Here is a 72,089-nt window from a genome sequence, read left to right as displayed (position 1 = left end):
GGAGTAGTGACAGTGATACGATGTACTCTCCGCCGCACACCTTAAGATGGCATGCGGAGTGCAGATTAGGTGTACTTTGCGTAAGGAGGAGGTCAGCCAGACCCACATCGAATGCTAGTGGTGAATTACGAGGGTCGTTCAGTAAGTAATGTCCCTTTTTTTTTTTTGTCAGAACATATTTATTGTTAGGAGTCAGACTTTGGCGACAATATACATCAATATGGCTGTGACAGGAGGTCCCCAGCGTGCCCATGTCCTATTTTTTGCTGTAGTCTCCATCACGTTCTATGGCCGTACGCCAGCGTTGTGGAAGAGCATGTATCCCTTGCTGGTAAAAGCTCTTGTCGTGTAGACGTAGCCGTGTTTTCACTGCATGACTGACACTCCCGTCGTCTTCAAAGTGTGTTCCCCGTAGACAGTCTTTAAACGGCCCAGAGAGATGGAAGTCCGCGGGTGCCAGCTCTGGACTCTAGGGTGGATGAGGCAGTGATGTCTGGAGCAGTGGCTGTGACAGGAGGTCCCGAGCGTGGCTGATAATGGAGCTGTGTTTCTGCATTTCCTGCGGCTCTAACTTCCTTTACCCATCGCCCAACTGTACTATCAACTGCAGCATCGCCATACACTGCACACAAGCGTTTATGGATGTTCATTACAGTTTCCTTTTCTGCACACGAGAATTCAATAACAGCACGCTGCTTGTAGCGTCTATATAGACGCCATTCTGACACTGTACTGCGGCTCTGCCATCTGCCAGAACGGTTCGAAACTTCACCGGCGCACAGAACAAACTGAAATCTGCCTTCTCAGGACAGAGCGGATGGGGTTGTGGAAAGGGGCCGAGGTCAATTAATGTTAGTTATACAAGAACACACACAACTTTATTGCTCAATCCAGTGCACAGTTTTCTCTTTAAAACAACAAAGATCAATTCACGGTTGAGGACCCAAGTAACTTCTCCAGAATAAGTTTAAATGATTCATTTTAAAACACCAGGATTTAGAGTCACGGCTGTAGACGTTACTTAAGCAAAATTGCAATATCTTCTTGCCTAAAGGCCGAAATAATATTTCAATTCAGCTAAAGAAATTCTTTGAAAGCGAAGCATTTACAAATTCCGTCTAAATACCATATTAAGGAATATTCAAGTTAATTCTTCAGCTGAAAGCCCAATAAAAATTTTTCTTTACATAATAAAAGAGAGGCTTTAAAGATAAGCTTTTACACAGTACAACAGCAAAACATCTTAAGAAAACATGAAGCATATTGTCGGCTGAAGGCCCAAACAATTACTCAAGATTAATTGAAGACCACCTTAAGATAAACATTTACAGAACACGGCTGAAGGCCGTTTCAAGAATTCAAGATAAATAAGGTGAAACCTTACAGAAAATGATTTACATATTAAAGCCACAGATTCTGAAACAAACGCAGCTGAAGGCCTAAATTCCAGGCAACAAGAATTTTAAATAAAACACGGCTGAAGGCTTATTCTTAAAGTTCGGCTGAAGGCCATATACTAAACGTAAAACAGACAATATTAATACACGGCTGAAGGCCTGGCACAGTACCTGCGACCAAATAAAATGACAATTGGAAACGACAAACAGTGGTGCCCAGAAGTGTTCCAAGGGTCGGCCTGGGGAGGAAACTCTAACAACAGTATAGGTGAGACAGGCAGCCAAGCGTAACACTAAATAATAGGGTGGCAGCACGACCTAGGGACGACTGAAGAACCAACCAACAGCCTAATCAATTCCCTCTGTCGCAACCGACCAAATGCCTACTCCAATCTTTAGACAACATTCATCTGCTCAGTGGGAATCTCAGAAGCTAAACGCAGTTCCACGTGAACACACTTGCACAAGATCTCTAACAATCGTAAAAGCGACCACTGTGGAACAGCAAGGACGAATCAATTCGACACACAGAGAGTTAACACAAGCGGTCGGCGACCAGATACACGTCGTCCGATAATGCGACCGACCGAATGACCAACCCAGGCCTTTCCCACTCAAGTTATGTGTGTCGCCGACGGTCGGGCGAGTCTTGGCTCTCCGGACCTCACTGCAGCTCCAACCCGACTTCACTCGATGTCCGTTCGGAACTCGGATAACACGGTGACCCCGGCTCACTGGCTCGGACCCATCCACGCTTGCCCATTGGCCACCCGACATCTTTGCTCAGGGAAGGAACCGACCCACGTCCTGCACGGTGACTAAGTGACGAAGCCCAGAAACGGTCAAAAGACCCAATACACTTCGGCAGATCAGACTACCGCCTGAACGACCAACCAACGGTCGTTCCCGCTCCAGTCTCCTTCCGTCGGACAGTTCACGTGAGTCGCCAGCGGTCGGTGAGCACTGGCTGTCCGCGCCTCACCGGCGCTCCGTCCCCGACTGCACTTCTGGTCCGTCCGCAACTGAACTCCCGACACACGACGACCCGCAAATACTATCGGTCGCTCCAGAGATGGTACGACAGTGCACTTATCGATAAGCGCTGCTGCTGCCACTCACGGGTAGGCAGGGCAGGAACTTAGTGACGCCAGTAAATGGCGACCCGCAAATACTATCGTCGCTCCAGAGATGGTACGACAGTGCACTTATCGATAAGCGCTGCTGCTGCCACTCACGGGTAGGCAGGGCAGGAACTTAGTGACGCCAGTAAATGGCGACCCGCAAATACTATCGGTCGCTCCAGAGATGGTAAGACAGTGCACTTATCGATAAGCGCTGCTGCTGCCACTCACGGGTAGGCAGGGCAGGAACTTAGTGATGCCAGTAAATGGCGACCCGCAAATACTATCGGTCGCTCCAGAGATGGTATGACAGTGCACTTATCGATAAGCGCTGCTGCTGCCACACACGAGTAGGCAGGGCAGGAACTTAGTGACGCCAGTAAATGGCGACCCGCAAATACTATCGGTCGCTCCAGAGATGCTACGACAGTGCACTTATCGATAAGCGCTGCTGCTGCCACTCACGAGAAGGCAGGGCAGGAACTTAGTGACGCCAATAAATGGCGACCCGCAAATACTATCGGTCGCTCCAGAGATGGTACGACAGTGCACTTATCGATAAGCGCTGCTGCTACCACTCACGGGTAGGCAGGGCAAAACTTAGTGACGCCAGTAAATGGCGACCCGCAAATACTATCGGTCGCTCCAGAGATGGTACGGCAGTGGACTTATCGATAAGCGCTGCTGCTGCCACTCACGGGTAGGCAGGGCAGGAACTTAGTGACGCCAGTAAATGACGACCCGCAAATACTATCGGTCGCTCCAGCCATGGTACGACAGTGGACTTATCGATAAGCGCTGCTGCTGCCACTCACGGGTAGGTAGGGCAGGAACTTAGTGACGCCAGTAAATGGAATAAGAAAACGAGGCAGCAGTACCGTAAGAGAAGATGACAAACAATAAATGGAATGAACCCGAGCCGCACACGGCTCACAAACATCGAATGTGAAGCACCAACAAGGACTTTCTTGTAAGTATATTAAAAAAAAGAGTGGGGCATTACTTATTGAAAGACAGTGGTAGTAAGCGTTGGTGTGAGTGCGTGACTTGCCAGCTCGAGTGTCGTTCTGACTAGGTTTCCCATGCTCGTGTTTAGGCCGATCTTCGCCTCAGAAAATAATGCAGTCAAACAGTTAAAAATACCACACACACACACACAGAACCCAGTGTACACGACTGAAATTCAGGAGGCTCGCAGTAGTGGGACCCGTGGATTAACCGACGACGCTGCTGACAGCAAAGGCAAAGTTAAAAATCGAAACATACTGAAAGTTCGACGTTAGTACTTCTTTGCCCAGGTTGGATTGTTTTGGGGAAGGACACCAGACAGCGAGGTCATCGGTGTCATCGGATCACGGAAGGACGGGGAAGGAAGTCGGCCGTGCCCTTTCGAAGGAAGCATCCCGGTCTTTATTTGCCGGGAGCGATTTAGGGAAATCACGGAAAAAATAAAATCAGGATGGCCGGACGCGGGATTGAACCCTCGCCCTCCGGAAAGCGAGTCCAGTGTGCTAGCCACTGCGCCACCTCGCTCAAAGTTGCCCGGTGGTTCTGGTGTAGTGTACATACGCAAACTCTGAGACATTGTCGCGACCAGTAGCGACCGAACAGTTGTCGAAGGGAGTCGGAAGTGGTCGGACGTAGGGTGAGGTGGGGAGAGGTGAGGTCGCAGCCTGCCGTGACCTTGATAGTGGTGCGGGAGGAGACTGTGGTGTCAACTCAGCATTTTTTTTTTTTTTTTTTTTGGTAATTTACCTTTTTGGTGCTCGCAGTTGTTGCTTGCTTGTGCACTGGAGGGACTTTGTCAGATTTGTGTTGTACACAACTGGCCATTAAAATTGCTACACCAAGAATAAATGCACATGATAAACGGGTTTTCATTGGACAAATATATTATACTAGAACTGACATGTGATTACATTTTCACGCATAGATCCTAAGCAATCAGTACCCAAAACAACCACCTCCGGCCGTAATAACGGCCTTGATACGCCTGCGCATTGAGTCGAACAGAGCTTGGATGACGTGTACAGGTTCAGCTGCTCATGCAGCTTCAACACGATACCACAGTTCATCAAGAGCAGTGACTGGCGTATTGTGACGAGCCAGTTGCTCGGCCACCATTGACCAGACGTTTTCAGTTGGTGAGAGATCTGGAGAATGTGCTGGCCAGGGCAGCAGCCGAACATTTTCTGTATCCGGAAAGGCCCGTACAGGACCTGCAACATGCGGTCGTGCATTATCCTGCTGAAATGTAGGTTTTTGGCAGGGATCGAATGAAGGGTAGAGACACGGGTTCTAACACCTTGAAATGTAGCATCCACTGTTCAAAGTGCTGTCAATGCGAACGAGAGGTGACCGAGACGTGTAACCAACGCATCCCCATACAATCACGCGGGGTGATACGCCAGTATGGTGATGACGAATACACGCTTCCAATGTGCGTTCACTGCGGTGTCGCCAAACACGGATGCGACCATCATGATGCTGTACACAGAACCTGGATTCATCCGGAAAAAATGACGTTTTGCCATTCGTGCACCCACGTTCGTCGTCGAGTACACCATCGCAGGCGCTCCTGTGTGTGATGCAGCGTCAAGAGTAACCGCAGCCACGGTCTCCGAGCTGATAGTCCGTGCTGCTGCAAACGTCGTCGAAGTGTTCGTGCAGATGGTTGTGGTCTTGCAAACGTCCCCATCTGTTGACGTTTCACCAGGCAACGCTGGTCAACTGCTGTTTGTGTATGAGAAATCGGATGCAGACTTTCCTCATGTCTGCACGTTGTAGATGTCGCCACCGGCGCCAGCCTTCTGTGAATACTCTGAAAAGCTAATCATTTGCATATCACAGCATCTTCTTCCTGTCGGTTAAATTTCACGTCTGTAGCTCGTCATCTTCGTGGTGTAGCAATTTTAATGGCCAGTAGTGCATACACTCAGAGTAATATTCTTGTCTTTCTTGCGACCAGGTACGTGATTATTGAATACAGAGATTGTGGAATAATTAGTTGTTGGTAATCAATGTGTTGAAGAAAAGGAAAGGTCAGAGTAAAGTTTTTCAGTGTTTAAAATGTCAGTTTTCAGGATATAGTATATTAAAACTTCTTACTGGTTTGTTTAGGCAGAGGCCGCGGTGGTCTCGCGGTTCTAGGCGCGCAGCCCGGAACCGCGCGACTGCTACGGTCGCAGGTTCGAATCCTGCCTCGGGCATGGATGTGTGTGATGTCCTTAGGTTAGTTAGGTTTAAGTAGTTCTAAGTTCTAGGGGACTGCTGACCACAGCTGTTAAGTCCCATAGTGCTCAGAGCCATTTGTTTAGCCTTTTTTTTTTTACTCCGTAGAAGGCTTGTTGACCAAACCCATCCTGATCATTCAGTTTCTATAGAAAAAAAAGCAGTAATTGTATCAGTAGTTGCGACCACGCATTGCACTCTGCATGGCTTGCAGTATTTCTTTTGACTTATTTTAGCGTGTTGTTGGATGTAGAATATTCACGCAGCTGCAGCGGCAAGACGAGGTGAGTTGTCTGTTGCGTGCAGGAGCGCTATTGGATTAATTGTTAGGAGATGTTAGAAAATATTTTTATAATCGCAGTCAGATATAGGAGAATTTCATTTTTCATGGCTTATAGGACGAGTAATAAATTTGTGTTTTTCTTTTTTCTCGATCAGAATACTAATATTGTCAGAGATCGAGCTTTACACATTTCCGTACGTCTTTCACCAGAGCAATAATAATTACAAATAGGGAATTAAACAATTTCCAGTATCAAAAAATGAATATATATATATATATATATATTAATATATATATATATATATATATATATATGTGTGTGTGTGTGTGTGTGTGTGTGTGTGTGTGTGTGTGTGTGTGTGTGTGTTTGTGTGTGTGTGTGTGTGTGTTTTCCACTTTTCCACATCTCCTGCTACATCACTAGAGCGATTTCAACCCAAGTTGGTACACACGTCCTTTGCCGGCAGGCAAGATTCGCTGTGGAGGCGGGCGGGGCGGAGGGTGTACGAACAACCTGTCTAACATGGTTCAGAAGATATGACGTCATAAACACGGAGATCCTTCAAAAAGACTGCCGCATTGTGCATGACGTTCACGTTTATTACTTCTTCTACTAACTCTTTTCTCAAGACTTTTGCAGACTACAAAATTATATGTGAGACATATATCAACTGGTATAACGCCATAAATACTAAGATGCGGCCGGCCGCGGTGGCCGAGCGGTTCTAGGCGCTGCAGTCCGGAACTGCAGGACTGCTACGGTCGCAGGTTCGAATCCTGCCTCGGGCATGGATGTGTGTGATGTCCTTAGGTTAGTTACGTTTAAACAGTTCTAAGTTCTAAGGGACTGATGACCACAGATGTTAAGTCCCCATAGTGCTCAGAGCCATTTGAACTAAGATGCCTGAAAAACTCATCGTGTTCGACGTTTCAATTTATTATTCCTCTGCTACTAAATCCATTCCCAATGTAATTCGCAAACAGTATCCACATATGCCGCAGTATATACCCCAAGATACATACATGATTGTGCGACACATAGCCCAGGAGATATGACGTCATAAACAATGACAAGGGAAACTCCGCATTGCAGCCCCATAAGATTTAGTGATAAGATGTACCAGCGGATACTCCGTCCAAAACTAAGCATGAAAACAGGTAGAAAGCGTACTGAACTGCGAGAAAAGCAGCAAAATAGAAACACTGCAGCGTCACGATATGCAATATCAAGCGAGCTGGAAGAACCAAGACGTCCTGGCTTTGTGGTCACGTTGTTCCATTACCAAACTGGAGATCTATGTCCAAATCTTCCTCGTGCGAAATTTTTTGTAATCTTTTTCGTAAAATTATGTACTATCCATTTGGTCATTGGACGCCTACACAAGTGCACCGAACAGAAACGTCAGTGATCGGACGGGCAGTTTTGTGGAAACGAAAAAAAATGTTCCAGGTTTGAACATGGATCTGGCGTTTAGCAGTCCAACACCGTGACCACTTAACCACAACACCCTGGCTCTAGCTGTTTTCTTCATGCCAGAGGTTGAAAATACCGGTACAGTCGTAAGGTTCTTTTTTTTTTTTTTTTTTTTTTTTTTTGGGACACGACCGGTTTCGGTCTCTTCTAAGACCATCTTCAGGTGTCATAAGTTGGTGCTGTGACCCCGAGTGATACCAGCGAGCAGCAGCAGACCGCGTCATATACTCGTCCACAGGCGGCGCTCGGAGTCACAGCACCAAGTTATGACACCTGAAGATGGTCTTAGAAGAGACCGAAACCGGTCGTGTCCCAAATAAAAGAACCTTAATACTGCAGGAGTATTTTCAACCTCTGGTATAATGCTCAGTCGCGGATGTTCGTCCGACAGGATTGTTTGTATTTTCTTCATGTTGCATATCGCGAGCTTCAACCGTTCACTGTTTCTATTTTGCTTCTTTTTTCACAGTTCAGCACACTTTCTTCCTGTTCTCTTGCTGTTTTTGACGGGTTATGCACTAGGCCATGTTACCATTTAATCTGTGGAGGATGCAATGGGGGTCTCCCCTTGTGAGGTGCGTGAAAAGTTGTGGTATCACTGACGAAGACCTACAACACTTATTCTTTGCTGTTAAGACACTCGTACAGTCGAATCGAATTAAGAAAATCCCAGACATCTGGCAACGCCTTTATCAGATTTCAACTGCGACTCGCAAACGGCTGTAGTAAAATAACACTAGCCTTCGGTAGAGCTATCAAGAGGCGTTGCACATACAGACGTCTACAAAATCCCGTTGTATATATGCGAAGCAGCTGCATCTAGAGTACAGAAGCTGTCCGGGATCATGTTTCTTGATTTAGATACTGTGCTTGTACATTTGTACATTATGCATATTTTTTTTGTACGACTGTTCCGTAATTTCAAAGATGTTTTCATCAATACACCGCGCCCGAAGCTCGTGGTCTAGTGGCTACCTTCGAACCTCTTTCCAGTTCCTTTTATTAATGAGACTAAACAAACAACGGAAATAAGACAGCGACGAGACGACAGTCATTGGAAAATCCGCAGCGGGCTATAGCATGGAGCATCCTTATGACGAAACGGGACAACCTTTATTATTGTGCTTATGTCGTCGAAGAACGACATTCCTTTATTCATTTGTGTTAAAAAAAAATAAAAAAAAATAAAAAAAAAGCACGATGCTCGCTTAGGGTGCGAGATGTCCCGGGTTCGTATCCCGAACGAGCCCTTCATTTTTTCCCCCTCCATTTCACTTTGATTATCGGTCTCCTGCAACTGTAGGAAAGAAAAAAGTGGCTAGCGTTGCTGCCTCTGAATCATGGTGTTCGGGGTTCTATTCCCGGCCGGGTTGGGGATTTTTTCTGCCCGGGGGACTGGGTGTTCGTGTTGTCGTCATCATTCCATCATCATCATCATCATCATCATCGTACATGACAGTGACTAGATTGGACTGTGGAAAATAATTAGATTGTGTAAAAATTGGGACTTTGTATCGGCGCTGATGACTGTGCAGTTGAGCAGCCCACAAACCAAACATCATCGTCAATACCCTGAAATGAAATTTTTTCGATAATTTACTGCATTTGTTGTTTTCCTTTCTAACAGAAAATTGGCAAAATGACTACCCGAGCAATGCAGGGATTCTCAGCTAGTAAAATAATAAATCTGCCAAATCTTGATCAACAAGTCGTCTATAAGACTTGAAAAACGTAAGAGAGAGAGAGAGAGAGAGATTCGCTTCCAAAGCCAAAAGTTGTTCATCGCACCGAGTATGAATTCCCACCTAGTCGTCCTGAATCCTCCTACAGTCACCCAACGACGACTCTTTCCCGTACAGTCCTCAGCTCGTGGTCTAGCGGCTAGCGTTGCTCCCTCTGGATCACGAGGTCCCGGGTTCGATTCCCGGCCGGGTTGGGGATTTTCTCTGCCTGGGGACTGGGTGTTTGTTTTGTCCTCATCAGCCGGCCGAAGTGGCCGTGCGGTTCTAGGCGCTGCAGTCTGGAACCGCAAGACCGCTACGGTCGCAGGTTCGAATCCTGCCTCGGGCATGGATGTTTGTGATGTCCTTAGGTTAGTTAGGTTTAACTAGTTCTCAGTTCTAGGGGACTAATAACCTCAGCAGTTGAGTCCCATAGTGCTCAGAGCCAATTTTTTGTCCTCATCATTTCATCATCAATTGTGAAAGTGGCCAGATTGGACTGCGTAAAAACTGGAGTGTGAAAAAATTGGAACTTTGTACAGGCGCTGATGACTGCACAGTTGAGCGCCCCACAAACAAAACAGCATCGTTACCATCATCTTTCCTGTACATAAGAGTCGCCAGCAAACAGGTTTCTGCTCACACTGTCCTACGGATAGTTTGTACACCTACCCTCAGCGCCCACTGCGGAACACCTCGGACGGACTTTGCGCGCAGCGGAGGGCAGATAGGCGGGCTGGAAGCGAGGCCAGAGTGTTCCGGAGCGGCGGTACAGTGGCTGGCTGTGTGCGCCTAGCTGGCAGCTGGCCGCATCTGGCGGGATATCGATTTTTCCCGTCGCGTCCTCTCAGGGAAAGCGGGCGCCCCGCACACGCACCGTGGTACGGCGGGCCTGGGGGCGACAATGAGCACGCATTGTGCTCCAGGGGGCGGCAGCTGGCAGGCCGGGGCGGAACGAGGTCTGCGTTCTGCCTCCAGCGTGTCCAGGTCACTCGCAACGTGTTCCGTGGTTTCGGTGTCAGCTGAAAATCACCCCAAGACAGAAAGTCGACCCACTACCAAGGAACGATCCGAATGGGACGGAAACAGGTAGATCCGATGAATAGACAAATAAATTACTAAAATTTCCAGAAAAAATTGATGATTTATTCGAGAAATTTGGAAATTTGTGGTAAGGTCTTGTGGAACCAAACTGCTGAGGTCATCGGTCCCTAGGCTTACACACTACTTAATCTACACTACTGACCATTAAAATTGCTACACAACGTAGATGACGTGCTACAGACGCGAAATTTAACCGACAGGAAGAAGATGCTGTGATATGCAAATGATTAGCTTTTCAAAGCATTCACACAAGGTTGGCGCCAGTGGCAACACCCACAAAGTGCTGACATGAGGAAAGTTTCCAACCGATTTCTCATACACAAACAGCAGTTGACCGGCGTTGCCTGGAAACGTCGTTGTGATGCCTCGTGTAAGGAGGAGAAATGCGTACCATCACGTTTCCGACTTTGATTAAGGTCGGATTGCAGCCTATCACGATTACGGTTTATCGTATCGCGACATTGCTGCTCGCGTTGGTCGAGATCCAATGACTGTTAGCAGAATATGGAATGGGTGGCTTCAGGAGGGTAATACGGAACGCCGTGCTGGTGCTTCAAATGGCTCTGAGCACTATGGGACTTAACTTCTGAGGGCATCACTCCCCTAGAACTTAGAACTACTTAAACCTAACTAACCTAAGGACATCACACACATCCTACCCGAGGCAGGATTCGAACCTGCGACCGTAGCAGTCGCGCGGTTCCCGAATGAAGCACCTAGAACCGCTCGGCCACCGCGGCCGGAAAGCCAGTGGTTTCCAGACCTATGTTTATTTGGGTTTTAGCGTAATTTTCTTATTCCAGTCACCTCTACTCACCCCTGTCGTTTGTGTATACAGGGTGTTTCAGAAGTGATGGTCAGTAATTCACACATGGAAATACAGGTCAAAAGTAGCTAAAAAACACCAAAACACATGCGTCTACAAATCAGCCGTTGTCGAGATACATCACTGTTGCGGTTCATCAGTGTCTAGGAACACATGGCATCCCTAATGTTGAAGTAGGTGTTCGAATGCGTTTGATTGAAACGTTGAACTCGTCTCTGAAATGAGTTGCGAATACTGTCAGGCGGTCCTGGAGAATTCTGTAAATTCTGGAAGGCTTCTTCAATTCACAGGCGTAATTCCTCAAGACAGTTGAGCTCGGTAGCGTAGACCAGGCTTTTGACATGACTCCACACCCATTAATCCATGGGACTCAAATCCGGAGACCTTGGAGGCCATTGCACTGGCCCACCTCTGCCTAACCTATGTTGATCATACGTCCGAGTTAGAAGCCGGCGTACTCGTGAATGAAAATGTGCCGCAACACCGTCGTACGTGAATCACATGTTCAGGCGTTGTTTCAGTGGAACGTCATCATGTACGTCTGGAAGTACAGTGCGCACAAACCGCATGCACTGCTGTCTCTGTGTCTCTATGGTAGGATATGTGGTCCAGTTATGCGGTCTTCGAGCAGTCTTGCCCAGACGTTCAACGAATAATGCTGCTGACGTCGTAATACGTGTGTTGCATAAGGTTTTATGTCGACCCAATTGTGACAGTTATGGTAGTTAAAAATATTGTCACAGGTAAATCCAACCTCATCCGTGAACAGAATACTGCTTACAAACAGGGGAACCAGGCTACACTGTTGTTGCAGTCGTTGGCAGAAATTGTCTCTAGAAGAGAAGGCCGCGCAGGGTAGCCGTGAGGTCTAGGGCACCTTGCCACGATTCGCGAGGCTATCCCCGTCGGAGGTTCGAGTCCTCCCTCTAGAATGCGTGTGCGTGTTGTCCTTAGCCTAAGTGGATTTCAGTAGTGTGTAAAATGGTTCAGATGGCTCTGAGCACTATGGGACTTAACATCTGAGGCCATCAGTCCCCTAGAACTTAGGACTACTTAAGCCTATCTAACCTAAGGACATCACACACAATCATGCCCGAGGCAGGATTCGAGCCTGCGACCGTAGCGGTCACGCGGTTCCAGACTGAAGCGTCTAGAACCGCTCGGCCACATCGGCCGGCCACACAGTTAACAACGAGTTTTCCAGTGATTGTCAATTTGCTGGTGCTTAGAAACGTCATACATTAATATAGGCTTGAAATGAATGCCAATATGGCGCGTCACAACTCTCCGTACTGAAGGGAGACGGCGTGCGTGTGACGTAGGTGGCGTTGCGCCATCTCATTGGTCAACGCTCAGACGCACGCTCAGAATATCTGACACGCCAGATATTGCTCTGCACGTTCGGTAAGACTCCTGAGCGTGCTATTCCACGCTGTGACGTCAGAAACTCGGCAGGCTCAACGCTCAACGTACGGACACACGGTCTATGTGCCGACGGCTCAAGAGTAAACCGAATTTAGCTAGAGTGCTCACGGCAACTTCGCCTAAGAGTCGAAACGTCCCCTTAGAAAAATAAATGAATTACTGTGCTGATAAACCTCTTACATTATTTGATTTTCAAACAGCTGAGCACAACTGACCGTACTCAGACATTTCGCTCTTTACTTATTCTGATCAACACTAAACTGACACAGAATATTTTTAGCACAACGCAGTCTGACTTTCAATAATCCCTACAAATGAATGGCCCTGACTAACATTAACCTATACCTTTCACAAATCACTTATCTCACAAAAATCTTTGTTACTTGAACTACTGCAAAACAGCGAGCGCCACTACTGCCAACTAAATAAAAGATTCAAACTACTGAAGGCACTAACTACTGATAGGCATAGTTAGCAAATGAAAGATTTTCAAATAGAACAAACAATGTATTTACCTTAATAGTGTTCAAATGGTTCAAATGGCTCTGAGGACTATGGCACTTAACATCTATGGTCATCAGTCCGCTAGAACTTAGAACTACTTAATCCTAACTAACCAGAAGACATCACACAACACCGATTCATCACGAGGCACAGAAAATCCCTGACCCCGCCGGGAATCGAACCCGGGAACCCGGGCGTGGGAAGCGAGAACGCTACCGCACGACCATGACCTGCGGACTTAATGGTGCTCAAAAGTCATAATATATACAGGGTGTTACAAAAAGGTACGACCAAACTTTCAGGAAAGATTCCTCACACACAAATAAAGAAAAGATGTTATGTGGACATGTGTCCGGAAACGCTTATTTTCCTCGATTCACCGCCAGTTGGCCCAATTGAAGGAAGGTAATGTTGACTTCGGTGCTTGTGTTGACATGCGACATATTGCTCTACAGTTTGGGCAGGCACTGTTGGTGATGTCTTGTTTGGGCCCCACGTTCTTCCACTTACGCTCAATGGAGCACGTTATCATGATTTCATACGGGATACTCTACCTGTGCTGCTAGAACATGTTCCTTTACAAGTACGACACAATATGTGGTTCATGCACGATGGATCTCTTTCAGTCGAAGTGTTCGTTCGCTTCTCAACAACAAATTCGGTGACCGATGGATTGGTAGAGGCGGACCAATTCCATGGCCTCCACGTTCTCCTGACCTCAACCCTCTTGACTTTCATTTACGGGGGCATTTGAAAGCTCTTGCCTACGCAACCCCGGTACCAAATGTAGAGACTCTTCATGCTCTTATTGTGGAGGGCTGTGATACAATACGCCATTCTCCAGGGCCGCATCAGCGCATCAGGGATTCCGTGCGACGGAGGGTGGATGCATGTATCCTCGCTAACGGAGGACATTTTGAACATTTCCTGTAACAAAGTGTTTGAAGTCACGCTGGTACGTTCTGTTGCTGTGTGTTTCCATCCCATGATTAATGTGATTTGAAGAGAAGTAATAAAATGAGCTCTAACATGGAAAGTAAGCGTTTCCGGACACATGTCCACCTAACATATTTTCTTTCTTTGTGTGTGAGGAATGTTTCCTGAAAGTTTGGCCGTAACTTTTTGTAACACCCTGTATATATATCTGTTGATGTCATCAAGTTTTACAAATTTAGTCTCTCTGATGGACACACGTCCAGATCATCCGCTCTCAAAACTCCGCCATCGTACTCCCCACTTCCACCATTGTTGGCGGCTCACCTCCAACTGCGCAACGCTACGCGCCGTTCACATCCAACTGCCCCACACTACAGTAGTATATATTCCAACAATGCAAACCAACCACAGCCTACACACAGCACAGTTAGTGATTTTCATATAGAGCGCTATGTGGCGTTACCAACATAAAAACCCAAACAGCCTACTTAAAGAGTTTCGTAAGAACGGCGAACGCTGGATCAGGTTAGACACAAACATTGCGTCAAACAGCGAAAGGCGTATTTCCGCCAGTGGTTTCATGTGGTGAGCGCGAAGCTGCGAAGGACTACTCGGGCGCCAGCGCGACATTTCATTAGCGGGGCCCGCGGCTATGCAAATGCCTCCTTTGTGTGACGGAGGCTGTCGCCCGTGGCTGTCCAGCTGTGAGGGGCGGGCTGGCGTGGGGCGTCCGGTCTTAATCCCTGGGGGTGGCAATTGCCGACGCGCCCCCTGGCCAAATCTCGGCTCCAGGGGGGCGCAAGGACGGCCGAGCTGAGCCCACCCTGCTGCGATTCCCTGTAGCTTACCGGCGTACAGTTCGCTCGCTCGGGGCACTTCTGCATTAAGCGCCGGCTGCCGCATTCACCGGCACCTACCTCCCACTGCCCAACAAACACCTGCTGTGACGTTCCGTGGAGACGTACCGGTCGTGGCATTACAGGCGTCTTGCAGTAAAAGACTGTTGGTTTCGTAAGGAGATCATCTGATAATATGATTTTTGTAATTTGTTAGATTTATAGAAGGTGAAGTTCAGAACTCACGAGTAGAACACGGCAAGTGCCACATCCCGATTTTCCAGGAACTTCGCTCGGTGGATCAGGGTCAAAGTATGCAAACACATGTCTGCGAAAACGACAAAGTTTTTGATGGAGCCTACTTTATGTGCCGTTCAGCACGAAACTGTCTCAGAATGGTTCAAATGGCTCTGAGCACTATGGGACGTAACATCTGAGGTCATCAGTCCCCTAGAACTTAGAACTACTGAAACCTAACTAACCTAAGGACATCACACACATCCATGCCCGAGGCAGGATTCGAACATGCGACCGTAGCGGTCACGCGGTTCCAAACTGAAGCGCCCAGAACCGCACGGCCATTCCGGCCGGCAAACTGTCTCAGTAGAATCGCTGGCACAGTTGGTAGCGTCGCGGTTTTCCACTTTTGCGCCCGTCTTCGAAACCCGATTAGTTCTGCAAGGTTCGCAGGAGAGCTTCTGTAAAGTTTGGAAAATAGGAGACGAGGTACTGATGCAATTAAAGCTGTGAGGACGGGGCGTGAGTCGTGCTTGGGCAGCTCAGATGGACGCCGGCACGGTAGCTCAGCGTGTGCGGTCGGAGGGCTGCTCTCCCTCTATAATAAAAAACTGAGTAAAGGAATGAACGATCAACTTGAACGGGTGTCTTGTGACATCCACCCAGACCAAACGCAACAAATAACACCGAACAAAACGAAAAAAAGAAAAGATGGTACAGCACTTGCCCGCGAAAGGCAAAGGTCCCGAGTTTTAATCAGCCAGGAAGTTTCATATCAGCGCACACTCAGTTGCTGAGTGAAATTCTGATTCTGTAAACCTGATTATTGTTTTCATTTTATTTTTTCCTTTCTCATTTATCTACACATGACCGTAGAATGTTAGTACACGAATGTTTTCTGCCAGCTTAGGGTATACAAGGGCGTTAATTGTAAAATTACAACCGGATCTCACAGCAAGTGTCATACATTTGTTGTATGATATATGTGTGATGTACGCTCCATTGCTGTCTGTTCGCTTTGCGAACTAATTCGAGAATGATGTGTTTCCCTTAGTCTACTAATTCCCTCAAGCGGACAAAACCAGCTGGGCAGGTCAGAATCGATTGAATACACGGTTCTGCTTGCAGGTTGCAGGAATGAACGGGTGTACTTGCGAGCACACGCGAAATTCACTTCCCTGCAACAAGTACGCAACACCACCAATATTATTGTTCAAATGTGTGTCAAATCTTATGAGACTTAACTGCTAAGGTCATCAGTCCCTAAGCTTCTACATTACTTCACCTAAATTAGCCTAAGAACAAACACACACACCCATGCCCGAAGGAGGACTCGAACCTCCGCCGGGACCAGCCGCACAGTCCATGACTGCAGCGCCAAGACCGCTCGGCTAATTCCGCGCGCCCAATATTATTAACAAGCCACGCAACAGTAATTCGACAGAAAACAATTTCAAATTTTTCTCATTTATGTCTTTTTCTTTTTTTTTACACGTTCCAATAATAATCTTCTAAGAACATATTAGATAGATGAAAAATCAATAAATAAATAAAATGAAAACAATAATTGGGTTTCGAACATGGGGCCCAAAGCTATAAAGCTAGGAAGCTAGCCACTGTGCCAGTGCATAGACTAAAGTGGTTACGTGCTGAACGGAAAATGAAGTGCCTCAGAAAGATTGATTATCGTTTTCCCACAAACGGTCGAATTTCTACGGATAAGCCGAGACACGTATTCGCTTATTTTGTCTCCTCTCGCACTGAGCGAAGTTTCTTAGAAATTGTCCTATGGCACTTCCCGTGTTCTCTTCATCAGTTATCAATCTTGTAAAGCCGTTCTACATCTACATCTACATCTACATCCATACTCCGCAAGCCACCTGACGGTGTGTGGCGGAGGGTACCCTGAGTACCTCTATCGGTTCTCCCTTCTATTCCAGTCTCGTATTGTTCGTGGAAATAAGGATTGTCGGTATGCCTCTGTGTGGGCTCTAATCTCTCTGATTTTATCCTCATGGTCTCTTCACGAGATATACGTAGGAGGGAGCAATATACTGCTTGATTCTTCGGTGAAGGTATGTTCTCGAAACTTTAACAAAAGCCCGTACCGAGCTACTGAGCGTCTCTCCCGCAGAGTCTTCCACTGGAGTTTATCTATCATCTCCGTAACGCTTTCGCGATTACTAAACGATCCTGTAACGAAGCGCGCTGCTCTGCGTTGGATCTTCTCTATCTCTTCTATCAACCCTATCTGGTACGGATCCCACACTGCTGAGCAGTATTCAAGCAGTGGGCGAACAAGCGTACTGTAACCTACTTCCTTTGTTTTCGGATTGCATTTCCTTAGGAGTCTTCCAATGAATCTCAGTCTGGCATCTGCTTTACCGACGATCAACTTTACATGATCATTCCATTTTAAATCACTCCTAATGCGTACTCCCAGATAATTTATCGAATTAACTCCTTCCAGTTGCTGACCTGCTATTTTGTAGCATCCGTTCGATGCCACTGTCAAAAATTCTCCAGAAAATCGACGTCGAAGATTTTCGAATTTAAGTTTCCGAAATTTAATACTATTCTGACGACAGGTTGCGTGGCATGGCGTGGCGAAAACAGCAACTGGGTGTTTAGTGGATCGCTAGTTCAGATCTCGCTGTGATCTTTTTTCTTAGTTTTATTTTTCGTTGAATTCTTTTACATATAAAATTCATCAACATGTGCTAATTGACACGTATGTAATCATCATTTTTAAATACAGGTCCCTTTGTTTCTAATGACATATCACACACAGCCCCGATATAAATTGTTAACTATCGATATGTTATGAAGCTTTCGAGAGACATCTCCTGCCACGGTCAAGTGGTTGGCTGCCGTGTGAATGCTGCTCCGTCGCCGGTGACGTCACTGGTGTTCAGTCTCACGGCATATAGTAATTAAAGTACTGTTTTGATAGCGCGAACGCCGGCCGGTGTGGCCAAGCTGTTCTAGGCGCTACAGTCCGGAACCGCGAGACCGCTACGGTCGCGGGTTCGAATCCTGCCTCGGGCATGGATGTGTGTGATGTCCTTAGGTTAGTTAGGTTTAAGTAGTTCTAAGTTCTAGGGGACTGATGACCTCAGATGTTAAGTCCCAAAGTGCTCAGAGCCATTTGAACCATTTTTCTGGCGCGACCGCCGTGTCCGCTTCAACACCCCAGTCCCAGGTTCCCAGGCCGTACTCAGCTGCAATCCACCGCTTTTATTGTGGGTGTTTGCCGATATTTTGATCTCTATTGCTTCGTTTATCGCGCTATCGCAGAAGCCGTTGGTGCGTTTAATAACGGAAGTCTTGTCGTATGCAATTCGGTGTCTGTTTTCCTGTGCATGTTCCGGTTCAACTGATTTTTTGGGACAGCGTAGACGGAAATATGCTTCTTGTTCTATGCGGCGCTGCTAAATAGTGCGGACAGTCTGACCGACACAAAATTGCATTCGTGTATTGTTGCTAAGGACTGTGTGCATTTAAAAAAAAGCATTACAAATTTTACAACACTGTTTTATAAAATATCGGCAAATAAGAATTTACATTTGTCATGACAACTGGAATTTGGTGTGTGATATGTAATTAGAAACAGGAAGATGTACATTTTTCGTAAGGAATGATGATTAGATATGTTTCGATTAGCATATATTTGATGAATTTTATATTTAATTGATATAGGTATTACCATTATCTGATGCTAGCGAGTGAGCCACACGGCCTATCTTTAAAAATGCGCTTCATTTTACCGACTTACCGTTCTTCGGCAAACTTCAAAGTCGATTTTCTCGAGACTTTTTGAGAGTTGCATCGAATTAAATTGGTCTATTGATACATCATTGCCGGCCGCGGTGGTCTCGCGGTTCTAGGCGCTCAGTCCGGAACCGCGCCACTGCTACGGTCGCAGGTTCGAATCCTGCCTCGGGCATGGATGTGTGTGATGTCCTTAGGTTAGTTAGGTTTAAGTAGTTCTAAGTTCTAGGGGACTGATGACCTCAGATGTTAAGTCCCAAAGTGCTCAGAGCCATTTGAACTATTTGATGCATCATTAAAAAGAAAATTAATAGCTTAGCGCCGGTTCACTCGCTTAGATTGTATGTTCTGCACAGTCTTTATTATCGATTTTTTATGTTGTTCCACAAATTGCAACACTTTCTAAACTTTTCGCAAGGTCTTTTCTTAACGTACTTCTGACCAAAAACGATTCTTGCAGCTGGAGTCTAACGTTTTTGTTAATCATGCCTTTTGTGTTCTTGTGGTCACATATTCTGTAGAAAGTTTCATCCCCTAACATATATTTCTTTACGTCAAACCGTGTGGCGAAAAACCTATTTTCATAGATTTGGTTTTAAAATTTTCTTAAAAATTTATGACCCCTGTTTCATCCCTTTATGGGCAGAATTTCCAACAGTGCAGCAGTTTTTTTTTATTTCTAAAAGAGAAGCCAAATACAAATTTTCATTGAATTAGCTTTGAATTTCATAGAACTTTTAATTTCTTATACGACCGCCATAGGGGCCCGAATTTCAAAAGCACTGAAATGAATTGTCTCTTTTAAATTTCCTACCGAGACGTCAAATACCGATTTTTATAGACGTAGCTTTGAAAACGTTTAGTGGTCCTTTACTTACGATTTGGGGTGCACTTATCCTCGTGATGCCAATTGAGGAGCCACTCGACCGAATGGTAGCGGCTCCGATCACAGAAAACCATCATAAAGAGCTGGAGAGCGGTGTGCTGACAACACGCCCCTCCTGTCCGTATCCTCATCTGAGGATGACACGGTGATCGGATGGTCCTGGTGGGCCACTTGTGGCCTGATGGCGGAATGCTAGTCACGATTTATTTCACCTCTATTTTACCCCCTTAGTGGTTAAATTTCCAAAAACGCAGAAACACGTATTTTCTTATTTCTATCCAGTTGCCGGTTGGTCTCCCTGTCATGTCTAAAATAGTGCATTTGCTTTTCGACGCATCATCCTTGCTGTCGTAATCCGACACAAACCTGAAGACAATATTACAGAAAGTGGAAAGGAGATAAATGAAGAAGTGGGAGGTACGATGTGCCAGAAGTCGAAACAAGTCCTTTGGAGAAGATTACACGCCCTCCGAATTATTGAGTCTTCGGAGGTCCAGCCACAAAAAAACTATTCCATCCTGTATTCATGGTATATCAGACAGGCCAAATAACCTTCGACATCAAAAAGAGTATCATAATTCCCGTTACAAAGAAGGCAGTTGCTGACAGGCAAGAGTATTACCGAAGTGTCAGTCCAATAACTCACTGTTACAAAATACTGGATGGAATTATTTATTATGTAATGGAAAAAAAACTGCTAGAAACCGACCTAGAAGAAGATCAGTTTGGGTTCCGTAGAAATGCAGGAACACGCTAGGTAACACAGACGCTATGAGTTTTCTTAGAAGATAACTTAAGGAGAGACAAACACTCGTTTATAGCATTTGTTAAACTGGAAAAAGCTTTCGTCAAAGTTGTCTGGACTACATCTATTGAAATTCTGAAGGTAGCAACAACAAAATACAGAGAGGGAAAGGTTATTTGCAATTCGTTCAGAGATCAGACTGCAGTTATTAAAGCCAAAGCAAAGTCAAAGGTCGTGAAAGGAAATTAGTGGTTTAGAAGGGAGTGAAACATGGTTGTTGAATCTCCCAACAGTTATTGAGTCTGTACCTAGATCAAGCAGTGGAGGAAATCAAGTAGAAATTTTGACAGGGAATTGAAGTTGCGAAAGAATAAATAACAACTTTCCGGTTTACAACATTGTAATTTCGTCAGAGATTGCAACGGGTTCGGAGACTCAATAGTGATTTCAAAAGATTTTATAATCTGAATGTAAACAAAAGTAAAACAAAGGTAATAGAATGTGAGATGCCAGTGCAATTAAATTATGAAATGAGACCTTGAAAACAGCAGAGCAGTTTTGCCATTAGGGTAGCGAAATAACTGACGATGACTGATGTCAACGACATATATAATATAAACAAACAATAGCAAGGAAAAATAAAAATCGACTGAAGACAATGCTTACACTATCCTTGTCCATTCTCTTTACTAATGCTCTGCGCAGTATAGCATCCTTGCCAGGTGCGGTAGACAGGATACATTGAAAAATTGAAGCTTCTTTGTTTTACCTCGAAATAGAGGGGAGGGTGGCACCGATATGACAGGCAAGCTTGGATGGCAATCACCAAAAGAAAAGACTTTTCTTAATGTGTAGAAATTTTTTCATGAAATTTGAATCAGAACTTTCTCCTCTGGATAAGATACTTTCTCCATGTCCCATATACCTGAAGGCGACTATCCATCGCGATAAAACACGAGACATCAGAGATCACCTGGAACGAATTGCGCTTTTTTTCCCCCAGTGACTATTCGAGAGTTGAACTGTTAATCGTGGTCTTCATATCAACATAACTACAACCTCATTATCCTCCTTATTCTTGTTTATCCTTTGTCTTGCCTCTACAGACTTTACCCCTCATACCTCCTGCCATTAGCAAATTACCTAATCCTTGATACGACAGTATGTGTACGATGTCTTCATTTAGTGGGACTGTGCAGTAACACTCTTTTTTCCCCAAATCCATTAAATACTTCGTCATTAGGTATTCAGTCCACAAATTTAATCGTCATCATTCTTCTGTAGCACCACTTTTTAACATCTTCTATTCTCTTCTTGTCTGAACTGTTAATTGTCCACATACCACTCCCATATAAGGCTACACTACAGATAAATACTTGCAGAAAAGACTTCATAATGTTTAGATTTTTATTGAATTTTAAAACATTCCGCTTTTTCAGAAACGCTTTTCTCGCTATTGTGAATATACATATTACTCGTACATGTTCTTTACTTAGAATATCACCACTTGTTTTGCTGCACAAAAGATAAAATCCTTACAGTAAATTCAGTATCTCATTTCCTAGTCAGCAAAACCTGACTTAATTTTACTACGCTCGGTTACATTTCTTTTCGTTTTGTTGATGTTTATCTTATAACATCCTTTCAAGATTATCCATTCCATTCAACTGCTCTTCCAAGTCCTTTGCCATCTCTGACAGAGATTCAATCTCAACTGCAATCCTCAAAGTGTTATTTGTTATCTGAAATGTTTCATTCGTTTTCTAAGTATCTCCTTGGTTCACATCACTCCTTGTTCAGTAAGCATAACTTGAATCAGGTCCAGAATCGGATAAAATTCTGTTTCACTCTGTTCTGAACTATTGACTCGCATTGATGCCCTCGGATTTTTATTATTACAGTTCTGGTTGCTGTACAAGTTGTAGGTAACCTTTCCCTCCCTGTATTTTTACCCTGGTATCTTCTGGACTTGCATTCGGAAGGACGACGATTCAAACCCATGTCCGGCCATCCTGATTTAGGTTTTCCGTGATTTCTCTAAATCGCTTCAGGCAAATGACGAAATGATTACTTTGGAAGGGCACAGCTGATTTCCTTCCCCATCCTTCCCTAATCCGACGTGACCTATGACCGAATTGTTTGGTTCCCTCCACCAAATCAACCAGTCAACCAACCCCGGTGTCTTCAAAATTTCAAAGTGTGTATATCACTCAACATTGTTGAAAAACTTAGCTGAATCTCCAAATGCGATGAATGTAGGTTTGCCTTTCTTCCGTCAATCTTGTAAGACAAGTCGTTGGGTAAGTATTGCCTCGCGGGTTCATACATCTCCCCGTAACCTAAACTCATCTTCCTCAGTATCGCGTCAGAAATATATTTTGCACCCACTGTCAAGCATTTGAGTGGGAAATTCAGTCTAATCACACAGATTTATGTGTAGAAGAATTTCTCTGCCACCTATCTAGAGGTGGTAAAACGGTGGTCCATTAAATATCTGGGAGTATGCGAATAAGGCGATTTAAAGTGGAAGGACCACATAAAAGGAATCGTAGGAAGGTCAGATGTCAGACCTAGAGTGATGGGAAGAATCTCTGACGGTATAGTCCAGCAACAAAGGAAGTAGCTTATAAAACCATCGTTCGACCAGTACTTGCGTAGCACTCGTCAGTCTGGGATCTACAGCATATAGGAGTGGTAGAGGAAACAAAGAAGATCCAAAGAAGAGCCGCGCGTTTCGTCACAGTTTGGTGTATTAAGAGCGAAAGCGTCACAGAGACGCCCAGCCAACTCCAGTGGCAGATGCGCTACGTGAGAGTTCCGCATCAAGATGTGCTTTACCGCCAAACTTCCAAGAACGCAAGTTCGTAGAAGAAACAAATCTGTAGTCTTCTCCCCTGTGTGTCTTCCAAAAAGAACATCAAGGTGAAGTCAGATTCGAGACAACCCCCACACACCATACTGCAGCTCCCAGAGTGTAGATGTAGATGGAAATGTAGATGCAACAAGCCATGCAGAGCTCAGTACAGAAGCCGTGGTGGTGCTTTGTTGTTTTGGGTGGCAGAGAGAACCGACTAGGACGGCAGATGGCTGCGACCCTAACCCCTAACCCGGGGCTTAGAGAGCGTGCCGCCTGGCGGGTAGGCGCAGGGGGAGGCTGCTAACCCCTATCTGGGGGGTGGCGGTCCAGCCATTGTGGAGCAACCGGGCTGAAAAGCAATCTCAGCAGTCGGCCACCCTGCCCTGCGTAGCCCCAGCGTCAATCGGCAGGTAAACACCGTGACCCCAGCCAGGTTAATGGCGACACCCAGCCAGCCGCAGGGGCAGAGCCCGCATTGTGTGACGTGCCGAGCAGCAAACCGGCCGGCGAACCCTGCAGGGAGAGTCAAATCACCCCGGCGCTTGCGACGTTTCTGCCTCATCGCCGTCATCATCATCAGCAGCAATCTGCTACACATCTTTTGTGGCGCTGTTTGGTTAAAGCTTCGCTCGTGCACTGATTGATTCCGTTGGGAAGGGTGTCGCACAGCTGCGTAAACCTCCTCCCGAGGAAAGGTGGTCCGCCAGAATATATGAGTGTCATTCCACAAGTCGTGGAGGAAACTATGGTACATCTTATGATAATGCGACATGAGAATTCCACCATTATGCACACATTATACCAACATAAAACAGGGTTCCACTACACGAGGCTTAAATGAAACACACCCATTAGAACTCTGTGTAAATTTATTGTGCACAAGCACAAATGGAACAAAATTAACCAAAATCAACTACTGTGCGTCAAAATAGTCTCCCAACGAATAGACACAGCTTTGCCAACGATGAAGAAGGCGCTAATGCCATTGGCATTGCCATCAGTGCGTGCCACCTGTCGCTGAAATCCACAAAGCGCTTCCCACGCGCAACGCTTCCCTCAGTTGTGGAATGAGGTCGAAATCGGATGGGCTGATGTCCAATCAGTAGGGTGAGTGGCAGAAGATGCACCTTAAAGCACAATGAAAGTTTTAGGCGCTGGTAGCAAATCATCATAGCATGCGATCGCAGTCTGTTGGTTAATTTCGGTAACGTTTGCCGTGGGCTTTCGACTGTACTGCGATTACGGTGATGCCACACGTTCACCCGAAATACTATACTTGCCACGGATGCCCTCGTCTCTACGGTATGAGTATAGGTGTACCTTCATATGTATTGGTTGTTATTTCTCTGCGTCGAACGGTCTCCCCAGAAACATGTCACACAAATTACGACCTAAAGTTTCCTGCATGGCCATAATGCATCATTGGTCTATGACAGTCATTATAAACCAGCTTCTCGGCATCCACGTGTCCACAGGTTTTCCCATGCCCAGAAAAAAAAGATTAATTGCTTGCTCTCGCTGCCACATGTAGTTGGAGGTACTGCTCAGCCCAAAAACATAAGTATATATGTATATGTATATTAGTACGTGAGAGTGTCAGAGGTCTGTTACTGTTTTCAGTATATATGTACACTATGTGATCAAATGTATTCGGGTTGTTGTTGTTGTTGTTGTTGTTGTGGTCTTCAGCCCTGAGACTGGTTTGATGCAGCTCTCCATGCTAATCTATCCTGTGCAAGCTCCTTCATCTCCCAGTACCTACTGCAACCTACATCCTTCTGAATCTGCTTAGTGTATTCATCTCTTGGTCTCCCTCTACGATTTTTACCCTCCACGCTGCCCTCCAATGCTAAATTGATGATCCCTTGATGCCAAAGAACATGTCCTACCAACCGACCCCTTCTTCTAGTCAAGTTGGGCCACAAACTTCTCTTCTCCCCAAATCTGTTCAATACCTCCTCATTAGTTACGTGATCTACCCACCTAATCTTCAACATTATTGTGTAACACCACATTTCGTAAGCTTCTGTTCTCTTCTTGTCCAAACTATTTATTGTCCATGTTTCACTTCCGTACAAGGCTACACTCCATACAAATACTTTCAGAAACGACTTCCTGACACTTAAATCTATACTCGATGTTAACAAATTTCTCTTCTTCAGAAACGCTTTCCTTGCCTTTGCCAGTCTCCATTTTATATCCTCTCTACTTCGACCATCATCAGTTATTTTGCTCCCCAAATAGCAAAACTCCTTTACTACTTTAAGTGTCTCATTTCCTAATCTAATTCCCTCAGCATCACCCGACTTAATTCGACTACATTCCATTATCCTCGTTTTACTTTTGTGATGTTCATCTTATATCCTCCTTCATGACACTATCCATTTCGTTTAATTACAATGTCATCGGCGAACCTCAAAGTTTTTATTTCTTCTCCATGGATTTTAATACCTGCTCCGAATTTTTCTTTTGTTTCCTTTACTGCTTGCTCAATATACAGATTGAATAACATCGGGGACAGGCTACAACCCTGTCTCACTCCCTTCCCAAACGCTGCTTCCCTTTCATGCCCCTCGCCTCGTATAACTGCCATCTGGTTTCTGTACAAATTGTAAATAGCCTTTCGCTCCCTGTATTTTACCCCTGCCACCTTTAGAATTTGAAAGAGAGTATTCCAGTCAACATTGTCAAAAGCTTTCTCTAAGTCTACAAATGCTAGAAACTTAGGTTTACCTTTCCTTAATCTTTCTTCTAACATAAGTCGTAAGGTCTGTATTGCCTCTCGTGTTCCAACATTTCTACGGAATACAAACTGGTCTTCCCCGAGGTCGGCTTCTACCAGTTTTTCCATTCGTCTGTAAATAATTCGCTTTAGTATTTTGCGGCTGTGGCTTATTAACCTGATAGTTCGGTAATTTTCACATCTGTCAACACCTGCTTTCTTTGGGATTGGAATTATTATATTCTTCTTGAAGTCTGAGGGTATTTCTCCTGTCTCGTACATCTTGCTCACCAGATGGTAGAGTTTTGTCAGGACTGGCTCCTCCAAGGCCGTCAGTAGTTCTAATGGAATGTTGTCTACTCCCGGGGCCTTGTTTCGACTCAGGTCTTTCAGTGCTCTGTCAAACTCTACACGCAGTATCGTATCTCCCATTTCATCTTCATCTACATCCTCTTCCATTTCCATAATATTGTCCTCAAGTACATCGCCCTTGTATAGACCCTCTATATACTCCTTCCACCTTTCTGCTTTCCCCTCTTTGCTTAGAACTGGGTTTCCATCTGAGCTCTTGATATTCATACAAGTGGCTCTCTTTTCTCCAAAGGTCTCTTTAATTTTCCTGTAGGCTGTATCTATTTTATCCCTAGTGAGATAAGCCTCTACATCCTTACATTTGTCCTCTAGCCATGCCTGATCAGCCATTTTGCACTTCCTGTCGATCTCATTTTCGAGACGTTTGTATTCCTTTTTGCCTGCTTCATTTACTGCATTTTTATATTTTCTCCTTTCATTAATTAAAGTCAATATTTCTTCTGTTACCCTAGGAGTTCTGCTAGCCCTCGTCTTTTTACCTACTTGATCCTCTGCTGCCTTCACTACTTCATCCCTCAGAGCTACCCATTCGTCTTCTATTGTATTTCTTTCCCCCATTCCTGTCAATTGTTCCCTTATGCTGTCCTTGAAACTCTGTACATCCTCTGGTTTAGTCAGTTTATACAGGTCCCATCTCCTCAAATTCCCACCTTTTTGCAATTTCTTCAGTTTCAATCTACCGTTCATAACCAATAGATTGTGGTCAGAGTCCACATCTGCCCCTGGAAATGTCTTACAATCTAAAACCTGGTTCCTGAATCTCTGTCTTACCATTATATAATCTCTCTGATACCTTTTAGTATCTCCAGGATTCTTCCATGTATACAACCTTCTTTTATGATTCTTGAACCAAGTGTTAGCTATGATTAAGTTATGCTCTGTGAAAATTCTACCAGACGGCTTCCTCTTTCGTTTCTTAGCCCCAATCCATATTCACCTACTATGTTTCCTTCTCTCCCTTTTCCTACTGTCGAATTCCAGTGACCCATGACTATTAAATTTTCTTCTCCCCTCACTACCTGAATAATTTCTTTTATCTCATCATACATTTCTTCAATTTCTTCGTCATCTGCAGAGATAGTTGGCATATAAACTTGTATTACTGTAGTAGGCATGGGCTTCGTGTCTATCTTGGCCACTATAATACGTTCACTATGTAGTAGCTTACTCGCACTCCTATTTTTTTATTCATTATTAAACCTACTCCTGCATTACCCCTATTTGACTTTGTATTTACAACCCTGTATTCACCTGACCAAAAGTCTTGTTCTGCCTGCCACCAAACTTCACTAATTCCCACTATATCTAACTTCAACCTATCCATTTCCCTTTTTAAATTTTCTAGCCTACCTGCCCGATTAAGGGATCTGACATTCCACGCTCCGATCCGTAGAATGCCAGTTTTCTTTCTCCTGATAACGTCGTCCTCCTGAATAGTCCCCGCCCGGAGATCCGAATGGGGGACTATTTTACCTCCGGAATATTTTACCCAAGAGGACGCCATCATCATTTAACCATACAGTAAAGCTGCATGCCCTCGGGAAAAATTACGGCTGTAGTTTCCCCTTGCTTTCAGCCGTTCGCAGTACCACAACAGCAAGGCCGTTTTGGTTAGTGTTACAAGGCCAAATCAGTCAATCATCCAGACTGTTGCCCCTGCAACTACTGAAAAGGCTGCTGCCCCTCTTCAGGAACCACACGTTTGTCTGGCCTCTCAACAGATACCCCTCCGTTGTGGTTGCACCTACGGTACGTCTATCTGTATCGCTACGGCACGCAAGCCTTCCCACCAACGGCAAGGTCCATCGTTCATGGGGGGGGGGGCGGGGGGGGGGGTATCCGGGTACCTGGCTGAAAATGAGTTAAAAGTTCGTGACGCCCTCCATTGGTAATGCGGGAATTCAATATGGTGTTGGCCCAACCTTATCCTTGAGGACAGCTTACACTCTCACAGGCACACATTCAGTCAGGAGCTGGAAGGTTTCTTGGAGAATGGAAGCACAATTTTCACGGAGTTCTGCACTGAGGAGAGGTATCGATGTCGGTCGGTGAGGCCTGGCACGAAGTCGGCGTTCCAAAACATCCCAAAGGTGTTGTACAGGATTCAGGTCAGGACTCTGTGCAGGCCTCTCCATTACAGGCATGTTGTCCTGTAACCACTCCGCCACAGGCCGTGCATTGTGAACAAGTGCTCGATTGTGTTGAAAGATGCAATCGGCATCTTCGAATTGCTCTTCAACAGTGGGAAGTAAGAAGGTGCTTAAAACATCAATGTAGGCCTGTACTGTGATAGTGCCACGCAAAACAACCACGGATGCAAGCCGCTCCATGAAAAACACGACCACACCGTAACACCACCGCCTCCGAATTTTACTGTAGGACCTACACACGCTGGCAGATGACGTTCACCAGGCATTCGCCATACCCACACCCTGCCATCGGATCGCCACATTTTTTACCGTGATTTGTCACTCCAGACAACGTTTTTCCACTGTTCAATTGTTCAATGTTACGCTCTTTACACCAAGCGAGGCGTTGTTTGGCATTTACCAGCGTGATGTGTGACTTATGAGCAGCCGCTCGACCAGGAAACCCTGAGAGGTGGCATGAGCCCCCTCTCATATTTCTATCTTACGATTTTCGTCTCTAATTGCATGCGGTGAAAAGTTGCTATTCCTTCCCACGCGGCCTTCCCACGCAGCGTCTCTCGTCACCCGGGTGGTCCGGTGACAGGCGGGCTCTGCTGATCTGGAAAGGGTTAAGCCGACAGGTGTGAGGGAGTGAACGCTTTGCAGACGCTGACATTGTCAAAAGACACGCCCGGAGGGGTCTGAAGTAGCGGCTGGGCTAGAGGTTCCATTACTTCGCAGAATCTTAGCGAAAACACTTTCTGGCGGGCTACCAGCGAGGCGTGGGAATGACTTGTGTACCCAGGCAGTTGTGGCGGGAAAATTCCCGCGCTTTCTGCAAAATAGTAACTGTGATTGGCTTGCTCAGGGCATAGCTCCGTGACTTAGCAAAATCAGCGCAGAAATTGGCGCCAAGAATCTCCATTGGTGGAATGGTAGTGCTCTGGCAATGGAGTGGAATTTTCCGCCGGTTTTCGAGTTGCTGATTGGAACGTTTAACCACGGCCACTGTCGTGGGGGCGGGAATGTTCTGTGTTCGGCCTGTACGGGTGCTCTAAGTAGTGGGCTCTCGCCTTTCAGTCGAGGACGTCGAAGCAACCAGCCGTCGCCTCCGGTATGCCAGATCGTGTTCTGGCAGTTAAGAAGACAGTTTGGTAATGTATGTCCGCAGCACCGGCAGATAGGGATTTTCCTAGGTGATAATCAGAGCTCAGCAGAGCGCGCCTGTTCGTCTTTTTCTAACTTTGTTCTGTCTTGAGTAGCAGCAATTAATGTTGGGTTAGCTGTGTGTCTCTCTTAAGATTTGAGTGGAGAGGAATTGGCTCCACATACCACTTCATCTTAAACCTCACAATCTAGTTTAGGGACAACTTCACCTTCACAGTGTTTGTATGAGTACCCAATTTGAGCCAATTTGATGTATTATAAATGTTTCATGTGTTTTTGTTTATTATTTTGTGTTTAGTCTTAATAAATCATATTGTTATTTTGGACAGAACTTTCATTCTGTTAATCGGTAGAGCAACCCATCATTTCTCACTACGTTAATGAAACCTTCCTTTATTTAACTTAGTTATCAAATTAAATTATTGCAGGTGCCAAACTCTTTTCTACTCCACTTGCAGGGTTGATTACAGTCAGTTCGCGTATCTTTTTAATCAATGTGCAACAGCAAAAGTCGGAGTTAGAATAGGGGAGGCTTAGAGCATCATTTACATATGTAGATTCTAGAATTTAGCGTTAAATACACTGCTTGCCCCGGCACCTCGCAATCCAAATTTTCTCACCTCTCGCCCGTCATAGTATTTGCAGTGCAGCCTGAAGCAGTTTGGAATTCCTGTGTGATGGTCTGCATAGATGTCGGACTTACGACCCTCTTCAACTACTGGCTGTCTCTGTCAGTCAAGAGACGAGGTCGGCCTGTACCCTTTTGTGCTGTACGTGTCCCATCACATTTCCACTTCACCATCGCGTCTTAAACAGTGGACCTATAGATGTTTAGGAGTGTCGAAGTCTCGCGTACAGACGTATGACTCAAGTGACACCCAATCACCCGACCACGTTCGAAGTCCGTGAGTTCGGCAGAGAGCCCTATTCTGCACTCTCACGATGTCTAATTACTACTGAGGACGTTGATATGGAGTACCTGGCAGGAGGTGGCAGCACAATGCACCTAATATTGTTTTGTTTGAGGGGCGCTCAACTGCGCGGTCGTCAGCGCCCGTACAAAGTCCCAATTTTTACACAGTCCAATTTTTACACAGTCCAATTTTTACACAGTCCAATTTTTACACAGTCCAATTTTTACACAGTCCAGTCTAGCCACTGTCACGAATGATGATGATGATGGTAATGATGATGATCATGATGCTGATGATGATAAAATGATGAGAACCGCACAAACACTCAATCCCTGCGCAGGGAAAATCCCCCAGCTGGCCAGGTATCAAAGACGGGACCTCGTGATCCAGAGCCAGCAACGCGAGCCACTATACCACGAGCTGCTGACAATGCACCTAATATGAAAAACATATGTTTTTGGGGGGTGTCCGGATAGTTTTCATCGCATAGTGTACATAAGCATCCTATCTAATTACCTGCATCCATTCATGTCCATTGTGCATTCCGACGAACCTGTGCAATTCCAGCAGGACAATGAGACCCACCGCACAACGAGAATTGCTACGGAATGGCTCCAGGAACAATCTTCTGTGTTTAAACACTTGTGTGGGCCACAAAAATCTCCAGATATGAACATTATTCAACATATCTGGGATGCCTCGCAACGTGCTGTTCAGAGGAGATCTCCGCCCCCTCGTAGTCTTACGGATTTACGGACAGCGCTGCAGGATTCATGGTGTCAGTTCCCTCCAGCACTACTTCAGACGTTAGTCCACGCCACGTCGTGTTGCACACCCTCTGGCCTGGATGCATTCAGTGATTCGGTTGGAAAGGGTCTCACACAGCAGTTGAGTCCCCTCGTGAGACAATCTGGCCTACAGCTATTGTAACCTGTCCTTGATATCGTGAATCCTGACACCGGTATAGAGCTGACGTCTGAGTTGTTCATACACATGTTCTGTCAGGGACATATGTGGGGATCTTACTGGCAACAGGAGTACCTCAACATGACGCAGGCAATTCACAGACACACGTCCCATGTACGCATTATCGTGTTGAAAAATGGCGTCATGGACTGTCAGTTGAGAGGTAACATATGAAAACAAACGATGACCGTGACATTACATTGTGCCATCAATTATTTACCACCCATGCCCACAAGTCAGCACACCATTGTTTTGTAGTTTGATTCTTAATTTCTTTCCGAGTGTTTGTGCGCTTGCATATTTAATTACATAAAATCCTTGAGTATTCTCGTGTTTGAGACGAGTTATATTGCTTATTGATAGCTGTAAAATATAAATTCGCGGAGTCGTTAGTCCGTGGTTTGTTTTGGACAACCAGTGCTTTCTGTTTATTTCGTAGAGCACACAGAGGCCAGTGCAGTTTAATCTGTGCTTGCAGAGTGACGTGTGCGAGCAGCAGTAGCAGAAACTATTCGTATATTCAGTTTTTCGTGTTAGTTCCGCAGGTTTAATTCAAATTATTTTGTGTGTTTGTGCGATTGCGTGGTGAAATTTTTCGGATCTTTGCGTATTTTCGAATTAGAAAGGCTTCAAAATGGCTCTGAGCACTATGGGACTTAACATCTGTGGTCATCAGTCCCCTAGAACTTAGAACTACTTAAACCTAACCAACCTAAGGACATGACACACATCCATGCCCGGAGGCAGGATTCGAACCTGCGACCGTAGCAGTCGCGCGGTTCCGGACTGAGCGCCTAGAACCGCTAGACCACCGCGGCCGGCAATTAGAAAGGGTTAGTATCAAATTTTAATAACGGTGTAGTGTAACATCGAGTAGGCAGTTGTCATTTGTACTAAGACAGGGGTGGGATCGCATTGTAATATCTGTATAGTGGTGCAGTCGTGGTCATTTGATTGCTTGGTTCGTAATTAATTGTTCATATATCGAAGCTCAATCTGGCGCTGGCGACGCAACTGTGCAGTCGCATATTGCTGTTTTATTTGTGGCAACTCTATACGTCCAGATATTAGCAGTAGGATGGATAGGGCGTGTGCGTGCTGTGTGCGGGCGCAGGAGGAACTGGCCGCGGTTCGCGGGCAGCAGAGCGTGCTGTTGGCCACGGTCAGCCGCCTTCAGGCTGCTGCCTCGAGGTGCAGCGACGGCGGAGGGTCTGGCGCGTCGCTTGAGACACCCCAGGTGTCGTTTGCTGCGTCCGCTGACTCAGCCGCCGAGGCACCTTCTAGTGTACCCGGCGCGTTGTGGCCACCCTCACCTCGGGGTGAGTGGCGGACTGCAACGCATTCGCGTCGCTCGAGGCGGAGGGCCAATGTGGGGGGCTGACCGGCTGGCCTCGCCCGTTCGCCCTGTCAGTGGGCAAGTGGCCGCTCCTTCAGCAGGGCCCGAGCAGGCACACGGGGGCAAAGGCCTGCTGGTTGTTGGGAGCTCCAATGTTAGGCAGGTGATGGAGCCCCTTGGGGAAATAGCGTACAGGGCTGGAAAGAATTCCAACGTGCACTCGGTCTGTCTGCCGGGGGGCCTCATCCGAGATGTGGAGGCGGCCTTGTCTGAGGCTATCGAGCGTACGGGGTGCAGTCGTCTGCAAGTAGTTGCTCACGTCGGCACCAATGATGCCTGTCGCTTGGGTTCTGAGGCGATGCTCAGTTCGTACAGGCGGCTGGCGGATTTGGTGAAGACCGCTGGCCTCGTACGCGGGGTGCAAGCAGAGCTCTCTATTATCAGCATCGTTCCCAGAGTGGATCGGGGTCCTTTGGTTTGGAGCCGAGTGGAGGGTCTCAACCAGAGGCTTCGTCGACTCTGTGGCGGTCTTGGCTGCAGATTTATAGACTTGCGCTATTGGGTGGGGAATTGCAGGACGCCCCTAGATAGGTCAGGGGTGCACTACACAAAGGAAGCGGCTACTCGGGTAGCAGAGTACTTGTGGCGTGCACGTGGGGGTTTTTTAGGCTAGGCAGTAGTGCGAGGTATCCTGACGAACACTCACCAGTCGACGCGAAGGCAGGGGAATCATTTCGCGCTCAGTGTAAAGACACTTCAGCTATCAAGATATTAGCAGTAAATTTTCAGAGTGTTCGGAATAAAGTTCCTGAATTTACTGCCCTCCAGGAAGCGTGTGGCGCGCAAATTATACTCGGGACTGAGACCTGGCTGAACCGTGAGATAGGAAGTTCTGAAATATTTAGTGAGGGTTGGAACGTGTATCGGAAAGACAGATTAGACGCCGTACGAGGTGGTGTCTTCATTGCAGTTGACAAAAATATTGTGTCTACTGAGGTCGAAGTAAGTGTGATTGTGAAGTTATCTGGACACGTTTAACAGGGCTAGGAGAAATAAAGTTAATTGTTTGGTGTTATTACCGGCCACCAAGTTCCACTGTGGCAGTTCTATAATCATTAAAAGGGAGTCTACATTCTGTATCGCGGAAGTATCCAGATTATCCTATATTAGTCGGAGGCGACTTCAACCTACCTAGTATAGACTGGGATGTCTATGGATTCATCACATGTGGTACAGACAAGCCGTCGTGTGAATTACTTTTGAACACATTATCCAAAAACCGCCTTGAGCAGCTAAATCGACAGCCAACGCGTAATCTGGTAGCCACGAACAGACCAGACCTCATCGACGGTGTCAGTGTTGACAGGGATTAGTGATCATGATGTTGTCATTACGACTATGGTTACGAAATTTAAAAAGTCGGTCAAGAAGGCTAGTAGAGTATTCTTACTAGAAAGAGCAGATAAGCAGCTGTTAGCATCCCACTTAGTAAATGAATCGACTTCATTTACTTCCGGTACGATGGACGTGGAAGACTTATGGGCAAATTTCAAACACATTGTAAATCACGCATTGGACATGTGTGTGCCGAAAAAGTGGGGTACGGACGGAAAAGACCCACCGTGGTTTAACAGCGCAATTCGGAGAATGCTCAGGAAGCAAAGGCAGTTGCACTCGCGGTACAAGAAAGATCGCGAGAATGAGGACAGGCAAAAGTTAGTAGAGATTCGTGCTGCTGTAAAAAGACCGATGCGCGAAGCATTCAACCACTACCATCGTCACACCTTAGCAAAAGATCTTACTGAAAACCCAAGGAAATTCTGGTCTTACGTAAAATCGGTAAGCCGGTCGAAGGCTTCCATACAGTCACTCACTGGTCAGTCTGGCCTGGCAACGGAAGACAGCAAAACGAAAGCTGACATTTTAAGTTTAGCATTTGAGAAATCTTTCACGCAGGAGGATCGTACAAACATACCGCCGTTTGACTCTCGTACAGATTCCCGTATGGAGGACATAGTGATAGACATCCCTGGGGTTGTGAAGCAGCTGAATGGGTTGAAAATAAATAAATGGCCAGGTCCTGATGGGATTCCAATTCGGTTTTACAGAGAGTACCCTACTGCATTGGCTCCTTACTTAGCTTGCATTTATCGCGAATCTCTTGCCCAACGTAAAGTGCCGAGCGACTAGAAAAAAGCGCAGGTGACGCCTGTATTTAAGAAGGGTAGAAAGACGGATCCTCAAAATTACAGGCCAAACCTGTTGCAGGATTCTCGAACATATTCTCAGTTCGAATGTAATGAATTTCCTTGAGACAGAGAAGTTGCTGTCCAGGCATCAGCACGGCTTTAGAAAGCATCGCTCCTGCGAAACGCCCTTTTTTCATATGATGTCTTGCGAACCATGGATGAAGGGTATCAGACGGATGCCATATTCCTTGACTTAACTAAGGTACGAGCATATGGGATTGGTTCCGAAATATGTGAGTCGCTCGAAGACTTCTTAAGTGATAGAACCCAGTACGTTGTCCTCGATGGTGAGTGTTCATCGGAGGTGAGGGTATCATCTGGAGTGCCCCAGGGAAGTGTGGTAGGCCCGCTGTTGTTTTCTATCTACATAAATGATCTTTTGGATAGCGTAGATAGCAATGTGCGGTTGTTTACTGATGCTGCTGTGGTGTACGGGAAGGTGTCGTCGTTGAGTGACTGTAGGAGGATACAAGATGACTTGGACAGGATTTGTGATTGGTGTAAAGAATGGCAGCCAACTCTAAATGTAGGTAAATGTAAATTAATGCAAATGTATAGGAAAAAGAATCCTGTAATGTTTGAATACTCCATTACTAGTGTAGCGCTTGACACAGTCACGTCGATTAAATATTTGGGCGTAACATTGTAGAGCGATATGAAGTGGGACAAGCGTGTAATGGCAGTTGTGCGGAAGGCGGATAGTCGTCTTCGGTTCATTGGTAGAATTTTGGGAAGATATGGTTCATCTGTAAAGGAGACCGCTTATAAAACACTAATACGACCTATTCTTGTGTACTGCTCGAGCGTTTGGGATCCCTATCAAGGATTGAGGGAGGACATAGAAGCAATTCAGAGGCGGGCCGCTAGATTTGTTACTGGCAGAATTGATCACCACGCGAGTGTTAAGCAAATGCTTCAGGAAGTCGGGTAGGAGTCTCTGGAGGAAAGGAGGCGTTCTTTTCGTGAATCGCTACTGAGGAAATTTAGAGAACCAGCATTAGAGGCTGACTGCAGTACTATATTACTGCCACCAACTTATATTTCGCGTGAAGACCACAAATATAAGAGAGATAGGGCTCGTACAGAGGCATATAGGCGGTCGTTTTTCCCTCGTTCTGTTTGGGAGTGGAACAGGGAGAGAAGATGCTAGTTGTGGTACGAGGTACCCTCCCCCACGGACCGTATCGTGTATTGCGGAGTATGTATGTAGATGTAGATGTAGATGTAGACCATGAAGCGAGGAGCAACACTGCTGTTTCTCTCCAAAATATTGAAAGAACGGGAGCTCTCCTGTGCCTGACACCATTCTCGCCAACGATGGTCATCGAGGATAGCACAGAACTGCCTTTCACTGCTGAACAGAGTGCGACATCATTCGTCTGCAACCCATGCTTCCCAGTTACGACACCACTCCAAATGCACTATTTAGCGGCGAAGCGTCATTCACCAACAGCAGTAACGTAAACCGGCATAATATGCGCTATTGGGTAACGGAAAATCCACGATGGCTGCGACAAGTGGTACATCAGGGACCTTGGCGGGTTAACGTATGGTGCGGCATTGTGGGAGGAAAGATAATTGGCCCCCATTTTATCGAGGGCAATCTAAATGGTGCAATGTATGATGATTTCCTACGTAATGTTCTACCGATGTTACTACAAGATATTTCAATGCATGACAGAATGGCGATGTACTTCCAACATGATGGTTGTCCGGCACATAGCTCGCGTGCGGTTGAAGCGGTACTGAATAGCATATTTCATGACAGGTGGATTGGTCGTCGAAGCATCATACCGTGGCCCGCACGTCCACCGGACCTGACGTCCTCGGATTTTATTCTGTGGGGAAAGTTGAAGGATATTTGCTATCGTGATCCACCGACAGCGCCTGACAACATGCGTCAGCGCGTTGTCAATGCATGTGCGAACATTAGGGAAGGCGAACTACTCGCTGTTGAGAGGAATGTCGTTACACGTATTGCCAAATGCATTGAGGTCGACGGACATCATTTTGAGCATTTATTGCATTAATGTTGTATTTACAGATAATCACGTTATAACAGCATGCGTTTTCAGAAATGATAAGTTTACAAAGGTACATGTATCACATTGGAACAACCGAAATAAAATGTTCAAACGTACCTACGTTCTGTATTTTAATTTAAAAAACCTACCTGTTACCAACTGTTCGTCTAAAATTGTGAGCGATATGTTTGTATTACAGCGCCATCTATTCCTATTTAGAAAAAAACGCAGTTGATATCCGTTTGACGTATGGCAGCGCCATCTAGTGGGCCAACCATAGCGCCATCTGGTTTCCCCCTTCAAGCTAGTCAAGTTTCGTACTTTGTAGTTTTTTCGTTTGACTCTTATTTCGTGAGATATTTGACCCGGTCACGATCAGTGGACCACCCTGTATATTGCTCTTCAGTTTCAAGACTTTGTATGACAGATATTCTTCACAGTATCAAAAGTTGCTGTGAAACAATAGTTTATTCTGCTGGGATTAATTTGACATGGCGTCCTCATCTGTCAGACCTAAACAATACAGATAATAAGAGTAGACAAGTTTTCTGAAAAACATGGAACTTGTGTAAAACTATGATCATTTTATATCTTGAAGTACTTATCACGTGTCCGTGATTACGTAGAAAATTCTGTGACAGCAGCATATAAATGCTGGCCTATAAATGTAAGCATACATCAGAAACATGATGCTGCATGTTAATATCAGTATTGGGTATTTTTCGTTCTCAATTACGTACTATGTCGGATATTGCTTGAAAACGTCCACCAATTGCTGACCCAGTTATGTGTGGTTTTCCCGTTTAGTGGAAAATACTGCGTTACTTAATTTGTAACCAAGTATAAGCAGTGAAGAGCAGGAACAACTGGATGTTGCGTTTTAGGACCCCCTCCCGCTAAAATAGGAAAATAACGATAGCCTTTGCTATAGTCTAATAGGTTTTACTCGTGGTCAGCAATTCTCAAAAGTGTCAAGTGTAATTTTTGTTAATCGTCTTGAGTGCACAGCAGACGCTACGATAATATCAAGACGTATCAGAGTCACGCAAATTAGCAGACGCAGTTAGTCATTGGTGAAGTAGCCGATAAAAGTTCACCATATTCAGAAAAAATAGGGCTGGCTCGTTACAAGTTGACGTAGTCACCCCACAAACCAGATTCCGACACTGCACTCGGACGGCTGACACACACTGTTTTTTCAACGTATCTGTGGGATAGCGACACGTTTCGGATTATCCACACAAAATTACAAAGTGTCCGCCTGCTTAGCTGACAACACTGGACACTGACGTCACGGCGATGTGGTGTATCACTGCCAACGGTAAGCAGGTGACCAGATCAAGGCTACATGCGATCCACATGGTAGACTCACCCACGCGCACGAGCTGCGGCGTTCAAGACAACGACGAACACCGTCTTAGCTGTGGCGAGTCGGCGGCAGTGTGGCACTTAGTGAGGCAAATGTCAGCATACTTCCTTCGGGTAACGCCGAGTCATACCGACCCCAAAACTCTCTTATTCCCTGATGAAACGTATTACCCACGCACTAAAACTAATGCCATGACGTGGCTTCGTGGACATGCAGTGCATTATTTGTTTAAGACGGCACTAATGACACTTTCAACTTTTGTAACTATTTGCAGGAACGACATTGCAAGATCCTCCGTAACCCAAAGTATCGACAATATTTTTCCAATTATCTGTGGAGTGCGTTCCACGACCCTCCACGTAGCTGGAACATCACAGGTAAGAGAAGCTACAATTACAAGACGATGATAGAACACTACAACGTGGGATCTACCTTGGTCATTACGAGAAGTCATACCTTGATGATACAGCAGATGGAGAGTTTCGTCGTGAACCCTCACACTCTGTAGCAGTATTTGCCCCATTTCCCCTTTTTGTCCCCGGTGCGAAAAGGTTTTCGCAGTTTTTGTTTCCCATCCGGTGCAAGATGCAGCACCGGTTAATGGTGGTATGGAATCCACCCTTAGGTTTTGTTTCGTGGCTTCTTTAGCCCAGAACTTTGCTCTCTTTCTTTATGCCTTTTGTTACAACTATAAGCATGCTTTTAGTTACGTGCGTCTCCAACTCGACGCATTGAGGGTACTTAATAGTTTCAGTTTCTTACTGTTAAAAAATAAAAAATAAAAACAGAAAGATTAAAAAGCCACACTTGCTAGGTGGTAGCCTTTAAATCGGCCGCGGTCCGTTAGTATACGTCGGACCCGCGTGTCGCCACTATCAGTGATTGCAGACCGAGCGCCGCCACACGGCAGCTCTAGTCTAGACAGACTCCCTAGCACTCGCCCCAGTTGTACAGCCGACTTTGCTAGCGATGGTTCACTGTCTACATACGCTCTCATTTGCAGAGACGACAGTTTAGCATAGCCTTCAGCTACGTCATTTGCAACGACCTATCAAGGCGCCACATTCAGTTACTATAAGTACTATCTTCAAGAATGTATTCTGAACAGATAATTTTGTTAATCATGTACCGTCAAGAGCGACGTTCATCATTAATGGATTAAAGTTAAATATCAAATTAATTACGTACGCTTTCTGAATTCTCATTCCTTGTCATGTTCCACATCTCACGCCAGTATAGTTCTTCCCTCCTCACGCTAGCTTGCTTCAGCTAAAACGCGTGCATTTCAGCCTTCACTCGTAACACGGTGTTGGCTCTCCTTCTAAACCACAAAGAAAAAATTACAAAAGAACTTTCACAATAATACACCCATTGCATCCTTTGTACCACATCCCCAGGATAGGACGAAAGAGACATCGTGGCCAGGCCTCGGGTTGCGACCCCTGCCCACCCTAGCTCCGGCACCCCACTACCTGATCCAAAAAAAGGTAACTGGCTGGGAATCGGAGAATCCGGGTTCGAATCTCGAAGAAACCGAGCCGTGGTATTCTTTTCGTTTGTATTTTTTTTTAAAAAGTGGTAACGTGTTACTAAGCAGCGGGCCCGGGTTCGATTCCCGGCCGGGTTGGAGATTTTCTCTGTTCGTGCGCTGGGTGTTGTTTTGTCCTCATCATCCGCGCGCAGGTCGCCCCGTGTGGCGCCATCTGAAATAAAACCACCTCGGCGGCCGAACTTCCCCAGTTGGGGCCTCCTGGCCATGAATGCCACACAGACACTACATTTCATTATTACAAAGGGAATTTTAATTAATTTCCTGCGAATGACCGCACCTTTATCTAGGTTTGGATGTCAGTCGAACACCAACACTGCAACAGACCAGCAATTCAGGAAAAAATCATTTCCTGTACTGGACAGGAATTACACTTTAGCGTTGAACTCGAAGGGCGTGCTGAAAGGTAAGACCGATTTTTTTTTTCATATTTGCAAAGCTTTGCCGCTAGATGGCTCCGAATCGTAGCGTATAACATGGCGGTGTGTGACGGAACTATGTCGGTGCATGAGAAACTGCGTCCTGTATTCGAGTTTCGAATTCGAACAGTTTGTCCACACATGGACAACCCTAGACCCACACCCGAGGGCTGGAACAGTCCGACGCCTCGAGTCCACCGTCATCGATCATTCTCCTTACAGCCCCTACCTGGCCCCATCCGATTTTCATCCGTTCCCAAAACTTAAGGAACACTTTCGCGGTCTACACTTTGGTAGCGGTGAAACGGTGGAAGAAGAGATGAGGTTTGGTTCCGTCGAGAAAGTCAACCATTCTACAGTGGCTGTATCAGCAAACTGGTCTCTTCTTGGAAGAAAGTGCTACTCTGAGTTGGGTAGGGTTGATTTGGGGGAGGAGACCAAACTGCGGGGCGATCGGTCTCATCGGATTAGGGAAGGATGGGGAAGGAAACCGGCTGAGCCCTTTCAAAGGAACCATCCCGGCATTTGCCTGAAGCGATTTAGGGAAATCACGGGAAACCTAAATCCGGATCGCCAGACGTGGGATTGAACCGTCGTCCTCCCGAATGCGAGTCCAGTGTGCTAACCACTGCGCCACCTCGCTCGGTCCGTTGGAAGAAATGTGTTCGCCGGCAGGTGACTAAGCTGAGAAATAAATAAATAGACATGAAGAATAAAGATGTAGAATGTTAATATAGTTTGTTTTATTTCAAAAAGCTTTAAGAGTTTCCACATAAAAATATTGGAGGCATTACTGTTCTGTAAAATGAAGTGATCCTATGGCATTGTTGAACGGGATGTCCCTTGCGGGTTCGGCCACCAAGTACGGGTCTTATTTCAGTCGGCGCCACATTGAGCGGCTTGCGGCTGATGATGAGGGTGAAATGATGATGAGGAAAGCACAACACCCAGTCCACGAGTGGAGAAAAACTCCAACCTGGCCGGAAATCGAACCCGGGCCCAGGGCACGGGAGGCAAGCACGTTACCATCCAGCTACGCAAGGCGGACGTAGACGTCTGTACAACGGACTCTGGAACTTCCTTGTACATGCTAAGGTGTTGCACAGAAACCTGTCACTGAAGTGCTCACTCAGTAATAGAAGCAAGTTTCTTACCAAACATTTACATTTGATCATCTTGTGGTGCAGTTCTTCTTGTTGTGTCCGTGCTTGCTAAGAAAATGGGATTAAAAGTTTCGCGTTATGCAAGACACCTTTTTTGTTTTGTTTCAGCGACACATGTATCAGGACTTTTGTGCTATCGTCAGTGGTTCAATCTTTTATATTTTTAACTGTAAATGTGTTGTTACATATTAACATTTGTGTTGCTTACAGCATTGTGTAGAAGTTGCATTTACAACTTAATTGACGAAAAGTGGGTGTAAGCATTAGCTAACATACCTTACATGATCTCATTGTCGATATATTTTGTAGCTGTTCTGCTACAAAATATACAACTTGTCATCTGCAAACAGCAAAACGTAATTTATTTTTCTGTTTGTTATGCATTTACGAACGGAAATAAGACTGTATCACATTTTCTGTCTGTAACTTACAGTTTTGAAGTTGTGGTGCGTTCTCCCGTGTTGTTGGCGAAGTAAATGGGCTTACTTCTTTGCCTATGTTCGCGTGGCAATGCACTTATTCCGATTACTCAAAACATAGGCGGAGATTTCGCTGCCATTACGTGTTGTTGTAGCTGTGTGGCGCTCATTTGTTTCGTAGCGTGTTTTTCTGGGTGAGGCGCGCGAGTTTGAATTGTATTTGGCGTCAGTGGTGTGTGGGTTTGCATGTGTGTGATGTGTGCTCAAATGGCTCTGAGCACTATGGGACTTAACCTCTGAGGTCATCAGTCCCCTAGAACTTAGAACTACTTAAACCTAACTAACCTAAGGACATCACACACATCCATGCCCGAGGCAGGATTCGAACCTGCGACCGTAGCGGTCTGTGATGTGTGTGTTGAGTACTGGGGCAGAGACAGAGATAGATAGAAAGAAGGAGAGAGAGAGAGAGAGAGAGAGAATTTTTTTTCCGTGATTGAACCCACTGACGATAGCCCAAAAGTGCTGAAACATGTATGGGTGAAACAAAACAACATTTACATTTGAGGTTGAAAGGAATGGTCCCAAGTACGATTCCACATCCAGTACAATATAGTTTTCATCTGCCAGGAAGTTTCAAAGCAGCCAGGACTTGACTGCAGAGTGAAAAATTCATGTAATTTCAACTTTGTTTTCAAAAACAACACCCTTACTCTGAATCATCTGTGAAGTATTTGCGATAGGATGATTACCTGTCTGGTTCTTCACCTCGCGTTTAGCCCCTGGAATTTAGGTTTACGGCGGTGTGGCCGCGCAGGACGGCGCGGAATTGATTAAGAGGCGCGGGCGAGCGCCGGGTCAGACGGCGACTGATGGGGGCGTTGGCTGTGCCAGGGTAAACAGCGTATAAATAATGCGGGCAGCGGCGATAGCGGCGGACCCAGAATAGAGCCCCGCGGGGCCCGCCCGACAAGTGTTCGGTCGGCGGCCGCAGCTGAAGATGGGCGCCAGGTGCGGCAAGCGGAACCTTACACTTCGGTCAAGTCTGGACCTCGGTATTTCTGCATGTCTAGGGATCCGCACAAAATGAATATCGGTAGATACGAGGGCTATTCGGAATGTCTGATCGGGCACAGTGAAAAACCGATAAAACTTTGCACAGATGAGTTGGGCAGCGTCTCTAGGATACCCATCGATCGCGTCACGTCGCTCTTTTCAGTTCGAACTGCGCAGTGAGCACGTAAAGAAAATAGCGTCTCCGACGAAGTATGGGTGCCCGCTGAGAGATTCAGCCTGATTTCATGCAGCCCACACAACACAACTGTCATGCATATCCTTCTTGATGACAATTCTCGCTGGCCCGATGTGGCCGAGCGGTTGTAGGCGCTTCAGTCCGGAACCGCTCTGCTGCTACGGTCGCAGGTTCAAATCCTGCCCCGGGCATGGATGTGTTTGATGTCCTTAGGTTAGTTAGGTTTAAGTAGTTCTACGTCTAGGGGACTGATGACCTCAAAAGTTGAGTCCCATAGTGGTCAGAGCCATTTGAACCATTTGACAATTCTCGGCGGCACTCGGCAGGGGCAGTGAAGATGCGTTTTCGATGGCAAGTGTCCGTAACTGGATGCGCCTGAGTTTCGTCTGTGCTCACATGAACTGTCAACAAGGTGTAGACAAGCGTAGAGAATTGGCGGAAATCGCAGGCGGTTTCTAATATACTGATTATTCCTTGCTACTGCAGTGTTATCTTGAAGCTGTGAGAAAGGAGGACAGGCGCTCCAAGGCGCGGAAGCAGAGACGATGCTGAGGGCAGACGAAGCTAGGAGAGATATTGTTACATGATGTAAACAGTAAGTGGAGAGCCTTGCGAAAATGCAGACGCCGCCAGACGCAGTCTCAGGGGGCTAGTTACTCTTCAAGGAATCAACATGTAACTTCATATGTCGTCCGGCCATCCTGATTTAGGTTTCCGTGATTTCCCTAAATCGCTCCAGGCAAATGCCGGGATGGTTCCTTTGAAAGGGCACGGCCGACTTCCTTCCCCGTCCTTCCCTAATCCGATGGGACCGATGACCTCGCTGTCTGGTCTCCTTCCCCAAACAACCCAACCTAACCACAACCCATATGTCGTCTACACGCTGTGGTAAGTTGCCACCGTAGAACTTTGTAACCAACAGGCACGTAGTAGCGTACAAAGCCAGCTTGATACCAGCCATAAGATCATCAACGTCAGTAGGCTCACAAGGGTTAGAAAGAGAGCGAAAACGCCAAAAAACTGTTGACCTAGCAGCCCCTACCCCGGGGAGCCCGAGGGGCGTGGCCAAATGACGTATAACAGTAATGTAGCAAGCCTTATCTGGCAGAGCAGTTGCGTCTAGCTTTCAGCTGAACAATGTTGATACCAAATACGGACTTACTTAGTGCAACTGCATTAACATCCCCGCCTTAGGAGTAGTAGACGTGAACTAACTAAGCCGTGATTGGCAGGCGCCTGCAAGAGACCTGCGGGATTGGCTGGGTGGCTTTAAGTGGGAAAAACAGTGCCCCCACGCGACTCTTTAAAACCTCTAGATTTCGCATTTTGGCCGAGTTCTCAGTCAGACGATCTGGGCGCCGAATCCGCGTCCGTCGACTCCAACCTCGGTCCCGCTCCGCGTAAGTCTGCTCTCTCTCTTGGAGTGCCTCAGTGTCACATTCAGTATGTTTTGCTCTGCAACTAAGTTGTTGCCTGAAGATGCTTCTAGTGTTTGCTATTGTGGTTAGAATCCACTCCTAGAACTTCTGCACTGGCGTCTGTTGTAACAGTGTTATTCACGCTTTTTCTAACCCTAGAACCAGCCTCCAGTGTATTAGTTAGTCCTGTCACGAATAAGCAACTATTTCAAAACCCTGTTTGTCCAAGAGTCTCCACAACAAGTTCCCTACCGAGTCTCACCACCTGCATTTCTAGTAAATGCCTGCACCAGAGTTGGCTCAGATAGAAGAAAACAATCAAATGCCTTCACTGTGGAATTGTCCTCCTGCCTTCTGCTCTGTACCGCTCGGGAGCGCAGACTGACCAGTATCCCCTTTTCTCTCTCTCCCACCTATGTCAGGACACAACATGCTGCCTTTTATGACGAGGGTGCTCGAAAGGTGGTAGAACGTCGGGAAAAATTTGTAAATAGGAGCGAGGACTATGCAGAGAAGTAGCGGGAAGGCATAGGTAACTGTAACAAATAAAACATTTCTGATTCTCACAGTGGTTTCCATTTCACGACCGATCAGATCTTACTTTGGGAATGGTCCTCGTATATCCGACGCACACTAGCTAATGCCGTTCGTAGTCCTCTATTTATCTCGGACGCAACCGGTCATAAGAGTTACATGAAACTCGATCTAGATTGTTTTATTAGTTAAATATCTGCAAATATTTGCAGTAATATTTACTTTGCGGACAGAAACCTGCACCAGCGCAGATATCCGCTGGTGTTTCAGCTTATATCCACAACAACATTACTTTATGGATGATAATAAAAGGAAGCTGCCAGTATTATGATTTGACCATATTGCAGTGCCTATGTTGTTAAGGGGAGACGGAAGGCAATTTTTATTCCTATTCTGCCAATGCTATTTTACCATTTGAATAGGTACACTTTTCAAAAGAGCTATAAGTGATCAAACAATGAAATTTCTACTGCATATAAATAACATATATGCCTCAATGTACAAGTAAAATGAACATAATACATCTTATGGTTTTGAACGCCGGCCGCTGTGGCCGAGAGGTTCTTGGAGCTTCAATCCGGAACCCCGTGGCTGCTACGGTCGCAGGTTCGAATTCTGCCTCGGGCGTGGATGTGTGTGATGTCCTTAGGTTATTTCGGTTTACGTAGTTCTTAGTCTAGGGGGCTGATGACCTCATTGTGCTTAGAGCCATTTGAACCATGGTTTTGAAGAATAAAAAATTTATTCTTTCACTAGTAAAATTTAACTTTTTTTGTACGTTAATTATTATAAAACAGTGTCTGATTGTTTGGTGGTTCTCAATTTACCTGTAATAACTTATTACCATCTGCAGTACAAGTTGAACAAATTTCATTTTTATAACCCTCTTAGTTTATCAAATAATGGTACCTGAGAGTAAAAAAATGAGAAAAATCCATTTAAAATATAATAAGGCAATTCCAGTATAGTTACTGATGAGAATTACTTACCACTAATATTTTCCTGCACCATAGTGAACATCATCTGAATCATACTGATCTTTTTTTCTCTTCTTGGTCCCTCTTCTTTTTTGTCTGGCTTCTTTTGTGCATTTTAAATTAGGAATATCTGCTTTGAGGATTCTCTCTTTATCTATTTGCACCAAGGATTTTGCGGTATTTCCACTAGATTTTATTGCCAATAATTCCAAAACATCCAGTTTTCTAATTACACCAACACTTAAGCATAAAATATCATCATAAACACGAAATTTGAGGGTTGTAAGCTGAACAAATACAATTTCCTGTACCCTGTTCCAAATGACAGAATTCACACATACATATAAATTTTGGGTTTTCCCATGAAGAGCCGGCCTGGGTGACCGAGCGGATCTAGGCGCTACAGTCTGGAACCGCGCGACCGCTACGGTCGCGGGTTCGAATCCTGTCTCGGGCATGGATGTGTGTGATCTCCTTAGGTTTAAGTAGTTATAAGTTCTAGGGGACTGATCAACTCAGATGTTAAGCCCCATAGTGCTCAGAGCCATTTGAACCTTTTTTGTATTACAAATGGTCGATAACACTGATTATTATTGTATTTGTCAGGATTATTACCTATTCGGAAGGGAATGCCGCTACATTGGCTTCAGTGCGCAGTATCCTCGAAAAGGAAAATACAATTTTCATATCCTCAAGCACTGAAGATGCCGATCTTCCATGTCTGAGCGATTCCTGCTTCGTTTTCCTTAACTGAGTTCGCTATCGTAATAACTGAAAGCTGCTATAAAGCGACATTAAGATTGTTCTCAGACACTCCATCCACTGGAATCTTTCCTTCATCGTCTGACTCCTGTTTCTCAGTCACATGTCATACAAATGATGATCGATATAAAATCAGTGATGAAGCAATCGATGATTTACTTACAGTTTTCACAGTGGAACGCTTTTTACTCTGACTTTCCAGTGTTGAGAAAATACCCTGCAGAAAATTTTATGTGAGTAATTACGATAAACATATTACTCGAAGAACGTATTAAGAATATGACAGATTACGTTGTAATAAAACGGGCTCATGATCGGCCTCTGCATTGTTAGATCTGCTTTGAGTCATCAGTCTTCAGGCGCTCGTTTGATCTCAGAGTAGCACTTGCAGCGTATGTGTGCAGCGGTCTCTTGAATGTACTCCAACCTCTGTCTAGACTTTATGCTCCACGACTTCCTTTAGTACCAGGGAATTTATTCCCTCATGTCTTAACACACGTTCAATTGAAAAATGGTTCAAATGGCTCCAAGCACTATGTGACTTCACATCTGATGTCATCAGTCACCTACTTAAACCTAACTAACCTAAGGAGATCACACACAATCATGCCCGAGGCAGGATTCGAACCTGCGACGTAGCAGACGCATGGTTCCGGACTGAAGGGCCTCGAACCGCTCAACCACAGCAGCCGGCCATGTTCAATTATCCTGTCCCTTCATCTGCCAGTGTTTTCCATATGTTCCTTTCTTCGCCAACTGTGCTGACAAACTCCTCGTTTCTGCTTTTATCAGTCCACCTGATTTTCGACATCGTTCTACAGTATCATATCTCAAGCACTTCGACTCTCTTCATTTCCGGTTTTCCCACAGCCCGTTGCTCACTACCACGCAATGCTGTGCTCAAATGTATATTCTCAGAAATTTCTTCATGTTAATACCGATGCCGATGAAACTTCCTGGCAGGTTAAGACTGTGTGCCGGACCAAGACTCGAACTCGGGACCAGACTTGCTACTGGTGGAAGTAAATCTGTGATGACGGGTCGTGAGTCGTGCTGAGGTAACTCAGTTGGTAGAGCACTTGCCCGCGAAAGCCAAAGGTCCCGACTTCGAGTCTCGGTTCGGCACACAGGCCACGGCCAGGAAGTTTCATATCAGCGCACACTTGGCTGCAGAGTGAAAATTTCATACTGATGCCGATATTTGATAGATCTGACACACTTCTTTTGGCCAGGAATCCCCTCTTTGCCTGTGCTAATCTGACGTGAATTACGAGTTGCAACATCAGTAGATGAAAATCCAGGCCAGGGACAAGTCTACAGTCAAATCACGACGTACCGAATTCCTTAAAGTGATTCACAATACGTCCTTCGCGGGTAAGCGCTCTACTGTTTGAACTACCCAAGCCACGAGCCACCCCATCTCCTACTTTCCACAGAAGTTCTCCTGCGAAACTTGCAGGACTAACACTCCTGAAAGAAAGGATATTGCGGGGACATGGCTTAGCCACAGCCTGGAGGATGCGTCCAAAATGGAATTTTCAGTCTGCAGCGGAGTGTGTACCGATTTGAAATTTCCTGACAGACTGAAGCTGTGTGCCGGACTTTGTTTTCACGAATTCTGACCTCCATTTGGGATGTCGACAAAATAACTTGGTAATCAGGTGTAACGAAAACCGTCTTGCTTAGTCTTTAGCTGTTGAGGGCCGCTTCTACTGGATAATATAAGTATTGTTTTGGGAGGTTCGAATGCTGGCAATGAGTTAAAGTTACCCAAACAAAACACAAAGAGAACCTTTCGAAACACGTTTTGTTCATTTTTAATTACGCCTTTGACATTAAAATATAGCTGCCATGAACATAATGCAATATAGCCATTAACAAGATCCGAAGTGAATTTCGTAAGGCAGCTGTGTTGCAGATAGTAACAAAGTAGAATTTGTTTTCTGATTTTTCAATTTGAGGAATATTAATGAGTACCAGTTTTGTAGTTTTTTTACTATTCGACAGGATTTTCTGTTTGAAATTTTTAATGTCCAGCGTCAAATTAACATTATTCGCGTATGAATAAAATTACGAAGGGCGTTCAATAAGTAATGCAATACATTTTTTTCTCGGCCACTTTAGTTTCAAAAATGCAGAATTTGCGGTGGGTGATTGTGGAACGTTACCGCTTTAGCGCCGACCGATGTGACCGAGCGGTTCTGGCCCTTCAGTCCGGAACCGCGCTGCTGCTACGATCGCAGGTTCGAATCCTGCCTCGGGTATGTATGTGTATAATGTCGTTAGGTTAGTTAGGTTTAAGTAGTTCTAATTCTAGGGGACTGATGACCACAGATGGTAAGTCCCATGGTGCTGAGAGCCATTTGAACCGCTTTAGCCCCCATTGTTTCATGAAGTTCCGACTGGTGTGGTGCTATACGTGACCTTCAAAATGACGTCTGTAACAGGTGCGTTCCAAGCAGAGAGCTGTCACTGGCTTACTTTTAGCGGAAAATCAGAGCGTTGCAGATATAGATAGAAGCACTTGTGGAATGCCAGCAGAGACCTGGCGGTCAATAAAAGCACGATGAGTCGTTAGGCGAGGCGCCTGTCGCCACCACAAGGTCGCCCAGACCTGTCCACTCCCCCACGTGCCAGCCGGCCTCACACTGCAATGACTCCTGCAGTGTTGGAACGTGCGGACAGTCTCATTCTAGGTTATCAACGTATCGCAGCCAAACACTTGACTGTTCGACTGGACGTCTTTTTGGTAGCGCTGACATCCTCGTCTGCCAGTTGGGGCACTCAAAAGTCGTGTGCCCGCTGGGTACCTCACCAGCAGAAGACCTACGAATTGGAACTTCCTGGCAGATTAAAACTGTGTGCCGGACCGAGACTCGAACTCGGGACCTTTGCCTTTCGCGGGCAAGTGCTCTAACAACTGAGCTACCCAAGCACGACTCACGCCCCGTCCTCACAGCTTTACTTCCGCTGCAGAGTGAAAATCTCATTCTGGTAACATCCCCTAAGCTGTGGCTAAGCCATGTCTCCGCAATACCCTTTCTAGTTCTGCAAGGTTCTCAGGAGAGATTCTGTAAAGTTTGGAAGGTAGGAGACAAGATACTGGCAGACGTAAAGCTGTGAGTCGTGCTTCGGTAGCTCAGTTGGTAGAGCACTTGCCCGCGAAAGCCAAAGGTCCCGAGTTCGAGTCTCGGTCGGGCACACAATTTTAATCTGCCAGGAAGTTTCATATCAGCGCACAGTTCACTGCAGAGTGAAAATCTCATTCTGGACCTACGAATTGTCATCTGTTTCGCCGAAGGAGGGATGCACTCTGCAGGAAGCAGTGCTTAGATGATGGGGTGGTTATTGATGCAGGAAGAGGTTGGAGCCGACGTTGACCATTACATTGGTCCCCCAATAAGGTGGCTTAAGGAATGGAAAGTATGTTGAAAAATAGGTTTTTGTAGCCAAAAGAGCGAGGAATAATTTGGTTTTTTGCAATCCTCCATAAAACCAATCTGCTTGTAGAAAAAAAGAATTGCATTACTTACTGAATGTCTCTCGTATCTGTTGAAATTTTTTCCTACCCCCTGCATACTTAACAATCGTATACAACCGCTCGCCCGACGAAAGATTCGTCCTCAAAGACTGGAAAGTCACTCCAATATTCAAGAAAGGTAGTAGGAGTAATCCACTAAATTGCAGGCTCATATCATTAACGTCTATATGCAGCGGGCTTTCGGTACAATATTGTGTTCGAACATTATGAATTACCTCGAAGGAAAAATGTTCAGATGTGTGTGAATTTTTGAGGGACCAAACTGCTGATGTCATCGGTCCCTATACTTACACACTACTTAAACAAACTTATGCTAAGAACAACACACACACCATGCTCGAGGGAGGATCCAACCCTCCGGCGGGAGGGGCCGCGCAATCCGTGACATGGCGCCTCTGACCGCGCGGCTACCTCGAAGAAAACGGTCTGTTGAGACACAGTCAACTGGGATTTTAAAAGTATCGCTCTTATGAAACACAAATAGCCCGTTACTCACAGGGAGTGTTGAGCGCCATGGACGAGGGATTCCTTCTAGGTTTCCAGAAGGCTTTTGTCGCCATACGTCCCAAGCAGCTAGTAATAGAACATTGTGCTTATGGAATATCACCTCAGTTACGTCACTGGTTTCGTGACTTCCTGTCCGAGACGTCACAGTTCGTACTAACTGGCGGAAAGTGATCGAGTAAGACAGAAGTGATTTCTGGTGTTCCCCAAAGTAGTGTTATAGGCCCTCTGCTGTTCTTTATCTGTGTAAACAATTTAGGAGACAATCTGAACAGCCGTCTTAAATTGTCTGCAGATGATGCTGCCGTTTATCGTCTAGTAAAGTCATGAGAAGATGAAAACAAATTGCTAAACGACTTAGAAAAGATATTTGAATGATGCAAACATTCGCAATAGACGCTAAATAATGAAAAGTGCGAGTTCATCCACATGAGTGCTGAAAGGAATCCGTTAAACTTCGATTACACGATAAATAAGTCTAATCTAAAGACCATAAGTTAGTCTAAATACCTAGGAATTACAATGACGAACAATTTAACTCGGAAACAACACATAGCAAATGTTATGGGAAGGCAAACCAAAGACTGCGTTTTATAGGCGGGACACACAAAAAATGCAAGAGATCTACTAAAGAGACTGCCTACACTACGCTTGTTCGTCCTCTTTCAGAATACTGCTGCGCGGTCGGGGATCCTTACCAGATAGGACTGACGGAGTACACTGAAAAAGTACGAAGAAGGGCAGCACGTATTGTATTATCACGAAAGAAGAGAGTGTTTCGGGCATGATACAGGATTTGGAATGGACACCATTGCCGCAAAGGCGCTTTTCGTTGCAGAGGAATCTTCTCACGAAATTTCAGTTACCAACTTTTTCCTCCGAATGCGAAAGTATTTTGTTGACGCCGAGCTACATAGGGACAAACAATCAGCGTAATAAAATTAGGGAAATCAGAGCTCGCACAGAAAGATATAGATGTTGTTTTTTTTTCTGCGCGCTGTGCGAGAGTGGAATAATAGAGAATTATTGTGAAGGTGGTTCGATGAACCCTCTGTCAGGCACTTAAGTGTGATTTTCGGAGTATCAGTATCGATTTAGATGGAGCTGCAGATTTGGATTTCATATCGTTAAAAAAAAGTTGTAAGAATATTTTTATTGATAGTGTAAGAGGATCTACTTTGTATCTCCTAATGAAATATCGTTATGGTTTAGGTTTCAAAGTTATATGCTTTTCACGAAATACATTCAGTTGAAAAATGTAAATTTTTGAGGAGAAACAGAATTTGCATGTGCTGTCAAATCTCAATCTTGGAGCATTACACGTTCTAAAATTCATGCAATGTTACATCAAAAATTGCAGTTTTAGAATCTTGCACCGTCCTGGACAAATTGCTGCGGACCCCCTTGCATGTTCCTTCAGTAGCACTTAAAGACATGGAATGAAGACAATAAAGTATTTAATTAATAGTAGATAATGACATATCACAGGCGGTACAAGTTATTATTGGGATTGTTCTTTCTCCATAAACAAGTTACACACTGATTTAGAAGTGTCCCGTACGCCAAAGTGCGTACAGCGAAGTTGTTCACACTGAAACATCAGGTGTACTGGAAACGCAGCACGAATGAGTATACAGAACATAATCCCGAGATGGGTGCAGCGTGATCCCGGTTACATCGAAACGCACACAACTACACGCTTTTTGTATCTCAAGGTCGCTGCCGACCAACAGGGAAAGCCAGGCTACTACGAAGAAGGTTGGGTCAGTCCATTGGGCAGTCCTCGGGCGTTTCTGCGTGGCGCCGCTGCGAGACGTATACTTGTGTTCGGCTATGACACTACTCCTCTTAGACTGACAGTAATTTGCGAAAAACTTAATAGCAATGTAAAGAATTATGGTGACGATAGAAACATAGGAGAGGCTGTAAAATGAAAACTAAATGGATGGGAAAAGTAAGCAAACTGTTTTTTATTTCAAAAGCAATCGCCGTAACTGTTAATACACTTATCTCGCATCTCTCATGTGGACGTGCCCACAGGCTGCCAAGGTTGTTTCGACTACGCTGCAGAAGTTTCGCTGCAAAGCCCTCACACATCCTCTATATAGTCCTGATTTCTCCTCATGCAATTTCCATGTTTTTGGAGCCCTGAAGAAATGCGGTCATCGATTTGCTTCGGGCAAAAAAGTGTTCGGATGGGTACATTCATGGTTCTTGAGCCAACAGCAGACATTTTTCGATGAAGAAATTGACCGTCTTCTCTCATAGTGGGATAAATGTATAAATAGTTATTGCGATTACTACTGAAATAATTAATACTTCATTTACTTTTTTTCCGATCCTTCTCGATTTCGTTTGAATGTTGCCACATCGTACTGCCCTGTAACTCGTTTGTTGTTCTCTCTGCATAATTAAGACAGCGGAACTGTAGGCTACGGCTGCTATTGGTGTGTGTGTGATATATATATATACACTACTGGCCATTAAAATTGCTACACCAAGAAGAAATGCAGATGATAAACGGGTATTCATTGGACAAATATATTATACTAGAACTGACATGTGATTACATTTTCACGCAATTTGGGTGCATAGATGCTGAGAAATTAGTACCCAGAACAACAACCTCTGGCCGTAATAACGGCCTTCATACGACTGGGCAGTGAGTCAAACAGAGCTCGGATGGCGTGTACAGGTACAGCTGCCCATGCAGCTTCTACACGATACCACAGTTCATCAAGAGTAGTGACTGGCGTACTGTGACGAGCCAGTTGCTCGGCCGCCACTGACCAGACATTTTCAATTGCTGAGACATCTGGAGAATGTGCTGGCCAGGGCAGAAGTCGAACATTTTCAGTATCCGGAAAGGTTTCGCAGGGATCGAAAGAAGGGTGGAGCCACGGGTCGTAACACATCTGAAATATAACGTCTACTGTTCAAAGTGCCGTCAATGCGAAGAAGAGGTGACCGAGACGTGTAACCAATGGTACCGCATACCATCACGCCGGCTGATAAGCCAGTATGGCGATAACGAATACACGCCTCCAATGTGCGTTCAACGCGATGTCGCCAAACACGGGTGCGACCATCATGATGCTGTAAACAGAACCTGGATTCATCCGAAAAAATGACGTTTTGCCATTCGTGCACCCAGGTTCGTCGTTGAGTACACCATCGCAGGCGCTCCTGTCTGTGATGCAGCGTCAAGGGTAACCGCAGCCACGGTTTCCGAGCTGATAGTCCATGTTGCTGCATTCGTCGTCGAACTGTTCGTGCAGATGGATGTCGTCTTGCAAACGTCCCCATCTGTTGACTCAGGGATCGAGACGTGGCTGCACGATCCGTTACAGCCATGCGGATAAGATGCCTGTCATCTCGACTGCTAGTGATACGAGACCGTAGGGATCCAGCACGGCGTTCCGTATTACCATTCTAAACCCACCGATTCCATATTCTGCTAACAGTTATTGGATCTCGACCAACGCGAGCAGTAATGTCGCCATGCGATAAAACGCAATCGCGATAGGCTACAATCCGACCTTTATCAAAGTCGCAAACTTGATGGTACGCATTTCTCCTCTTTACACGAAGCATCGCAACAACGTTTCACCAGGCAACGCCGGTCAACTGCTGTTTGTGTTTGAGAAATCGGTTGGAAACTTTCCTCATGTCAGCACGTTGTAGGTGTCGCCACCGGCGCCAACCTTGTGTGAATGCTGTGGAAAGCTAATCATTTGCATATCACAGCGTCTTCTTCCTGTTCGTTAAGCTTCGCGTCTGTAGCACGTCATCTTCGTGGTGTAGCAATTTTGCAATCGTAAAATTTTTCACTCAAGTTTGCTGCTTTACAATCGGCCATAGTGTGTGATACCCATTTCATGCAGATATGCAATACTAACAAAACGCCGAATTCCAGTTACTTGACACACGCATAATTGTACAGAAGCTTCAGATTAATCGGCATACGTTAATCAAAATGCCAGTACGTCCCATCTGCACCTCCTCCCCCTCTTCCACCCTCCTCCCCCCCCCCCCCCCCCCCCTTTCGCCCATCGTGCTCGTCGAGCTGGCATTCATTCAAATACTACGCACAGCGCACGCGCAACACAACAACAATAACTCACGATCCATTGTCAGGAAGCGAAAATTATTTTTACCGTTCGAGACAGCTTAACGAGCCGTTTCTGCTTCACTATCGACGTTCTGTATATAGCCAAATTAAATAATAAACGTAAAAAACGCCAGAAAATAGTTCTTCTGACTTGAAAGCCTTCTAAGTCGAGTATTTTATTCTTAAAAAGGTTCCTTTCTGGTATTTCCGATTCTTCGGTATTGTTTCTTTCCAATTCTTTCGTTTTTTCTGTAACCCTTGCAACTGTAGATTTTTTCCGGAAATACAGCAATATTTGTTTCGTTAGCCCGTTTTAATTCATTCGTCAGAAACGACCAGAGAAGACTCACGTACGCTTTGCCAGTACTTCTGATATTTTCCTCATATTTTCGTAGATCTGTTCTCACTTCTCATTTTATGACCATCCGTAGTTTGTAGGGCAACCATTACTTTTCTAATAACCCGTCTTTCAGGTACCTCTATTCTTTCCAGCCTGTAGTTCTTCGCTAAGAAATATATTTTTGTTATAGATATTTTATGTCAAAGCGTATACTTCTTTCATTTCATTAACTGCTAGACCTATTGCAGATTTTTCAAGTCCATTTTTCTGTACACTTTCTCCAAGTTATTTAAACTCACTTGAGACTAACTGTTTGTGTTTCTATGTATTTCAATGCATTTTTATATTTCTATTTGAACTTTCATTCTTTAGCTGAAATTTTGAAACCAGTTCTATTCTTTGTTTTTTCGGAAGATTTATTTGAATAACAGCTTGTGTCAAATATTTTGAAAGTGTTACAAAATAGCCTCTAATAGCCTGGCAGTTTACTTAATTATATTTCCAGAAGTACTATTTCTATTTTGTGATTTTTTAAACTCAAAATTCAAAGTCCTTATAATATTATAAAAAGGAAGTCAGCCATTAACCTTGTTTAACACCAGTTTTATTCTAAATGGCTGAGGGATTTCTCGTATAAATTTAAGTTTAGGTATCCTATTTGTCAGCGTTTCACGGATTATGATAGCTAATTTTGCTTTAACATCGAGTTCTCTAACGATTTCATCTATTAATTCTCTGGCTACCGAATCGAATGGTTTCATGAAATCAGTAAATTATACTGTTACAGGTTTACTGGCTGCTGTGGCGGATTATCGATCTTTAAGTTAAAACTCTGTTGTGTACGTTATCGACCCTTTTGAAAACCACCTCCACATTCTCCCAGTTGTTTCTCTAAACTTTCTTCTCTGTTCAGAAGCACTTTTCATAACATTTTGTATGCCACTTTCTGAAGTAACATTTCGCTGTAATTTTTGATACTTTGCTTGTCTACCTTCTCACGTAGCGAGTGGATTAATGCTCTTTTCTATTCCTCAGGAATATTTTCCTATATCCGAATGGTTTGAAAAACAAGTGGAAATAGCTTTTAATCTTTCATTGGTGTTATTATTAGTTTCTACTGAAATATTAAGTAGATGGTAGTTGTAATGAATATATTAGTAATTTAGTTTCCATGCAGCCACTTCTTAACGTAGAGGAACGCATTCTGCCGACAGGGTAATGAGTGCACATGTGCATAACAGGTATTGTAACAAAAAACAACAAAAATATATGTGTTTTATGTATAACCTATTCAAAATGTGATATAAAAAAGGTCCACATTGTGAATTAAGTGATAGGCCATGTATAAATATAGTTAAATGTGTAAATGTTAGGCCCTAGTCGCACGGCCGCGTGAAAGTTCTGGGCACCTCTTGTGATACATACCGTGCGTCAGAGCAGAGTTCACATCGACAATAAATATGTTTGAGAAGGCCACGCGCAGATTCGCGGTTGAAAGTTGGGTAAGAGAAGGGGGGGGGGGGGGAGTTTTTGGCGTTCAGTCCCTATTTTCGCTAGGAAAATGACATTTAAAGTTATTGGTTTAGGCCGGACCAGCGGCCCTTATACAGCCATTCCAACGTCTATCTTATTGCAGCTATGTTACAGTATGCTAAGCAAGGTTTGAACGACGAACCGGAGCTAGCGCCCAGGTAAATTGTGCGAGTCGAGTAATTCCTCTTTCAAATGATGTTAACTGGGCTGAAATTAATGCTCAGCTAATAGCTCCATTTTACGAACAAATACGTGCAGAAACCAAGTTTTTCTGGGAGATTTTTTAAGAGCGTCACTTCTATATTTTAAACTTGTACGAATTGCACGAAAGTACATAAATGGATAACGTCAAAACAATTTCTTTGTACAATAACACATGTGACAAATTTTGAATTTTACATGGAGCTTACATGAAAACATGAACTTCTGACAAAATCGACTGCACTGATCACGAATCTGAAGCCTGTTTCCCCACAGCACGTCAGGTTTTTGCATCATATTCATCAGCGAAATATGTACCCAATGAAACCGGAAAACAGTCACAGGAATATGGAAGCTAAATTCAACAATAAAATATTTAAAAAAATTATTTAGACATTTTCCTGGAGGAGGTATTCCTTCTGTTTACGTTTGTCCGTGAATGAACATTTGATGTGCTTCCTTTTGTATGTCGCTTCTCCTTCACGGGAGATACACCAGTAGTAGTCAGACATCAGGTTTTTTCCCCAACAACTTTGATAACAATATTCTAGAGTTTTAACTTCCTGATGGAATCGTTCGCCATGTTCCTCTGATGTGTCAGCCAAATCGTTCTGAATATTGTCTAGGTGCGACAGTAGAAACAGTAGCTTTAGAGAGAACTCACGTCCTACCTGTTTAAACGACTGTAGCATAGCTTCCACTACTTCCTTGTAATCGGGCTGCTTATTCCGCTCAAGAAAAAGATGCACAAAGTGTTTTCAAACTTCAGTGCATTATATCCATAGTGGATGCTGTTGAACTCCGTCACTATTCCTACGTAAGGCGTAGAAAAATTTCCGCTAGCAGTCAAACTTCTCCAAGCTTGTTGTTCTATCCCTGTCATTGTACATTCAAAGTGGTCATCAGACATAAATTTATGTATAACCGGTCCAATAACTATCCCTTCATTAAATTTTGCAGGCGATAGATTTTGGGCATTGGCTACGCAAGTATTAGAAACAGTTTCCTGCTCTGTCCAATACTTCACATCCTACTTCTTCAATCTTAACTGGATAGACAGTGGGGGCAATGAAATATAGTATGGATCAACCAAATGTTCATTGTCAACGTTCTTCAATACCATTATCAGTTTTCCCTTTTAGGCCACACTCTTGTACACCAGTGGTCATGATAACGCTCTTCTGTCCCGCTCAAACATATATTACAACAGGCAGTGCCTCAACAGGATACGAAATTCACTTTTCTCCATTTTCACGAAGAGACATACTAACTACTGGTTTTAGACGCTTTCAACAGTGCCCTGAGAAACAGGCGGCAACGAATTTGTGCGAATATACATGGTGTCTAGATATTAAATATCGATTTGAGGTGTAGGAGTAAGATGTATACACTAGTGCATAGTAGGTGCGTTGTAGATGTGGAATCTGTAACCGTTGCAGGAAATTATGGATTAGCTTCAAGGCACCGCTAAACAAGTGTTGTGTCATTACAAGAACCTGAACAAGGGTGATGTTGACTGTGCAGGAGAAGATAGCCATTGTGACGTGGAGGTAGGAGAGATTGTCATATGGTGAAATTAGGACGAGATTTAATCGCCGATTCCCTAAACTTGGACCTACTGATGACACGATTCAACAGTTAGTGAGCAAGTTTAAGCGCATTGGTACCATTGAAAAGGAGGCCGGACAAGCCCGTGCATCAGTCACTTCTGACGAACTGAAAACACTATAGGACATCCATTGAACGCAATCTAGAAACGGTGCGTCGATTGTCGATGAAACTGGACTTCCCATGCTGGTAGGTATGTATTGAGACACGCGCTGAAAAACGCTGCACCATCCGCTGGTCCTCCACCAATTACATGATGACAGTCTGGCAGAGTGTATGACCACGTGCCACGGTTTGTTGGAAGAAAATGCAGATCGAAACGTCTTCAACCAAATCCTATTCAGTGACGAAGCAACTTTACACACTTGTGCATCTACATCTACTTCTACGTGATTACTCTGCTATTCACAATGAAGTGCCTGGCAGAGGGTTCAATGAACCACCTTCAAGCTGTCTCTCCACCGTTTCACTCTCGAACGGCACGCGGGAAAAACGAGCACTTACATTTTTCTGCGCGAGCCCCGCTTTCTCGCAATCGGAGGAGAAAACTTGTTATTGAAATTTCATGAAAAGATCCTGTCGCAACGAAAAACGCCTTTGTTTTAATGATTGCCATTCCGATTCACGTATCATGTCTGTGACATTATCTCCCCCATTTCACGATAATACAAAACGAGCTGCCCTTCTTTGTACTTTTTCGATGTCATCCGTCAGACACACCTGATGCGGATCCCACACCGCACAGCAGTACGGCGGACAAGCGTGATGTAAGCAGTCTCTTTAGTAGACCTGTTGCACCTTCTAAGTGTTCTGCCAATGAATCGCAGTCTTTGGTTTGCTCCACCTACAATATTATCTATATGTTGGTTCCAATTTAGATTATTAGTAATTGTAATCCCCAAGTATTTAGTTGCATTTACAGCCTTCAGATTTGTGTGACTTACCGCGTAATCGAAATTTAGCTGATTTCTTTTAGTACTCATGTGAATAACTTCACACTTCTCCTTATTCAGGGTCAATTGCCACTTTTCGCACCATACAGATATCTAAATCATTTTGCAAGTCATTTCGATCATCTGATGACTTTACAAGACGGTAAATGACAGCATCATCTGCAAACAATCTAAGACGGCTACTCAGATTGTCTCCTCTGTCGTTAATATTGATCAGGAACAATAGAGGTCGTATAACACTTCCTTGGGGAACGCTGGATATTACTTCTGTTTTACTCGATGACTTTCCGTCTGTTACTACGAACTGTGACCTTTCTGGCAGGAAAACACGAATCCAGTCGCACAACTCAGGCGATACTCCGTAGGCACGCAGTTTGGTTAGAAGACGCTTGTGAGAAACGGTGTTGAAAGCCTTCTGCAAATCTAAAACTATGGAATCAATTTGACATCCGCTATCGGTAGCACTTATTACTTCATGAGTATAAAGAGCTAGTTGTGTTTCACAACAACGATATTTTCTGAAACCGTGCTGACTGTGTTTCAATAAATCGTTTTCTTCGAGATGCTTCATAATGTTCCAATATAGTACATGTTCCAAAACCGTACTGCAAATCGACGTTAGTGATATAGGCCTGTAATTCAGCGGATTACTCCTACTTCTCTTTCTGGGTATTTGTGTGAGTTGAGCAATTTTCCAGTCTTTAGGTACGTATCTTTCTGTGAACGAGTGGTTGTATATAATTGCTAATTATGGAACTATTGTATCAGCATACTTTGAGAGGAACCTGACTGGTATACAATCTGGACCGGAGGCCTTGCCTTTATTAAGTGATTTAAGCTGCTTCGTTACTCCGAGGATATTTACTTCTATGTTTCTCATCTTGGCAGTTGTTCTTGATTGGAATTCAGGAATATTTACTTCGTCTTCTTTGGTGAAGGCGTTTCGGAAAACAGTGTTTAATAACTCTGCTTTAGTGGCACTGTCATGAGTGACTTCACCGTTGTTATCGCGCAGTGAAGGTGTTGATTGTGTCTTGCCACTGGTGTGCTTTATGTATGACCAAAATCTGTTTGGATTTTCTGACGGATTTCGAGACAGAATTTCATTGTGGAAATTATTAAAAGCATCTCGCATCTCGCACTGAAGTAAGTGGAGGGGTCAACCGACATAACTGCATCATCTGGACTGTCGCGTCACCATCGGAGCACCTGGAAATCCAGTGAGATTCCTCCAAAGGCAACAAGTTAATGGGAATATCCATTGACAAAGTGTATGGACCGTTCTTCTTCGACGCGGAGTGTCTACGCGGTTTGAGGCGGCATGTCACGGATTGCGCGGCCCCTCCCACCCGACTGTTTTATTGTTTATATAAGAACAATCCAGGTTTCGGCCTTTTATACCAATTTCAAGTATTTGATTTTATGTGTTTAACATATATTGCAGGACACTTAACATGTTGTCAATCTCAAAGTTGGCGAAGACAACATGTTAAGTGTCCTGCAATATACGTCAGAGACATAATTTCAAGTTCATGAAAATCGCATAAAAGGCCAAAATCTGGACTGTACTTCAAAAAACAATAAAACAGTCAAATGGCGGTGTGTTCCTTTAAAAAAATGGCTCAACAAGTTCTTCGCCTCAAAACCACTTGATTTCACTGTCGCAGAAACGAAAAGCTACTGCAGCGTTGGCAGACTTTGCAGTCTTTATGGAATGAGTGTTTTGTAAGCTGCCTCCTCTGTGAGTGGACCACATTTCCTGAGGATTCTTCTAATCAATCTGAGACTGGCATCTGCCTTACCGGAGATTAGTTTTGTGTAGTTGTTCGTCTTTAAATCAGGCCGTACATAACGCTTCTACATTTATATGGAAGTAACTGCTTCCAGTGCAATGCTGCAGTTGTTCAATAATGCGTCTTCCTGGCTATATACACGCAGTCCTTTACACTTGTGTACGTTGATCATGAATTTCCAATCCATACATCAAGCGTCTATCCACTGCATCTCTTCCTGCATTTCGCTACCGTTTTCTAGCATTAAGACTTTTATATATACAACAGAATCATCCGCGGAAGGCCACAAGGAATTTCCGATGTTGTCTGTTGTGTCGTATGTGTATACAGATGTTCAATATTGTCAAAAATAACGGACCTTTAACACCTACTTGGGGTACACGTGAAGTCACTTTTACGAAGGTTGCCCAGACAGTAATGCACCGCACTTTTTTCTTCAACTATTCTTTATTGAACATACTGAGAATCACACACACGAAAAACTGGTGTTTTATCTACACATCTTATTTTTCCACGTAATCTCCATCCCGTTCTATGGCCTTCATCCAGCGCGAAACAAGGGCGCGTGTGCCCTGTCGGTACGAATCCTTGTGCTGGTGGCGGAGACAGTGCTTCACTGTGTGGAACACCTCACCGTCCTCAAAATGTCTTCCACGAATGACGTCCATTAATGGCGAATGGCAACATCAGCTCGCTGCAACATGTCAGGTGTGACAGCCGTGGATGGTCTCCCCGACCGCTGCAAATCGTGGAGCTCCACCGAACAGCCTTCTGAAGACCTCACCCTCGGTGCCCAGCGACGAACTGTACTTCTGTCGACAGCAGATGCTCCATAGACTTTGCACAAGCGTTTATGAATATCCGTCACAGTTTCTTTCTCTCCAGTGAGACATTCAATGACGGCACGTTGCTTGCAACGCACATCACCTGCAGACGCCATTTTGAAACTGTCCTGCAGCTACGCTACCTGTCGGAAGTGACGGAAACGGCGCGCTCACTCAGGAGACTTCAAATAATAGACAAGTAACTATTCACTTTAGTAGCATTGTTTTCGGCTGAGAAGAAAAATATGGTACGATACTTTCTGGGCAACTACATGGTGTTGTCTGCTTGGTATAAATTCTCATCAAATAACACACCCGGCCTGATACTCCGTACGCTCGTATTTTGTTCAGTAAGCGGCAGTGTGGAAGAGTATCGAATGTCTTACAGAAGTCAAAGAATATGGCGTCTACCTCGAAGCCGGTATCCACCACCTTCTAAGTGTCGTGGACTAAAACAGCGAGCTCGGTTTCACGCGGTCGTTATTTTTGGGACCCATCTTCATTGCTACTATTTTTGGGACCCATCTTGATTGCTACCTAAGCCCTTGTGAGGCAAACTAAGGAGCTGCTTCATCGAGATGTAGCGGCTCCGGTCTCGTAAACTGACGTACGGCCGGTAGAATGGTGTGCTGACCGCATACCGCTCTATATCGGCATCCAGTGACGCCTGTGCACTGAGGATGACTCGGCGGCCGGTCGGTTCCATTGGGCCTTCATGGCGTGCTCGGGCGGAGTTTAGTTTAGTTTTTCATGTTGATTGCTACAGAGCAGACTTTCGGTCTCCAGAAATGTGATAATACACAACTATAATACATGTTCAAAAATTCTATACTCGACCAACGTTAGCGATAAAGGCATACGGTTTGTGCAGCTGTTCGACGATCGTTCTTGAAAACGGCAATGATCTGTGCTGTTTCCCAACCAGCAGGAGAGCTTCGCTGCTTCCGAGACCTACGTTACACTGCTGCAACAAGAGGGGTAGGGTCTTTCGTATACTGTGTATGCCGCCATGTTCAGTGACCTTTCGTCTTTTGAGCGATTTCAGTTAATGGTCACTTAATTCGATATGAGCCATTTTGTGACTCCTGGGACGATTTAAAGAAAGTGCTACAGTGCGGTCTTCGTCTTTGAAATAGTTTTGAAAACAGACGTTTAGTATTTCGGCCTTCTGTGTATCATGTTTCGTTTCAATACCGTTATGCTCATAGAATGTCTGGACAGACGGCTTCGATCCATTTAATAATTTAACACTCTGGGCAGATGCACATAATTATAGGCCTATGTTGGTGACATCAGTCTGCTGCAGGATTAGGTAACTGTTCAAAAATTATGACGTTTTCGGAGAACGAAACTCTCTTGTTCAAAAACTTTCATGAATTATGCCAACTCTGCTTCTTCTGTTCCTCCATAATACCCATAGGGCTGGCCGGCCGGAGTGGCCCAGCGGCTCTAGGCGCTACAGTCTGGAGCTGCGCGACCGCTACGGACGCAGGTTCGAATCCTGCCTCGGGCATGGATGTATGTGATGCCCGTAGGTTAGTTAGGTTTAAGTAGTTCTAAGTTCTAGGGGACTGATGACCTCACAAGTTAAGTCCCATAGCGCTCAGAGCCATTTTTGAACCCATAGGGCTGTGAACAACGGAGCTCAGGTTGACGCCGATTTCCTTGTCTTCACGAAGTCATTTGACACTCTCCCGCACTGCTTATTAGTGAAATAAATGCGAGCTCACCTAGTATGGGACTATGTTTGGGACTAGATTCAAAAATTCTCTGCAGACAGAACTCAACACGTCGCTTGTAACTGAACAAAATCTACACATGCAGAGGTAATTTCCGGAGGATCCAAAGGAACTGTGATAACACCGTAACTGTTTACAATGTACATTAATGATCCAGTAGATAGCGCCGACCACGTGGAGTGGCCGGGCGGTTTGAGGCACCATGTTACGGATTGCGCGGCCCCTCCCGCCAGAGGTTTGAATCCTCCCTCGAGTATGGATGTGTGTGGTGTTCTTAGGATAAGTTAGTTTAAGTAGTGTGTAAATCTAGGGACCGATGACCTCAGCAGTTTGGTCCCTCAGGAATTCACACACATCATAGTGTCGGAAGCTATTTTAAAACTGTTCGCAAATGGTGCGGTTGTCTGTAAAAAATGAGGAAAGCCAGAAGACAGTGTCGTTTTGCAGACCGATCTACTGAGGACTGATGAATGTTACTTGCTCTGTCAGTTGATCGTGGACGTAAATAAATATAACATATTGTGCATACGTGGGAAAATAATTTCCACTACTGTGCCATTACACTGTAGATGACGTAATGCTCGAAAGAGTATCTACGGTAAAATGTCTAGGAGTAACTTCCAGAGCGATCTTAAGGGGAATGACCACATAGAAAAAATAGCAGGAAAAGCAGATATCAGACTGGGATTCATAGGAAGAATATTAAGGGGCTCCGGAAAGGCTCAAAATCATGAAAAGTTCAATTTTTACTTTTTTGCGTTTTCTGAATCTGCAGACTATTACCTTTTAATAGAAATATAATTTATTCAATTCCGAAGACTACAACTACTTTTAAATTTTTTTTGAAATGTGTTCTACATGGGCGTGACCCACTGTGGCGCTGTTAAACTGCTGTCAAATGGTGTTATTATTAACGTCCGTGTTCATCAGGTACATTTTAGTGATGTGAGATAAAGTATGTGTTGTGGCTAACCTGTGATGGTTCAATATATATCGCTGGTGTGATTGTCGATTGTTTCATGTTTATTTACTCTGTCGTTATCTCGAAAATATTCGTAATTAATTCTGTTTCTTGAGTCTCTGTTTTGTTGAAGTATAATAATGAGTAAAAGTAAAGTTATTAGAAATCCTCTGAAGGCTTTTAAGAAAAGGAGAAATGTTGGAAAGCCAAAGGTATGTGTTATTACTGTAAACAATAAAGACGATAACCAAGTGAGTGAACCTAACCTCTCAAGTACACCTGCCCATAGCAGTCAAAGTGGGAAGGAAAATACTTCACAGAAAAAGCTTGGTTCAATGAGTGAAAACCATGAATGTTTTATGGGCGAATCGGATGTGAATGAAATATTTGATATGTCGGTTCTCAAAGGAATTTTTTCAAACTGTGTAAGATGTATTCATTGTAGTGAAGCTGGTCTGGAACTCTCCATAATAAAGCACGTAGGACTTGCTAGTGAAATACAACTGAAATGTGATAAGTGTTCATACATGACCACCTTTTGGAACAGTGTTGCAGTAACTGCAACTGAAGAAAATGGTAGCAAAATCTACGAACACAACAACGAGCGATGCTTGCTTTAGACAAGGAACGCCTTCGGGCTGCAGACAGGGCTGTAAAGAGTCTAGAAATACAAGCAAGAGTAAACAGGAGGAGGAACAAGAGGAAGCTGGAGGAGGAGTTTGCAGAGGATGAAGATAATCCATCCTATGGACCTGGAATACACCGAAAAGTTAATCCAATCTTTGTCGCTCGATTCCCAAAACTTTTATTTTCTCATACTAATTACATGTTTTCTAAGGATCTTCCAAACATATTTGTTTCAAACTTTCAGTAAATGTTACACAGTACCTTCTGCATAATTTAACACAGCCTTTTTCCAAAAAACTGTATATTTTTGAATATATAAATGAAAAATTGCAAAAAAATGTTGTGAATTTTCATTACAATTGAAAAAAAAATCATCTTTAATAACAACTAAAATTTTGTAAAATCCCTGTGTTAAGTTGTAGCCCATATTCCAATAAATAATCTGTAGAAAGTTCAACTTCCTACCTCAAATACTTTGTGAGGAAAGATGTAATTTATAAGCGGTATTTTAATATTGGAAGTATAGAGCGTTCCGGAGCCCCTTAAGAAAATGTAAATAATCCACGAAAGAAGTGGCTTACAAAGTGCTTGTTCGACCGATTCTTTAACTTTGTTCGTCCTTATCAGACAGGACTGATAGAAAAAATACAGAATATCCAAAGAAAGGCTGCGCGTTTTGTCACGGGATCATTTAGTCGGCGCCAGAGTTGCAGAGATGTTCAACAAACTCCAGCGGCAGACGCTGCAAGAGAGGCGTTGTGCATCTCGGAGAGGTTTGCTATTGAAATCTCGAGAGAGAATTTTCCGGGAAGAGTCGGAGTGCATATTGCTTTCTCCCAAACACGTCTCGCGAAATGACGAGGACCAGAAAAGTCGGGAAACTGGGGCTAATATAGAGTCTTCCCGACATACATTCTTCCCACGCGCTATTAGCGAGTGAAACAGTGAGGGGGAGGGGGGAGGGGCAACCGTTAGTGGTACCAGAAGTGCCCTCCGCCAGACACGGTTAGGTGGCTTGCGGACTATAATGTAGATGTACATGTAGATCTGGCTCTAGATGTAACTAAAGTTAGGCCAAATTTTCTTAGCATTTGCTGTCAAGGCGTCAGACACAATTTTACTTTTGAACTTGCTGAACGCTTCACGCGTGACTCATTCTGCCGCATGAAGTGTTTTGTGATCCAGTTTTACTTTGCGCTCTCTGCAAAATAGTTTTAGGTTTCGTTGTCGATGATTAGAAGTTCCCGGAGTCGTTGCCTTTATGAGTTTCTCTGAAGAGCTAAAGGTTCCTCAGTGCCAAGACGACAGGGGCCGCTGCTATTCATGTCTGTCGCTATCATTAGAAACTACATCTACATCGATACTCTGCAAATCACTTTTAAGTGCCTGGCAGAGGGTTCATCGAACCACCTTCACAATTCTCTATTATTCCAATATCGTATAGCACTCGAAAAGAGTGAACAGCTATATCTTTCCGTACGAGCTCTGATTTCCCGTATTTTATCGTGGTGATCGTTCCGCCCTAAGTAGGTCGGCGTCAACAAAATATTTTCGCATTCGGAGGAGAAAGTTGGTGAACTTCGTGAGAAGATCCCGTCGCAACCAAAAACCCTTTTCTTTTAATGATGTCCATCCCCAATTCTGTATCATTTCTGTTACACTCTCTCCCGTATTTCGCGATAATACAAAACGTGCTGCCTTTCTTTGAACTTCTTCTATGTACTCCATCAGTCATACTGGTAAGGATGCCATAGCGCGTAGCAGTATTCTAAAAGAGGCCTGACAAGCGTAGTGTAGGCAGTCTCCTTAGTAGGTCTGTTACATTTTCTAAGTGTCCTGTCAATAAAACGCACTCTTTGGTTAGATTTCGCCACAACATTTTCTATGCGTTCCTTCCAGTTTAAGTTGTTCGTAATTAGGTATTTAGTTGAATTTACGGCTTTCAGATTAGACTGGCTTGGTTCAAATGGCTCTGAGCACTATGGGACTTAACATCTGAGGTCATCAGTCGCCTAGAACTTAGAACTAATTAAACCTAACTAACCTAAGGACATCACACACATCCATGCCCGAGACAGGATTCGGACCTGTGACCGTAGCTGTCGCTCGGCTCCAGACTGTAGCGCCTAGAACCGCACGGCCAGATTAGACTGGTTCATCGTGTAACCGGAGAATGAGTTGCTTTTAGCAATGATCTGGACAACCCCACATTTTTCGTTATTTAGGGTCAACTGCCAATTTTCAGACCATTCAGGTATCTTTTCTAAATCGTTTTGCGGTTTGTTTTGATCTTCTGATGACTTTATTAGTCGATAAACAGCGTTATCTTCAAACAACCTAAGACTTCTGCTCAGATTGTCTCCCAGATCGTTTATATAGATCAGGAACAGCAAAGGGCCTATAACACTACCTTCGGGACGCCAGAAATCACTTCTGTTGCAACGAACTGTCGCCCCTCTGACAGAAAATCAAAAATCCAGTCACATAACTGAGACGATATTCCATAAGCACGAAATTTGACTAAGAGCCGCTTGTGTGGTACGGTGTCAAAAGCCTGGAATCGATCTGATATCACTTGTCAATAGCATTCAACACTTCATGTGAATAAAGAGCTAGTGTTTCACAGGAACGATGTTTTCTAAACACATGTTGACTGTGTGTCAATAGACGGTTTTCTTCGAGATAGTTCATAATGTCCGAACACAATATATGTTCTAAAATCCTGCTGTATATCGACGTTAACGATATGGGTCTGTAATTTAGTGGATTACTCCTACTACCTTTCTTGAATATTGGTGTGACCCGCCACTTTCCAGTCTTTGGGTACGGATCTTTCGTCGGGCGAACGGTTCAATATGATTGTTAAGAATGGAGCTAATGCGTCAGCAAACTCCGAAAGGAGCCTAACTGGTATACAGTCTGGATCAGAAGACTTGCTTTTATTGAGTAATTTGTTTCAGTACTCCGAGGATTTTACTTCTATGTTACTCATGTTCGTGATTCGAATACTGGAACATTTACTTCGTCTTATTTTGTGAAGACATTTCGGAAGGCTGTGTTTGGTAACTCTGCTTTGGCAGCACTGTCTTCGATAGTATCTCCATTGATATCGCACAGAGAAGGCATTGATTGTTACTTGCCGCTAACATACTTCACATACGAGCAGAATCTCTTTGAATTTTCTGCCAGGTTTCGAGACAAAGTTTCGTTGCGGAAACTGTTATAAGCATCTCGCATTGAAGTCCGCGCTAAATTTCGAGCTTCTGTAGAAGGTCGCCAATCTTGGGGATTTTGCGTCTGTTTAAATTTGGCATGGTTGTTTCGTTGTTTCTGCAACAGTGTTCTAATCTGTTTTGTGCACCAAGGAGGATCAGCTCCGTCGTTTGTTAATTTATTTGGTATAAATCTCTCAATTGCTGCCCATACTATTTATTTGAATTTAAGGGGCTCCGGAAAGGCTCAAAATCATGAAAAGTTCAATTTTTACTTTTTTGCGTTTCCTGAATCTGCAGACTATTACCTTTTAATAGATATATAATTTATTCAATTCCGAAGACTGCAACTATTTTTGAATTTTTTTTTGAAATGTGTTCTACATGGGCGTGACCCACTGTGGCGCTGTTAAACTGCTGTCAAATGGTGTTATTATTAACGTCCGTGCTCATCAGGTACATTTTAGTGATGTGAGATAAAGTATGTGTTGTGGCTAACCTGTGATGCTTCAATATATATCGCTGGTGTGATTGTCGATTGTTTTATGTTTATTTACTCTGTCGTTATCTCGAAAATATTCGTAATTAATTCTGTTTCTTGAGTCTCTGTTTTGTTGAAGTATAATAATGAGTAAAAGTAATTAGAAATTCTCTGAAGGCTTTTAAGAAAAGGAGAAATGTTGGAAAGCCAAAGGTATGTGTTATTACTGTAAACAATAAAGACGATAACCAAGTGAGTGAACCTATCCTCTCAAGTACACCTGCCCATAGCAGTCAAAGTGGGAAAGAAAATGCTTCACAGAAGAAGCTTGGTTCAATGAGTGAAAACTATGAATGTTTTATGGGCGAATCGGATGTGAATGAAATATTTGATATGTCGGTTCTCAAAGGAATTTTTTCAAACTGTGTAAGATGTATTCATTGTAGTGAAGTTGGTCTGGAACTCTCCATAAAAAAGCACGTATGACTTGCTAGTGAAATACAACTGAAATGTGATAAGTGTTCATACATGACCACCTTTTGGAACAGTGTTGCAGTAACTGCAACTGAAGAAAATGGTAGCAAAATCTACGAACACAACAACGAGCGATGCTTGCTTTAGACAAGGAACGCCTTCGGGCTGCAGACAGGGCTGTAAAGAGTCTAGAAATACAAGCAAGAGTAAACAGGAGGAGGAACAAGAGGAAGCTGGAGGAGAAGTTTGCAGAGGATGAAGATAATCCATCCTATGGACCTGGAATGCACTAAAAAGTTAATCCAATCTTTGTCGCTCGATTCACAAAACTTTTATTTTCTCATACTAATTACATGTTTTCTAAGGATCTTCCAAACATATTTGTTTCAAACTTTCAGTAAATGTTACACAGTACCTTCTGCATAATTTAACACAGCCTTTTTCCAAAAAACTGTATATTTTTGAATATATAAATAAAAAATTGCAAAAAATGTTGTGAATTTTCATTACAATTGAAAAAATCATCTTTAATAACTGAACTAAAATTTTGTAAATCCGTGTGTTAAGTTTAGCCCATATTCCAATAAATAATGTGTAAAAAGTTCAACTTCCTACCTCAAATACTTTGTGAGGAAAGATGTAATTTATAAGCGTTATTTTAACATTGCAAGTATAGGGCGTTCCGGAGCCCCTTAAGCCACATCTGGTCTACACGTATGTTATCAAGTCCGAATAGGCCGCGGAAAGCGCACCGGTACCGACGACCACCGTCTCATCCTCGGTCTATATGTGTCACTCGATGCGGATACGGCGGGTCATGTGGTCTGCAAACCACTGTCCCAGCCGTATGTCAGCTTTCGTGAGCGGGACCGCTGCTTCTCAGTCAAGTAGCTCCTCAATTGACCGCACAAGTGCTGAGTGCACCTCGCTTGCCGAAAGCTCTCGGTAGACCCGGACGGTCACCCATCCAAGTAGTAGTCAAGCCCGACGGCGCTGAACTTCGGTAATCAGTCGGGGTCCGACGTTACCACTGTGGCAGATCCGTTGGCATACTCACTAATACATTTTTGTGATCACCTAAGAATGAACTAGGTGGACCAACTTGTTCACGTGAGGTAAGAGTGACGTAGCGTCGACGCGAAATTAGAATCGCGGCGTAACGAGAGACAGCCAGGGTAGGGAGCGGAGGCTAGGTAATTACGCGCCTCATTAGCGGGGCTCGTCCATCGGTGGACAGGGCCGGCAAACTGCGCACGTCACCGCCCGGAGAGGAGGCCGCGCCTCCATTTATTTCTCCTGCCCGCCTGTCGCAGTCGCCGCCGCAGAGTCGGCGCCTCCGCCTTCATCCGCCCTGACTTCCTCCCCTCTTGCTTTTGTCTGTGGGGACCTTCATCGCGATACCAGCACACCAGAAACGCCTATCTGTGTATTGTGCTGATTTGTATGCTGTACGCCATCGTAATGAACAATATTAGCGGAAGGTGGGGCTAGGTAGCCACTTTCAGAGGAGCTGAATTGTCACCAAACCATGGTTGCTGGTAGAAGCTGGCCGCTTATAGATACTTCGAATCTACAAAGTCTGAGCTACTGCACCAAATATTTTAAATGAAAAAGAAAGATTTGGTAAAGTTCAAAAATTTGCGATTACCCATGACAAAAAAGCTATGCGCTTTAATATCTTCAAGTTTTGCAGTCCTGTCATCTTCAGTTGCGCGAAACATTACGCTGTTCTGAGCACAAACGTGTGATAAATGATCAAACATACATCAATACAGACTCTTTACTAAACTTAGTAAAAAAAAAAGCCGATGAGACAAAACTCATTCCATTTCTAAATGGAGCCTCATTAAAACAAATATATATTCTCTCTCTATCTATCTATCTATCTATGTATCTATCTACCTATCTATCAATCACTCTGTCTTTCTCTCTCACAAGCGCGCGCGAGCGCGCGCGCACACACACACACACACACACACACACACACACACACAGAGAGAGAGAGAGAGAGAGAGAGAGAGAGAGAGAGAGAAAGATTTCAAATATCACAAAAACACATTCAATAGTTTAAAATAACATTAGATAATTGGCA

This window comes from Schistocerca serialis, chromosome 12 (assembly GCF_023864345.2).
Source record: "Schistocerca serialis cubense isolate TAMUIC-IGC-003099 chromosome 12, iqSchSeri2.2, whole genome shotgun sequence".
Lineage (NCBI taxonomy): Eukaryota > Metazoa > Arthropoda > Insecta > Orthoptera > Acrididae > Schistocerca > Schistocerca serialis.
This window is presented reverse-complemented; position numbering follows the sequence as displayed.